Source organism: Oncorhynchus mykiss, chromosome 11, assembly GCF_057628025.1.
Source record: "Oncorhynchus mykiss isolate SJ-2025 chromosome 11, ASM5762802v1, whole genome shotgun sequence".
In the NCBI taxonomy this organism is placed as follows: Eukaryota; Metazoa; Chordata; class Actinopteri; order Salmoniformes; family Salmonidae; genus Oncorhynchus; species Oncorhynchus mykiss.
This window is the reverse complement of record NC_143032.1, coordinates 24,370,135-24,441,796: the sequence shown is the minus strand read 5'-3', so window position 1 is coordinate 24,441,796 and position 71,662 is coordinate 24,370,135. Positions and strand designations below refer to the sequence as shown.

Below are 71,662 nucleotides of genomic sequence, written 5' to 3'. Positions count from 1 at the left end.
TGGGTCACCAGATCCTCAAAAATGTATACAGCTGCACCATTGAGAGCATCGTGACCGGTTGCATCATCGCCTGGTACGGCTACTGCTCGGCATCTGACCATAAGGCGCTACAGAGGGTAGTGCATACGGCACAATACATCACTGCGGCCAAGCTTCCTGCCATTCAAGACCTACAGAACCCGTCAAAAGTTTGGACACACCTACTTATTATTTTGACTATTTTCTACATTGTATAATAATAGTTAAGACATCAAAACTATGAAATAACACATATTGAATCATGTAGTAACCCCAAAAAGTGTCATGTTAATATTTGAAACTCTTGAAAGTAGCAACCCTTTCCCTTGATGACAGCTTTGCACACTCTTGGCATTCTCTCAACCAGCTTCATGAGGTAGTCACCTGGAATGCATTTCAATTAACTGGTGTGCCTTTTTAAATGTTAATTTGTCAAATTTATTTCCTTCTTAATGCATTTGAGCCAATCGGTTGTGTTGTGAAAAGGTAAGGGTAGTACACAGAAGAAAGCCCTATTTGGTAAAAGACCAAGTCCATATTATGGCATGCCAAATAACCCCAGGCAAATAGCAGTAGCTTAGTCAAACTCTGCACTGTAACCAGCTTCGCGCACTGACCAACACAAGGGAGGTGGCCTGTTCCTGATTTTGCTCATCTGCACAGCACCTTTATCATTCAAATGCTAAAATGACAGGTGATATTAGGCTTCATTAGTTAAGTGATAACCCGTGTAATTTGAAAGGTTATTGTTATTTATCCGCTGTTGAAAATGTTGTTTTACCGGAATAAAAGTTACCACAACTCTCGTCTGGCTAAACCTGCTGAACAGAGCATACAATTAATATATTTTATTTTGATTGTCCAGGTTTAGCATCAACAATAGTTTTGGTAGTTTTGCTTTGAACCATCAATGTAGATGGTCATTTTTAGATATACAAGGTAAAGTTGATATATTAATGAGGACAGCAATCACTTTTGCGAGGTGCACTGCGAGGTGTTAGGGCCGACATAAAGCTTTCCCAACAGCAGAGATTTCTTTCCAGCACAATGGAGGGAATCCTTACCACCTCTACCCTTGGCTATCAGCGGAGCCTTGTCTGGCAGCGAAACAATTCATTCAGTTCAATTCATTCAAACAAAACATAGCTGACCATAGCTGACCATATCTCCCTGGTATATTACATCATTTATGCAGCAGCATATAAGACATTATTGGACTCACCTTGTTGTGCGTGGTGGTCCTTTGTTTGTCAAATTTTGTCATCAAAGAAAAAGATTTACAATTCCGAGTTGGATGACTGTTCAAAACGTATTTTCCCAGTCTGACTTCCCAGTTGCCTATGCTTGCGATTTGCCACTGTCACCAATTTCTTCCAAACAACTCATTGTTGAATTTGTGATTTCCAACTTGTTGTGCAATGTTTATGTCCAATGGCCGATGAGCACCGATACATTTTTATCTGTAATGTATCTTCATTATTTCTCTTCATATGACAAGGATTTAAAAGGATTTGCCAGTAGATTGTCTACTTGATTAATGATGATGACTGCTAGCTAAGATTTTGAAAGTAAAATTCCAATCAAAGCTACTGTAGATATAACGTGATTGACGTCATTTTATCTGTGTCAAATGACCTTGAGCCTTTTTGGAAGGGCACTTCTAATGTAACTCTATGGCAGCACCCAAAGGGCTCACATTCTTGATTTTATTTCATTTTAATTGTATTTTATTTCACCTTTATTTAACCAGGTGTTAGAGGATATTAAATTCCTATATGTTTATTACCCAATTCAATTAATACACTCAGCCCATTTCTAAGGATTTGTAAGAAACTTATTTGCATAAAATGGGCGTAGACCAGTCTCAAAATCAAGCACTAGCGTTTATTCTCGAGAGTACTGAATATGATACAATTTACAACAGGTTATAAACTGAAAATGACGTCATTAGGTTTCAAACTGTCCCGTCCCTCCTCCACTCCGGTACAATGGCAGTATAGTTCTCAAGCCTTCCTACATCGACCCCCACCAGTATAGATCATTTATGACCAAGCCAAAGCCTCCCTGTGTAGATAAGCATTCTAGCCAGTCTGACGATTAGTTCATTTGTTTCTACCAAGGAACAGACAGTCATTGTTCTAATTCTTGATTATAATTACACACATTGTATTCAGTACTAGGATTAAAATAAAATGCATACATCTATACAGTAACATAATAGTATTCTGATTAGTCAGTCCTGATTGAAATGTATACATAATTAGTCATTATTGATTTTTTTTAAATCCCTTAACACCCGGTAGGCTAGTTGAGAACAATTTCTCATTTACAACTGTCGACCTGGCCAATATAAAGCAAAGCAGTTCAACACATACAACACAGAGTTTCACATGGAATAAACAAACATACAGTCAATAATACAGTAGAAAAAGTCTATATACAGTGTGTACAAATGAGGTAGGATAAGGGAGGTAAGGCAATAAATAGGCCATGGTGGCGAAGTAATTACAATATAGCAAATAAACACTGGAATAGAAGATGTTCAGAAGATGAGTGTGCAAGTGGAGATACTGGGGTGCAAATGAGCAAAATAAATAAATACATTATGGGGATGAGGTAGTTGGATGGGCTATTTACAGATGGGCTATGTACAGGTGCAGTGATGTCTACCCTTACTAAAGGCGGGTGATATAGTGTCCCAATGAGTGACAGAACACTGAGCCAATCACAGTGCAATGCTCCTATTTTCTGCTGGCCTGCCCTACCACCACAGAAAGCACTGAGCTATGCTGAAACACCTGTCTGCTTTTATGCAGCTTTATTAACTCAATGATATATATATTTTTTACATTATTTGCAAACCGATATGTGATATGTATTAATGCCAAAATAACATGCAAAACAGGCAAGCCCTCACCACCAAAAATGTATTTTATTTTTACAAAAAATGTGGGGCTCAAAACAAGCCACACCTGCCCTGAATGACAGTTCGCCACTGGCTATGTCATAGCTCATTTGTAAATAATACATATTGATACATTACTAGCTAAAATATTTAATCTGCAAAAATAACAAGTTAATTAGTGGGTGATGGTGATTTCAGTTCCAAAGTGAATGGACGAAAAAAGGCTACATTAACCACCCTAATCTGATAGCTGTACTGGTAGTAGATGCCTAGTCTCCCTTAAGGCCCTGCTCAGGTGCCTACATAATATATATTTTTTTTATTAACTGGTAGGAAAGTCAGTTAAGAACAAACTCTTATTTACAATGACTGCCTACTGGGGTACAGTGGGTTAACTGCCCTGTTCAGGGGTAGGACGACAGATTTTTACCGTGTCAGCTCAGGGATTCGATCTAGCAACCTTTCAGTTACTAGTCCAAACATCTAACCACTAGGCTACCTGCCACCCCAGACATACACCATTTATACACACACACACCCATACACGCGCACACACGCACGCGCGCACACACACACACGCGCGCGCGTGCGCACACACACACACACACACACCGAATCGTTTCAAACTAAAACAAATTCCTGTATTGTATCGGAGCCCATGTATCTAGATACGTATTGAATCGTCTTGAAAGGGAAAGACTCACATCCCTAGTTTCTAAGGTATAGTTGAAATATCCTGTACAAAATTTTTGTTAGTATAGAAAACTTTCTTTCTTTGTTCAAACACAACAATCTTTAGACATGGCCCATCAGTTGAATTGGCCAAAATGAGCCCACCTTTTTATACTGCCATCTAGCATCAAGCTAATTTCAAGTTGTGTTTCTTCAGTCCAAATAGACCGTAGCAGGGTTTGAAGAGTTGAAAGTATGAACTCTCTCTTGTCTAATCATTAAACTGAATACACCAGAAAGGGACTTTAAACTCAACTTTAGTTGAGTTATACACAGAGCCACTGCTTCTGCTCTTTCTGATTCAGTTCAGAATACATTTCTCCAGTCTGAGCCCAACTGGTAACAGTGACAGTGACTCATGTGGCGGTTATTGACGTCTTTGAGGTGTTTATTACACGTTTTCATAAAGGTCAGTAAGGCTGAGGAGGGAAGTGACTCACTTAGTAACACGTATTAGGCTTCCAGACAGACCCCCCTCCTCCCCAAGCCTCCCAAGCCCAGTCGTGGGCCTAAATGGTGTCTCTGTCTTCCCTGCTTAGTCTATCCAACACCAACATCTGCATGTCTAAATTAGCAACACTCTCTGGGGTGTATTGACCTTAACCAGGGTCAGTTTTCACTGACTGGGCTATTGACCACCACATCAGAAGCACCAAACAAGTCTGTTGAACATTGACGCTTGCATTTTGTGACAATGAAAGTAACTGATGTACTGCACTGCCCTCTCTGGTTGAAATAGAAACTGCTATGTTAATGTATCTCCCACTTATTGCAACCCAAAGACTCCCATAATACAAATTCCCAGGTGTTATGGCTGATGCCGTTGTAAACTGATGTTACACTGTTGTGTCCAACGGTCTCCAACGAGATGACAAAAGACAGCCAAGAAGGAAAGAACAAACAGTTAGAGAACGACGGTGAGAGGAAGACCAAAAGACACAGAGAGAGAATAACAGAGAGAAGCTGTGAGGGAGAAAGGACAAGATAGAGTGGAAAGAGTTTGCCAGGCAAGTAGCAGAGCCTGTCCTTCTCCTTGTGTGGGCTGGTGTAAATTGGGTTAGAGTGGCACAGCACAGCGATTGATGAGAGAAGGAAGAGAACAGCCCGGAACAACATTTCTACCACCCACAGTTCCCCAGAGGGAGGGAGGGAGGGAGGGAGGGAGGGAGGGAGGGAGGGAGGGAGCGAGACAGAGAGACAGAGAGACAGAGAGACAGAGAGACAGAGAGACAGAGAGACAGAGAGGGACAGCGAGAGAGAGAGAGAGAGAGAGAGAATGAAACTTACCACACCACATCTAGATGTGAGATGAAGTCTGGCTAGAATGCCTAAACTAACAAGAGCTTAAACAGAGTGGAATAACAACCCTCGTTGGGCATCTCTTTGCTTGCAGAAATAGACTTAGCTGCTTATCTTTTGATAACAGAATACAAAACTTGCATGTTTTTAGTTGGGGATCTGATATGGTTTGCCGACTTTGTAAAATGATTATCTCCACTGGCTGTCGATCTGGATAAACCCAGACACAGACAAATCATTCGGGGGTTTGTCGAAAGGAGCTGGTGGTGAGTATAGTGTTGAGGTATGGGATTAGGATGAAGGTGATGCTATAGGGTTAGTGGTTGTGATTAGAAACATGTTGTGTGTATTAGGTGTGTGTGGGGTAGGCTTTTCTCTCCCTTCCTTTGTCTGCCCAACACGCACCTGTACCCCCCAGCCACTCGTCCCCCCCACCCAACCAAATACACACACACACAGCTTTCAGTTTGACAAATAGAACTGTTTCAGGGTGATGATTTGATGGAGCTCTTTACCGTGGGCACCAATACATCACATGCAAACCTTTCTCAACTGGCAGTCTTTGATGTGCTCCAATAAAAACACCAGTTGTATTTTCTTCAGGAGGTACGTCGGTTGGACCCGACACTGGCTGCCTCCACTCAGCGGCTCCATATGTCAAATAGTAGTTAAGATACCGCTCTAAGAAATGACAAACGCTGAGTCGCATTTGTATCTGACCGCTATAACATATAAGCCAGATTACTTCCGACTGAGAACATTTTCTAGAAAGTGATTTTATGTCATTTCTCTAGTGTCGTAATGCTTAATATTTTAGAAAAGAGTCGCTGTGAAGCAGTAGCAGCATACCGCGGTTTATTTCCTTCTTCCTAAAATGACACCATCCATCAATGGGCTTGACAGCGAATAGACCAAGAAAAGCCATAGTTGAAACTAAAGCTACTATACAAAATATATTGTGTTACCTTTGAGCACATTAGTCTCACGTCCATAAAGCACACTTTAATAATAAGATCTTAATTAGTGCAGTAGCAGGGGGGGTCAGCCCTTCCTACTCATCACCAGGCTGTTCGGAGCAGCTGCCACCCTCCCACTCCTCTGCCTGATCAACTGTCACAGTGATTCTGTCACACATAGCAACAGCCTTTCAAATGCCACTCCCTCCCACTGCAGTATAGTCTGATGGCTTGGTCACAAAGTGACAAACATCCTGTTTTGAAGACTAGCATCCAACAGATATCCATAATATTCCATGCTTGATTGTCTATGCATACATTTTAACGGGTGTTTTGCTTCCTATTGCTCTCACTGCCTATAGGGTCAAAAAGCACAAAGGTCTAAGGTCTATGTGAAATAAGCACTTTCCATGAGGGATGCTTTTGTGTCTAGAAGGGACAATGTACCCTTGGATGTCCTCTCTGAGGCTGTCTTTTTGACTTGCTCTCTCTCTCTCTCTCTCCCTCTCCCTCTCTCTCTCTCTCTCTCTCTCTCTCTCTCTCTCTCTCTCTCTCTCTCTCTTTATCTCTCTCTCTCTCTCCCCATCTCTTTGTCTTTCTTTTTCTCTCTGTATCCGGGGGCCTCTCCTTTACACGCTCTGATTGCCTTTATTGGCAGTTGTTCAGAAGTGGGATGCAGGCAAGTTTCTTGATGCCCTGCATGATAAAGATGGATCTGCACATAACATTAGGCAAAGCAGTTTTATTTTCATTAAGAGGATGGGCAAAAGATCAGAACAAGAACACCCTCCATGGCCAAAATGGCCCCTGCTTGAGGGGGTATAGTGGGGTCCGCTAAATGTAGTTTGCTGTAACAAGAACTCAATTGCACAACAAACTACGGTTGGTTTAGATGTAGAGAGAAGAGATTTATTTTTATTTTTTAAGTAGTTAAATATTGAGAAAGACAACGTGAGAGTGACAGACAGACATAATGGATGCCAAGATGAGTGTGAGCTAGAAAACAAAATCAGAGGAACAAGACAAAGAGAGAGTTGTCAGTTGAGTACAGGAAGAAGGCTGTCCTCTACATTGTGTGGGCTGATGGTACAAACTGTGTCATGGCACAGTGAGTGATGAGAGCGGGAGGGAAACAGTGGAAAAACAACGCTCCAACCACCCACAGCTAAACAGAGAGGAGCAGGGGTTGTTGCAGACTCACCACGCACTTCAACAAGATGGGAAATGAAGTCAGGCTGTAAAGAGTGATCTGGCGATCGAGGAAGAGAGTGAAAAAAGGAGAGAGAGAGAGAGAGAGAGAGAGAGGAAGAGAGAGAGAGAGGGAGAGAGAGAGAGAGAGAGAGAGAGAGAGAGAGAGAGAGAGAGAGAGAGAGAAAGAGACAGACAGGGAAAGAGAGGAGGATTGAGTACAACAATACCAAAGATGCTCTATAAAATGTGTGTCACTATGCTGATAGTAGATTTAGTAACTAGATTAAGTAATTAGAGGAATAATCTGCCTTCTCTTTTCTACGTGGACAGTGGGTGAGAACTGCTATACGGCCAGCCATCGATAATAAAGAGAGCCACTGTTCAGAATAGCGTCCTTCCACCCACAGTCACTCTACAGTGAAATAGTTGTTTGCAGTCCAAGACCGCAAATCAACATCCACAAAGCACAGCAAGGTCTGATCATTTAAAATTAAGTATAAAGTTTTGCATTGTTTTGCTAATGTATTTGGTGTGGCAGTCCACAATATGACCAGTCAACAGGGCATTGATGGCGTCCATTTGAGCTAAGTGTCCAATAGGTACCGCTTCAGCCAGGGAAACAGTGTTTGTATCAGAAGAATGCAACCCTTTGTTTTGTACTGACCACAAACGTTCCTGTCATTGCACTTGATCATTGGGCCTGCTATCAGGAAAAAAGTAGGAAAAAGTATTGTTCAGTTAGTTAGGGCAGGGGTTTCGGGTCAGAGGCCAGATCTCAATATAGTTATTAAAAAATATAATAATAATTACAACAGATTTTTGTATGAATATTGCTAGCAACAACAGATTAAACACATTTTGGACAAGGGATCCATTGAACGGGTTTAGGGTGCAATGTAATGCAACATTATTCATCCACAATGTATGTTCTTAACCCCTTAGATGGACAACATGGGCCGGGAGGCTCACAGGGATATTGTTATCCACAGTACTCTATCAATGCTACATTTTTTCTTGTATTCCCCCAAAATGTCGTTTTTTTTACTTAAAAGCACTGTAATTTAAGCCTAAAAACGTTCTGCGCCATAGCAAAATGTGCAGAATTGCGAGAAATTTGCTTTAAAACTGCTAAATGATCTCACTGCCCCAGGCAGCATGGCTAGAATTGCAGGAAATTAGCTTTCAATTGTGTAGAATTGCCCGAGACTTGAGTCAAGCCATGCACTGCAGAGCTCATATTAAAACTGCTTGTATGCTATTTTTAGCGCACTCCTGGGCTTGGCAAGAAGAATATATATCTAAAAAATGTTTGTTTTCAGAGTTCCATTGAAACGCAGCATCTTGTTATTTCATTGTAATGTTGAGCACCCATCCAGGCTTTCATTGTGGGCCCATTATTGTCGTTATTAGGGGTTTGTGTTGCTAACCTGCGGCGGAGGATAAGAGGAGGCCCATCTCTTGTTGTTTGTTGATCACAAGCATTAATTAAGACTAATCTCTTCCCCCGTCTCTGCGCGGCGACAGGAAGCATATTTGTGTCCATGGCAACCCGCTCGATCCAACCCGCTCTCCCAAATCGTGACACAGTGTAGAAGTGCGGCTCCTCTAGTGTGTGTGTGTGTGTGTGTGTGTGTGTGTGTGTGTGTGTGTGTGTGTGTGTGTGTGTGTGTGTGTGTGTGTGTGTGTGTGTGTGTGTGTGTGTGTGTGTCTCCTCTACCCACAGACTCATCCTCATTATTTGTAGAGGAATTATGGGACAAATGGAAATAGAAAAGTAGCATTCACTATGGGGCTGGTATAGCTAAAGCACAATGACATGACAATGTCTCGTACAGCCAGCCCACTTCACATGAGGAGCTGCTCCACTAGGACTGAGAGAACACTGGAGGTGTGTGGCGGATGAGTTGGAGAGCTGGTTGTCGAATTGTTGATGGTGACGATCGAAGGTATTACAAACAAACAGCCTCTGATCGTAGACTTTAGGCTTGTACAACTGCTAGCAGGGGGTTGAGGTCAAGCGTACTTGACACCATGACCAGAATCATATAGTTCTTGTCCCAAATGGCACCCAATTTCCCTTATAGTGCATTACACATTAAACAATAGTAGTGCAAAGTGGTGCACTATATAGGGAATAGGGTTCCATTGGGACACATGTATATGCTTGGTCCATGACCTACATTCACCATTCCTTTATGTTAAGATGCAGGCTATGAATAGCATGCATACAAAACATATTATCACAATCATTAGCCGTAGCCTGTTTTAGAGGGCCATTTGTTTTCCACTGCTGTCCATTAGAATTTACCAGCCTCTAAAGATAAGCTGCTTTTCAGGCGTGAATCAAAAGGAGATGGAATTAAGCATGTGTGCGAGATGCTCTAAGCGGGGACAGGACAGCTGGTATCAATAAATTGACTGCTTTCTGTGAGAAACCAGTTAGAGATAACTTGTTTAGAGGGTGGGAATCCATAAGAGAGGTACCAAGTCCATCAATGTTGTTAGGCACTGACCCCTAGTGGTTAAGGTGAAGTACTGGCCTGAGTGCATGCAACGCTCCTCTCCTCTGCGCTCCTCTCCGTCTCCTCTTTTCTCTTCAGAGTAGGTGGTTATTCATCAATATATTAAACAATCGGCAACATTTTGTAATTACACGGCAGATGACAGTGAATACAGAGAAATGCACAGTAAATCATATTTATACTGAACAAAAATATAAATTCAACATGCAACAATTTCCTAGATGTTACTGAGTTACAGTTCATATAAGGAAATCAGTCAATTGAAATAAATGTATTAGGCCCTAATCTATGGATTTCACATGACTGGGAATACAGATATGCATCTGTTGGTGACAGATACCTTAAATAAAAAGGTAGAGGCTTCAATGGCTGTGTGATTCGGCTGGATATTGGAGGGAACTGGAACACGCTGTCGTCAAGTCGATCCAGAGAACTAGGACATTTTCAGCTTCCAGGAATTGTGCACAGATCCTTGCGACATGGGGCTGTGCGTTATCATGCTGAAACATGAGGTGATGGCGGCAGATGAATGACACGATAATGGGGCTCAGGATCTTGTCAGGATCGTAATTGGTTTTAGAAGTGGGGGGACATATATATATAATTATCTTCTGTCAGATAAACACTCCAAACAACTTCCCGACTGCTCGGAGGCGTCCACATGGTCCTGAGGCACAACATTTCCTAGTTTTGTATCACATTCCAATGATAAAACTGGGGAGGACAAAAATGGAATTTCAGAATGTGGTGGGGTACATGTCCCCCGTGTCCCCCCCCCGTCCCCCCGTCCCCCGTCCCCAGTGAAAGATGCACCCCTGGATCTCGTCATGTTATCTCTGTGCATTCAAATTGCCATGATAACAATGCCATTGTGTTTGTTTTCCGTAGCTTATGCTTAACCATACCATAACCCCACTGCCACCACGGGGCACTCTGTTCACAACCTTGACATCAGAAAACTTTTTGCCCACACAATGCTATACACGTGGTCTGCGGTCGTGAGGCCGTCGTTGGACGTACTGCCAAATTCTCTAGAACTAAATTCATTTTAAATTTTCTAGAAACATCTCTGGTGGACATTCCTGAGGTCAGCTTGTCAATTGCATGCTCCCTCAAAACTTGAGACATCTGTGGCATTGAGATGTGTGACAAAACTGCACATTTTAGAGTGGCCTTTTATTGTCCCCAGCACAAGGTGCACCTGTGCAAGTATCATGCTGTTTAATCAGCTTCTTGATATGCCACACCTGTCAGGTGGATGGATGATCTTGTTAAAGGAGAAATGCTCACTAAGAGGGATGTAAATAAAATGTGTGCACAAAACTTGAGGGAAATAAGCTTTTTGTGTATGGAACATTTTGGGGATCTTTTATTTCAGCTCATGACACATGGGACCAACACCTTACATGTTGCGTTTATATATTTGTTCAGTGTATTTTCAAACATGTTGTCACACATGCTCTTTCAACATACTCTAATACAGGGGGATAGGCTCGATGACAATTTGACAGATTGTTTGGCATGTTGCAGGTTGATAGCTGATATGTTCTCCTACTGACTAGGCTCTCTTAATCCAAGCAGAAGGACTAGGAAATAAACTTATCAATAGTATACAAACATCTGGATCAAGTCTTTGTGGATTGTCACATTATTCACTACAGATGGTTGTGTTGTTGTGAAGTATGACTACTAGTAAATACGTTTTATACCAAGGATAGTGTCATGAAATGATAATTTTTAGGATGCATGTGTATCATACAGTACTGCATTATCAATACACACACAGTATACATGAATGTTGTTCCTTAATTACATGACTTCAATTATTTGACAACATGACAACAAATAGCTTGATTCAACAATAACCTGCTACATCATTTCTATTGACCGTGTAAAAAATACATTATTTTTTTTTTTGGCACATTTTTCTGTCTGTTGAACACAGTGACACAGATCATCGAAACATGTTTTCTCAAGTGTGTGATTCTCAGTCAACATTCTTACATTGATTTCACATATAATACTATTTTCACATATATCATAATTCCTAAAAGTACATATCTAAAAACACATGGTACATGGGCTGAACATAATTCCATGGTGACTATTATAATTCTACAACAAGGAAATTGGCAATTTGTAGACAATACTCAGACAAGTCACAGAACCACATTGTGCCTTTTGCAGCACTGACCGAACCACAGATCCAATGGCATATAGCATATAGGCTAATTATCCTTAATATATATTGTCTGGAACTAGGGGCTCATTAAATGCTGTTGGAAATGTTACAGTATGGTTGGTCATGGCAGCGTGTCATCAAAGTGTCACTGAAGAGCAGAGACGTATGTCTGATCGATCATTGGCAGGGCAGTGGTAGCTAGCTAGAGCACTGGCAGAATATCGATAGCTAGATAGGCTATGCTGCAGTCTGGCCCAGTCTGGTTGTGTGGCCCAACCAACCCAGGGCTCTGGCTTCACAGTCCAGTTCCACAATCCAATTTCTCCTCTGAGGATCAATAAAGTTCATACGTCTGCTTGTCTGTCTATCTACACATCCACCTATCATCCACCTATCATCCATCCATCCATCCATCCATTCACATGATAGTGACCCTCTCTGGTGAGACGTGTGCTGCTGCCCCAACAGGGTCCTGACGCAACTGGCTGCTCTCAGCTCCCCGTTTGATCCTGTGGAGCCTCCGTCCCACACAGGGGATCAGCAGGAACACCTTCCCCAGGATGACACACACGGGCAGGGCCAGGGCCACCACGAAGTTAGGGGGTAGGTAGAAACGGTAAGCCTCCTCGTCAAAGGCCCGCTTCCAGCCGAACAGCAGAGCATGGAACGTAGCGATAAGCAGAGCGATGTAACCCAGCGTCGACTTGGGGAGATGGAGAGCGAGAGAAACACATGCATGCATCAACAATACATTATATCACAGCTTTTACATCTACAGTAAGAACATGATTACAAACAACATGAAAAAGACTACTCAGAAAACAAAACAAATGTTTTACCCAGAGGTTGACAGCTTGTTATTATTTCTTAGTCAGTATTATTAATCAGAGGCCTTTCCATAAGAATGTTCATCATCCTCGTCACCATCTTCATCCTCACCATTATTATCATCATCAACAGTGTCTGTCTGAGTACCTGAATAAAGCTGAACTCCCTCCAGTTGAGGGCGCTGTTAACAGAAGGAATGGAGGTGACGGCCAGGAGAGAAAGGAGCCCGAGGCTCATGATACCAAAGGACAGGTACATCTCTACTCTCCACACCTCCTCCTCATTCCACGAGTTCTCCACGTTAGCATGGACCTGCAGAGAGGAGAACACAGACACACATACATTCAGTAAACACATAATGTATGAATAGAAAACAAAGTCACACAAGCATAGTGTATTCACAAATAAACACTCACTTAACATGAAATAAACTCACAACTGCACGCACGCACACACACACACACCTGATTAAAAATGACAAAGAAAATTAAATATCATCCCTTCAAAAATGCCGCTGCCTGATTTATCTAAATGAGGAGACCTAGTTTTCGATCTAAATTTGGCAGTGTTCATTCATTAACAAAAGCCTCTACAGTCCACTAGCTGTGTCAGTGTGTGTCAGTGTGCGTGCGTGCGTGCGTGCGTGTGTGTGCCTCACACAAGGTGAAATAAAGAAAAACCGCATGCAGCATATCAAACAATTTAAATACAACTGCAGGAGCACCTCATGAGGCCATATGGGTGTAACAGGCCTGAACTAGAGGACAGGCTGACAGGGTGAGGTGGCCTGGATTCACACACACACACCACACATAAACACACAGCCAGAGGTGTGTTTGAGAAGCAAAACACACAGCGAGAGATGTGCTTGAGAGTGCAGCTGATTGTGTGGCCTGGATCGACAGGCACACACAGCTAGAAGGGTTTGTGTGTGCGTGAGAATGAAGGATGCTGGGAAGGGGGTTGCAGTAAGAGACAGATGAAGGTCAGAGGAGGACGTGAATGAATAAACTGAGATTAAACCGGTGAAGATGCAGATATGACACACTACGGTATGCCACACAGATCAGTAGATAAATGTTGGATGTACTACCGTTACATATACTGGAAGATGTATGTTGGTCACAATACCCAATTGGAATGAGAACCTAGCTTATAGTTTCACTTATATGAACAAGAAGAAACACCATCAGGAAAAGATGCATTGCAATTAGTTTGTGAAGAAGGAGATGTGTACTATATGGTAACCGAAGGATCTACAGTATGTGCATGCTGTTTGTCCCTCTGTGGTCTTCCCAGTGCAGCTGGCTGGCTGTCGTAAGTGTTGTTTATGGCCATGCCTCAGGAGCCACAGCACAAATAGATGAGTCACTCTGAGGCCAAACATCCAATCACTTCCATGTGGGTCACTCTCAAGATTAGAATTATAGAGGAGAATAAAACTGCATAACGGTTACAGTGTTGCTGCATTGTTGCTGATTCACGATTCCAAAGTGAACTTAAATCTGATAAAACATCTACAGACCTCAATTACATAAACAACAGCATTTATGAAGGGTGTCTTTGACCTGACACAAACACTATTCTTCAGATATACTAAATGTTCTATCCATATAGTGTCCATATTGTCTATACATCCCATTACACATACAGTACAAGTCAAAAGTGTGGACACACCTACTCATTCAAGGGTTTTTCTTTATTTTTTTTTACTCTTGGCATTCTCTCAACCAGCTTAATGAGGAATCAACTTTCAACAGTCTTGAAGGAGTTCCCACATACAGTGCCTTGCAAAAGTATTCATCCACCTTGGCATTTTCATATTTTGTTGCATTGCAAAATGTAATTGAAATAGATTTTTATTTGGATTTCTTGTAATGGACATACACAAAATAGTCAAAATTGGTGAAGTGAAATTTTAAAAATGACTTAAAAATGACTAAAAATGACTTTTACATTTTTGTTTTTTAAATATAAAAAACGGAAAAGTGGTGCGTAAAAGTGGTGAGAGCCCCTTTCTCTGAAGCCCCTAAATAAGATCTGGTGCAACCAATTACCTTCAGAATGGGCAACCAATTACCTGAAGTGGTGCAAGCAATTACCTGAAGAATGGGCAAAAATGTAATAGCTATGCACGCTAAAGTCTTCAGTTTTGTTTTGTCTTATTTGTCTTATTTCTTGTTAATTTCACAATAAAATATATTTTGCATCTTCAAAGTGGTAGGCATGTTGTGTAAATAAAATGATACAAACCCTTAAAAAATATATATATTTTAATTCCAGGTTGTGAGGCAACAAAATTGGAAAAATGCCAAACGGGGTGAATACTTTCGCAATCCACTGTCTGCTGAGCGGTTGTTGGCTGCTTTTCCTTCACTCTGCGGTCCAACTCATCCCACACCATCTTAATTGGGTTGAGGTCAGGTGATTGTGGAGGCCAGATCTGATGCAGCACTCCATCACTCTCCTTCGTGGTCAAATAGCCCTTACACAGCCTGGAGGTGTGTTGGGTCGCTGTCCTGTTGAAAAACAAATGATAGTCCCACTAAGCGCAAACCAGATGGGATGGCGTATCGCTGCAGAATGCTGTGGTAGCCATAATGGTTAAGAGTGCCTTGAATTCAAAATAAATCACTGACAGTGTCACCAGCAAAGAACCCCCACACCATCAAACCTCCTCCTCCATGCTTCACGGTGGGAACCACACACGCGGAGATCATCCGTTCACCTACTCTGCATCTCACAAAGACATAGTGGTTGGATCCAAAAATCTGAAATTTGGACCAAAGGACAGATTTCCATCAGTCTAATGTCCATTGCTCGTGCTTCTTGACCCAAGTCTCTTCTTCTTACGGGTATGCTTTAGTAGTGTTTTCTTTGCAGCAATTCAACCATGATTTGAGCTATCTCCTCTGAACAGTTGATGTTGAGATGTGTCTGTTACTTGAACTCTGTGAAGCATTTATTTGGGATGCAATCTGAGGTGCAGTTAGCTCTAATGAACTTGTCCTCTGCAGCAGAGGTAACTCTGGGTCTTCCTTTATTGTGGCGGTCCTCATGAGAGACAGTTTCATCACAGCGCCTGATGGTTTTTGCGACTGCACTTGAAGAAACTTTCAAAGTTCTTGACATTTTCCAGATTGACTGACATTCATGTCTTAAAGTAATGATGGACTGTCGTTTCTCTTTGCTTATTTGAGCTGTTCTTGCCATAATAAGGACTTGGCCTTTTACCAAATAGGCTTATCTTCTATATACAACCCTTACCTTGTCAAAACACAACTGATTGGCTGAAATGCATTAAGAAGGAAAGAAATTCCACAAATTAACTTTTAACGAGGCACACCTGTTAATTGAAATAGATTTTGTTTAAGACTTTTTTGGTTACTACATTATTCCATGTGTTATTTCATAGTTGTGATGTCTTCACTATTATTCTACAATGTAGAACATTTTTAAAAAATGAGTAGGTGTGTCCAAACATTTGACTGGCGCTGTATATATACACACAGTATATATGTTTATACTCTGGACTCAGACATTGCTCGTCCTAATATTTCAATATTTCTTAATTATATTATTTTACTTTTAGAGTGTATTGTTCGATATTACTGCACTGTTGTTGCTAGGAACACAAGCATTTCATGTGTATACGACCAATACAATGTTAATTGATTTGACACACACACACACACACACCCTCCCTCCCTCTGTCCATCACCCACCTGTTGGTAGGCCATGTTGAGGAGCAGGTATCTCTCTGACCTCCTCATGGGGAGACAGAGGCTGTAGAGAACGTGGACACACCCCAGGAAGAAGCTCAGGAGCCCCAGCTGCTTCCTGCTCTGTAGCCAGCCCTCCAGCCAGTGAGGGAACCTCCTGTACTTAGTCCTATAGTACAGCTGGTGGACCGCGGCTAGCTGGCCCGCCAGGTAGACTAGAGCGAGTAGTGTTATGGCCACTGTGGGCAGAGTCCTATTCACCATCTCTATAGGGATCTTATAGAAGTCACTCTGCTTGCTCTTCGCATACGGGTGGATGATGTCCCGGACAAAGGAATATGCGAAGAAGAAGATGGAGAGAGCCACAGTGGCTAGCACGGGGCCTTTCCAGTCGGGGAAAAGGCGCAGGGGCATGTTCTCAATCTCTCTGGAGGAGGAAAGTGCTCCCATGTCCACTGGGGTGAAGTTGAGCTGCCTGGTCAGCTCCATGATCTGCTGTCTGCCCTCTACAGAGTTACTGCAGATGTACACCTTGAGGAATGGGTAATCAAGCAATAATAAATCAAGGTAGTCAATCAGTCAGTCAATCTAATATGTATGACATGGTCAATGTGCATTGCATGTATTGTGAATGTGATGTAATGTGTACATTTTTTTCTAAACAACCTCACGGAAGGCTTACCTTGTCAATCATAGGCATGAAATAACAAATAATTTGCAGATATAATTATGTTAAAGGAAAACATGGTTGTGGTTGTTTCTACCCCTTGTGACTGAGACAAACACAATCTGATTCCCTGGTTCATAATATTGAGCTTGTTTTTTCATTGTCCCAATTGTGTTAATTGAATTTACTGTGTGTGTGTGTGTTTGTGTGGTGTGTGGTGTGTGTGTGTGTGTGTAGAATGGTTTTATTTGAAGAAGGATGGCAGCGTAAAATGTTCTTCTCAGTTGTAGAGTCTCACTATAATCCTTGCATAATATTTGGAGGAATTAGTCTCCCTCCCAGGCAAACACAGACCAGACTGTTAATGATTTAACCAGCTCAGTAGCCTGCCTTACACTCCTTCTAGTGAGGATATCATAGGAATAAAGACGAGGGTGCAGTGACTTTACCCTGAGATGTGATATGTCATAATCATGTTTGATCTGTCCCCCGCATATGACATCATCATGCCGTAGGGGGAGGGTATGTAGTATTGAGGAGAATGTCAGTGCACCTCTTTGAAAGGTCAGCCAATCAGATTGTGTCAACAACAATGGTTTGTAACAACTGACATTGAACAACTGAGAATGATGTAGAGAGAGGTAGCTGCTGTCCAAAAGATCACAACAAACGAGTGCTTAGGACAATGGATGCTTAGAGACTATCAGCAGCCATTTGGCTGATCCTGTTGCAGAGTCTGATGCTGCCATTTAATTTCTCTGTAGACGGATGTTAGCCTAACTTGGTTCCAGATCTGTTTGTGCGGTCTTGCCAGTTCGGCACCACAGCGGTAAGAGATCTGGAACCATGCTAGACAGACAGGTCAACATCTATACTGCCTTGGCTGCCAACAATGTTTTTTCAGCAGATTCAGCTCTGGGTCCAACTTTAATAGACTGAGTGGTTTGTTACCTGCAACAAGTCTGTACAAGGGGAGACATTCTATTTATGTAAAAATACTAATTTAGTCCTAAGTCGCTCTGCGTGGTTTATGCAATACAATATTTATAAGTTAGAAATGAATGACTAACTGTGCAATGAGTTAAAGAGTGAGACAGTGTTTGATCCTGAATTCATTCTGAATAAGTAACTCCTGAAATTAACCTGGCACCCTTTTCCCTAAATACTTCACTACTTTTGAGCAGAGCCCTATGGGACACAGGGAGCCATTTGGGACACAGACCTCTTCTTCCATCTTACCTGCCTGCTGGCATCTTTGGGTCCAGACTGCATAGCCCAGGCAGATATGACATTAAAGCCCTTCACAACTGTAGAGTCTGGGAGCAGGGAGGCCAGGTACTCAGCGTTGGACTCAGGGTACTGGTTCACACGGCGGTTGTTGCTCACGTCCACCAGAACCTTAGAAGAAGAAGTAGAATGGAAATGTGTCTTTTTGCTCACAACCAAATCCCCTGACACACACACACAAACACACACACCTTCCCTGCCAGCAGATGCTTGAGGTCCCAGAGAACAGAATAATGCTCCCTGCGGATAGCGAGGAAAACCACAGAAGCTTTACCCACAGCGTCTTCATGGTGGGTCACATCAACAACATGAGGGAAGAACTCAGCGGCCCGTTTGGGTTGGCGGCTCCCCACCACCACGTGGAAGCCACAGCGGAGCAGACGGATGGTCAGGCACTTGGAGAAGTCACCCGAGCCCAGGATGGCTACGACAGGCTTGGGGAGGGGGCCTTGGGGAGGAGGGTCCCTGGGGCCATTCTTCCTTACCCCGTTGGGGAGGAACAGGGATGGGGTGGTAGGGTGGGCTGTGTCGGTGTAAGCCGGGCTGCTGCAGCCGCTGCCCAGCATGGAGATGGTGTCCATCCTCAGGCTCCAGACCTCTCCTGTCCTTTAGGAGGACGTCTCAGGTTCTAGGATGGTGGAATATGGTCAGTTAGTTATTTATGTACAGTACTTGATTTGAGCATAGAGATTGATGGTGTCTGGCTATAACTTTACATTATAAGAATAAAAGTACACTGACTATTCACTGTGTAGTACATTGCCTCCAACTGTGTAAACTGCAGTTTGCTTGCTCTCTGACCAGAAGAGAGGAAGTACCCTTGGAAACATCTATTCACCCAGCTGCCTGGCTCCCTAGCCTATCAAGAAGGAATTCCTCCCTTTTACTCTGCAGGATGCAGCAACAGCTTGTTAGGCCAAGCATAGTCACACTGGAGACATTCATTGCAGAGTGTTATTAGTTTGGGATGCTGATTGTTCCTTCTTTGGTGGTCTGGACATTTTAATACTGGAAACACATTATGATGATGCAAAGCTTGGGGACCTTAATTTGTTATATTAAATTATCAAACTGCCTGCAAATTGTAGATGCAATCAAATTAGATAAATCAGATTAGATAAATCAGATTAGATAAATCAGGGTGGAATCTAATATATGTAGTTGATGTACTGTATGTCTAACCAGCCAAAAAAGATATGTTGTCTAATTCATATTAACATTATATTAACCTACTAGACTACCAACTACAACATGACATTAAATTAGTATAGTAGGCTATAGGTTGCTTTCAGGTTATAAAAAAAAAAAAAATTCTCAAAATATGTCACCATATTTTGTAATTTTATCATATAGAGATCATACTATTTTAGATTATCTAACCTATGACATATTTTGTGAAATACAGTATAATCTACACATTCAACATTTTTGAAAGGCACTAGCATGTCACAATATGTCCTTTGGTGACTTTGAAATATCTTCTCGTAAAATGTGCTATTTATTAACCTGTAGAACTATTACTACTAACAATTTACTATATGCTAAAAATAATTCACAGTAAACCATGTATTCCTAATGTTAGAAAAATAATCCCGCCAATCGAGGTTTAGACAATATGACTCATCTCATCCAGAATAGATTGCTGCTAGTGCAGAATAACCAGGCTCCACATCGCAGAGGAATTATTTAGCTTCAGACTCCATTATACAATGTAATACATTATTACGCTTTACAAATACAGCCTACTATAGCTCACAGGTGTATGCACATAGATTGTAGGCTGCGTGTCAAGTGTGTGCAAATTCGTGCGTTAATCGCAAGGTTACAGCCATACCTTTCATGGAGCTGGTAAGGACACCACTGCACGAATAACACACATCCAGCCAGCTGATCGCCACAGGTCTGTCTGTCGGACTCCCCTCCCTCTCTCTCTCTCCTAGGTGGATCTGGCTGTGGCTGTGCTTCGGCACAGCAGCGATGTTATGCATACAGACACTGAGCGGATTCCTGTCTTGCAGGCAGAGCACGTACCAGCGACGAGCATCACACCACGCACAAAGGGGAGGTAGCGCCACGCACTAATGCAACGCAGGTAGTCCTCAAAACGAGGTCTCCTTCAGTTAGGGACACAGGTCATTTCCTTTTAGGATTTTCGTGTTGGAGTAGTATCATTCATTTGCAAAGGCTAAATCCCATGTGAGGTTGAATTTTGATGAAAGAAAAGGACCAGTTGAGCATCCTCAGATCAAACCGTTTCATACAAAAAAACGGGCCAAGTCCCAGTTAGAATAGGATAAAGTCATATTTGTCAACATTACTCCCGTTTTTATACATTAGAAATGATAAAGAATACAGAAGTAATTATAAACAAAAGTATGACTTGCATATGTATTCTCTCTCCAACATCTCCATCATGTTTATCCAGAGTCTGAGGATGAAGTGGAACAAAATAAAGTGGAACGAGGAAGGGCACAGACCAAGAATTATAAACAAGAGTGTCACTGTATGGCTAGACACATTCATCTAAATCACCTCTTTGACTCTGGTACTCAGACAAAGAACTATAGTCATGTGTTTAAAAAAACAAAAACAATTGTGAATGTCAAAAGTGAACTGTACTCATGAAAGGGCAAGCAGTTGAACTCTCATCATGTTCAAATCTTTATTTCAGACTGAAACTGAGGTAGTTCCTCTACCTTCAACTGCATTTTGGGATATTTCAGCACTTTTTGCTGCTGTCTTGATACAACATATTCTGATGGATATTCTAGCGCCAGAGAAAATAGTTGAAAACAAGCACAAAGTAAGCTTCAAAATCATTCACACAAATTATCATGGGCCTACTTAAATCGGAATTATGATGATGCTCTCAATGGCTGCTTCCTAAACAGCACCCTATTTCCTATATAGTGCACTACATTTTACATTGTCTACAGGGATTGTCTACAGCCATTGTCTAGTCTGACATTAAATAACATTACTATGCACTAACTACTTACTTATAGAATATATGTCTAAGAGGAGCAGGCTTTGGTTTCTCCATGTTTCCCTGACTGGGTGCAAACATGCCACAAGATGGTCATTCGTTTTACTTTTACCTTCAACTGATCTTCCTCAGTAGCCTTGTGAAACCAGTCTGATCTTGCAATATCTCAATTAAACAAAACATGAGCACAGCGGTCAGTCTGCTTAACCAGGCTATGTTCTCAGGACATCAATTCAGTAAGCACACTGTGTGTAGACTACAGAGTATGTCCCCACAGATATCTGTATAATAAGCAGAAGAGTGGAACTGTGCAGTGGCCACTTTATGTTGCCCATCAAACAGCACCGATTCTCCTTGAGGTCCAGAGACCAAGCTTCAGGTCTTATCTCAAAATTGAAACAATTTATCAATCGTCACTGCTGCATCCCAGGTTGACGCGTCATCTTTCAGAGCGAGTCTTTTTCAGTCACTCCCCTTCCCCTTGGGGGGCGGGGACTCTCCCAGCCTCGACGAATCTGCCCCAGTCGCCGGTCCAGGCAAGGCAGCAGCAGCACAGCCTTGACCAATAGGACGGTGGCTGGGAGGAGCGAGGCCAGGATAAAGGACGGAGGGGTGTACCACACGTAGTGCTTAGGCTCCACCCACTTCCTCCAGCCATAGACCAGAGCATGGGCTGTACACAGGACCAGGGCAGCATATCCCAGACTCCTCTGCAGGACAGAAGGACCAGAAGATAGGTAAACAAAAAGGAGGCCTGTCAACAGCTACTAAGAAAAGACAGACGGACAGAGAGACAAACATTAGGAGAATTGGTAAACAAGGAGACAGTTCCACAGGTACTACCAAACAGACAGACTGACAGTGAAATTCAGGGTCATTGACACAGAGATAAATAGAAACTGGAGAGGAAACCCTGACCACTTAAGTCATAGATAGAAAGACAGACGGGTGGATGGAAGGACATACAGACAGACAGATCATTATTTATTTTTCAGAGTCAAAAGATTCACCTGCATCCAGGTGAACTCTCTCCAGTTGAGGGCATCAGAAATGGAGGGAAGGGAGGAGATGGCTAATAAAGCCAGGAGACCCAAACCCATGATACCCAGGGAGACATAGATCTCCATACGCCACACGTCATCTGCTACCCATGAGTCCTCCTGATTCCGCTGGACCTGATGGAGAGATTACCATATTATAAATTAAAATGATGCAGAAAAATGTATCCATGCTTTTGGTCACTTCTATGTTAGACTACTGCAATGCTCTAATTTCCAGCAACCCGGATAAAGCACTAAATAAACTTCAGTTAGTGCTAAACACGGCTGCTAGAATCTTGATAAGAACCAAATAATTTGATCACATTACTCCAGTGCTAGCCTCTACACTGGCTTCCTGTTAAGGCTAGGGCTGATTTCCAGGTTTTACTGCTAACCAACAAAGCATTACATGGGCTTGCTCCTACCCATCTTTTTGATTTGGTCCTGCCGTACATACCTACACGTACGCTACGGTCACAAGACGCAGGCCTCCTTAATGTCCCTAGAATTTCTAAGCAAACAGCTGGAGGCAGGGCTTTCTCCTATAGAGCTCCATTTTTATGGAATGGTCTGTCTATCCATGTGAGAGACGTCAACTTGGTCTCAATCTAAGTCTTTATTGAAGACTCATCTCTTCAGTAGGTCCTATGATTGAGTGTAGTCTGTCCCAGGAGTGTGAAGGTGAACGGAAAGGCACTGGAGCAACGAACCACCCTTGCTGTCTCTGCCTAGCCGGTTCCCCGCTCTCCACTGGGATTCTCTGCCTCAAATCCTATTACAGGGGCTTAGTCACTGGCTTACTGGTGCTCTTCCATGCCATCCCTAGGAGGGGTGCATCACTTGATTGGGTTGAGTCACTGACGTGATCTTCCTGTCCGGGTAGGCAAAGTGGGTGGGGTTATATCCTGCCTGTTTGGCCCTGTCCGGGTGTATCGTCGGACGGGGCCCCAGTGTCTCCCGACCCCTCCGGTTTCAGCCTCCAGTATTTATGCTGCAATAGTTTGTGTCGGGGGGGCTAGGGTCAGTCTGTTATATCTGGAGTATTTCTCCTGTCTTATCCGGTGTCCTGTGTGAATTTAAGTGTGCTCTCTCTAATTTTCTCTCCTTTTCTTTCTTTCTTTCTCTCTCTCTCTCTCTCGGAGGACCTGAGCCCTAAGACCATGCCTCAGGACTACCTGGCCTGATGACTCCTTGCTGTCCCCAGTCCACCTGGCCGTGCTGCTGCTCCAGTTTCAACTGTTCTGCCTGCAACTATGGAACCCTAACCTGTTCACCAGATGTGCTACCTGTCCCAGACCTGCTGTTTTCAACTCTCTAGAGACAGCAGGAGTGGCAGAGATACTCTGAATGATCGGCTATGAAAAGCTAACTGACATTTACTCCTGAGGTGCTGACCTGTTGCACCCTCTACAACTACTGTGATTATTATTATTTGACCCTGCTGGTCATCTATGACCATTGAACATCTTGGCCATGTTCTGTTATAATCTCCACCTGGCACAGCCAGAAGAGGACTGGCCACCCCTCATAGCCTGGTTCCTCTAGGTTTCTTCCTAGGTTTTTGGCCTTTCTAGGGAGTTTTCCTAGCCCCCGTGCTTCTTCACCTGCATTGCTTGCTGTTTGGGGTTTTAGGCTGGGTTTCTGTACAGCACTTTGTGACATCAGCTGATTTAAGAAGGGCTTTATAAATACATTTGATTGATTCATATAATTGTGATTGTGTAAGGTTGCAAAATTCCAGTAACTTTCCCCAAAATTCCCATAAAAAAAAAACATTGTTGGAAGATTCCCGTAATCTTGGATATATACACGGTGTACCAGTACCGGGTCGATGTGCAGGGTTACCAGGTTATTGAGGTAGATAATATAAATATAGGTAGGGGTAAAGTGACTAGGCAACAGGATAGATAATAAACAGTAGCAGCAGTGTATATGATGAGTTAAAAGAGTGCAAAAAGGGTCAAAATACAGACGGTCTGGGTAGCTACGGTGGCTTGCAAAAGTATTCACCCCCTTGGCATTTCTCCTATTTTGTTGCCTTACAACCTGGAATTAACATGGATTTTTTGGGGGGGGGGGGGGGTTGTACCATTTGATTTACACAACATGCCTACCACTTTGAAAATCAATTTTTTTTTGTGAAACAAGAAATAAAGACCAAAAAAACAGAACTTGAGCGTGCATAACTATTAACCCCCCAGCTGCAAGTCTCTTGCGGTATGTCTCTATAAACTTGGCACATCTAGTCACTGGGATTTTTGCCCATTCTTCAAGGCAAAACTGCTTCAGCTCCTTCAAGTTGGATGAGTTCCACTGGTGTACAGCAGTCTTTACGTAATACCACAGATACTCAATTGGATTTACTAGGTCATTCCAAGACATTTAAATGTTTCCCCTTAAACCACTCGAGTGTTGCTTTAGCAGTATGCTTAGGGTCATTGTCCTGAAGGAAGGTGAACCTCCATACCAGTCTCAAATCTATGGAAAACTGAAACCGGTATCCCTCAAGAATTTCCCTGTATTTAGCGCCATCTATCATTCCTTAAATTCTGACCAGTTTCCCAGTCCCTGCCGATGAAAAACATCCCCACAGCATGATGCTGCCACCACCATGCTTCACTGTGGAGATGGCGTTCTCGGGGTGATGAGAGGTGTTGGGTTTGTGCCAGACATAGCGTTTTCCTTGATAGTCAAAAAGCTACATTTTAGTCACATCTGACCAGTACCGTCTTCCATTAGTTTGGGGAGTCTCCCAAATGCCTTTTGGTTAACACCAAACATGTTTGCTTATGGCTTTTTTTCTGGCCACTCTTCCGTAAAGCCCAGCTCTGTGGAGTGTACGGCTTAAAGTGGTCCTATGGACAGATACTCCAATCTCCAATGTGGAGCAGCTCCTTCAGGGTTATCTTTGGTCTCTTTGTTGCCTCTCTGATTACTACCCTCCTTGCGTTTTGGTGGGCGGCCCTCTCTTTGCAGGTTTGTTGTGGTGCCATATTCTTTACATGTTTTAATAATGGATTTAATGGTGCTCCATGGGATGTTCAAAGTTTCTGATATTTTTTTATAACCCAACCCTGATCTGTACTTCTCCACAACTTTGTCCCTGACCTGTTTGGAGAGCTCCTTGGTCTTCATCGTGCCGCTTGCTTGGTGGTGCACCTTTCTCAGTGGTGTTGCAGACTCTGGGGCCTTTCAGAACAGGTTTATATACTGAGATCATGTGACAGATCATGTGACACTTGGATTGCACACAGGTGGGCTTTGTTTAACTAATTATGTGACTTTTGAAGGTGATTGGTTGTACCAGATCTTATTTAGGAGCTTCATAGCAAAGGGGGTGAATACATATGCATGCACTCATTTTCCGTTTGAAACAAGTTATTTTTTTTCATTTCACTTCACCAATTTGGACTATTTTGTGTATGTCCAATACATGAAATCCAAATAAAAATAAATTACAGGTTGTAATGCAACAAAATAGGAAAAACGCCAAGGGGCATGAATTATTTTGCAAGGCACTGTATTTCATTAACTATTTGGAAGTTTTATGGCTTGGTGGTAGAAGCTGTTCAGGGTCCTGTTGGTTCCAGACTCGGTGCATTGGTACCTCTTGCCGTGTGGTAGCAGAGAGAACATTCTATGTCTTGGGTGGCTTGAATCTATTACAATTTTTACGGCCTTCCTCCGACACTGTATAGAGGTCCTGGATGGCAGGGAACTCAGCTGACCACCCCTCAGAGCCTGGTTCCTCTTAAGGTTTCTTCCTAGGTTCCTGCCTTTCTAGGGAGTTTTTCCCAGCCACCATGCTTCTACATCTGCATTGCTTGCTCTTTAGGATTGTAGGCTGGGTATCAGTATAAGCACTTTGTGACAACTGTTGATGTAAAAAGGGCCTCATAAAATACTTTTGATTGATAAATATGGCATATATTCAGTCAAATAAGCATTTCACATACAGTGGGGCAAAAAAGTATTTAGTCAGCCACCAATTGTGCATGTTCTCCCACTTAAAAAGATGAGAGGCCTGTAATTTTCATCATAGACAGACAGACATATGACAGACATATGACAGACAAAATGAGAAGAAAAAAAATCCAGAAAATCACATTGTAGGATTTTTAATGAATTTCTTTGGAAATTATGGTGGAAAATAAGTATTTGGTCACCTACAAACAACAATATTTCTGGCTCTCACAGACCTGTAACTTCTTCTTTAAGAGGCTCCTCTGTCCTCCACTCGTTACCTGTATTAATGGCACCTGTTTGGACTTGTTATCAGTATAAAAGACACCTGTCCACAACCTCAAACAGTCACACTCCAAACTCCACTATGGCCAAGACCAAAGAGCTGTCAAAGGACACCAGAAACAAAAATGTAGACCTGCACCAGGCTGGGAAGACTGAATCTGCAATAGGTAAGCAGCTTGGTTTGAAGAAATCAACTGTGGGAGCAATTATTAGGAAATGGGAGACATACAAGACCACTGATAATCTCCCTCGATCTGGGGCTCCACGCAAGATCTCACCCCGTGGGGTCAAAATGATCACAAGAACGGTGAGCAAAAATCCCAGAATCACACGGGGGGGACCTAGTGAATGACCTGCAGAGAGCTGGGACCAAAGTAACAAAGCCTACCATTAGTAACACACTACGCCGCCAGGGACTCAAATCCTGCAGTGCCAGACGTGTCCCCCTGCTTAAGCCAGTACATGTCCAGGCCCGTCTGAAGTTTGCTAGAGGGCATTTGGATGATCCAGAATTAGATTGGGAGAATGTCATATGGTCAGATGAAACCAAAATATATATTTTTGGTAAAAACTCAACTCGTCGTGTTTGGATGCAACTCAGCATTCTTTGTCCTCCAAAGAACACCATACCTACTGTGAAGCATGAGGGTGGAAACATCATGCTTTGGGGCTGTTTTCCGCAAAGGGACCAGGACGACTGATCCATGTAAAGGAAAGAATGAATGGGGCCATGTATCGTGAGATTTTGAGTGAAAACCTCCTTCCATCAGCAAGGGCATTGAAGATGAAACGTGGCTGGGTCTTTCAGCATGACAATGATCCCAAATACACCGCCCGGGCAACGAAGGAGTGGCTTCGTAAGAAGCATTTCAAGGTCCTGGAGTGGCCTAGCCAGTCTCCAGATCTCAACCCCATAGAAAATCTTTGGAGGGAGTTGAAAGTCCGTGTTGCCCAGCAACAGCCCCAAAACATCACTGCACAAGAGGAGATCTGCATGGAGGAATGGGCCAAAATACCAGCAACAGTGTGAAAACCTTGTGAAGACTTACAGAAAACGGTTGACCTCCATCATTGCCAACAAAGGGTATATAACAAAGTATTGAGATAAACTTTTGTTATTGACCAAATACTTATTTTCCACCATAATTTGCAAATAAATCCATAAAAAATCCTACAATGTGATTTTCTGGATTTTTTGACGTGTACCTATGATGAAAATTACAGGCCTCTCATCTTTTTAAGTGGGAGAACTTGCATAATTGGTGGCTGACTAAATACTTTTTGCCCCACTGTATCAAAGTCACATCTGACAACTATGCCTGATTGTGAACTGGCACATTGGGATGGACAACAGAGTCAATATAAAGTTGGCTTTCAATAATAGCTGTTCTTCATATTCACATTAGATTCCACACTGAGAAAAGTACACAACGATCAGGTTGTTCTGTTTATTCTGGCCAGCATACAGCACATACCAAAACTCCCACACCTCAATACCAACAGAAACCTGGCACCGTAATTTGTCATGTAAGAATTGGTTTACCCTGTCATGAAATGTTATACCAATATACAACCCTCTCTCTCTCTCTATTTCCCACTCTCTCTATTTCTCTATTGCACCTGCTGTCTTGACCTCTGAAGGCTTGGCTATGAAAAGCCTACTGACATTTACTCCTGAGGTGCTGACCTGTTGCACCCTCTATAACCGCTGTGATTATTATTTGACCCTGCTGGTCCCTGGTCCCTCTCTAGGTTTCTGCTTAGGTTCCTGCCTTTCGGTTGGGTGAAATGCGGAAGACACATTTCATTTGAATATATTCAGTAGGGGGATACCTAGTCAGTTGTCCTTTCTCTTTCCAGGTAGTTTTTCCCAGCCACCGTGATTCTACATCTGCCCTGTTTGCTTTTTGGGGTTTTAGGCTGGGTTTCTGTATAAGCACTTTGTGACAATTGTTGATGTAAAAAGGAATCTATTAAATACATTTGATTGATTGAGTTTGATTGAATATATGCCATACTGCTGAAATAAGCAGCCATCTGTTCATCATAGTATAAAACGCATATCAAGTCATACAAAAAAAAATGCAATTTTCGATACAAGCCTGGTCTAGCCAGTAGCCATCTACCTGTTGGTAAGCCCAGTTGAGCAGCTTGTATCTGTAGGAGCGTCTCATAGGGTAACAGAGGCTGTAGATAGCATGGAGTGCTGCTAGGAAGAAAGCTAGCAGGCCCAGCTGTTTCCTCATAGACATCCACCTCTCCAACCAGCCTGGGAAACTGCTGTACTTGGTACCTGACAGAGGGGGGTGGGTGTGTGTGTGTGTGTGTGTGTGTGTGTGTGTGTGTGTGTGAGAGGGGGGGGGGGGATTAGTAGTGCTTCCTAACACATTTTTAAAATGGCTGACAAACTGTCAGGCTACAAAAGGCTTACAGTTGTCTGGGAAAGTTGTTTTTACGTGGTGGATCTACATCTCGTCTGCCTGGGAGAAGAACCTCATGATAATGTGTGTCATCATGTCAAAACCAACACCCTAGCTCTGGTTTGACACCATCTTGCCACATCCTGGCTGTGCGGCTCTCACTGGAACCCGAACATAGACTAACTTCAGTACTTTTCATATGATCCAACAACCTTTGTTGTAGAGAAACCGATGCCCCCCCAAAAATCCCATGTGTTATCCTATCTATGAAGCTTATTCCATTGTGGCTGGCTGCATATTTTAAACCCCCTATAATTGCATTGCAATGAGGAAACCTCAACCTATATTTATACACTGCAAGGCTCCAATTACCCTTACGAATAGTGACTGGACAGAGAGAGAGAGGGAGAGAGAGATGAAGAGGGGGAGGGGAGATTGAGGGGAAGGGTCAGACAAGGATTGGGGGGGGGGGGGGGGGGGGGGTAGTAAGGTCAAACAGGATTTTTTTTTTGACTAGGGTGTTGGTGTTGACCCAATGATACACAATATGTTGAGGTTCTTCTGCCAGGCAGACAAGAGTAGACCTTCCTGCAGGGAAAGATAACCTTGGGCTAATTCATAACAACTATAAATAGGATTTCATTTATTCTCTAAACTTAAATAAGTAAATAAATCCACTCTGACTGCGCTTATGCAAACTGTGTGTCTCACTGCACTGATTTCATGTCAGTGTGTATTTGTGGGAGTACGTGTATGACTTTGCACTCCAATGACTTTCAAATCCAATTGTTTGTGGTAGTAGGCCTAATCGAGCATTTCCATTGACAATTCACTTTCCAAATGTTCAGTTTCCATCTATGCAGGCCAGCACCCGTGTCTCATGGCTCTGGCAGACCTGCTCTAACTTCTGTGACATCTCGTGTGGCTCAGCTGGTAGGGCATGGCAATTGCAATGCCAGGGTTGTGAGTTCAATTCCCGTGGGGGACCAGTACAAACAAAATATTAATATGTGTCCACTCATTACTGCATGTTGCTCTGGATAAGAGTGTCTAGAAAATGTAAACGCTTGTTTGGATTTTAATATTATTTGTGTATTGTGTTTGATTTTGTTTTTTTGTCTAGTAATTACTATACTGTTGGAGCTGCACCTGTGATACCATCTTCAAAATGTGTTCACCACGAATAAACTTTGATTCGAACTGTTCATATGTCATTTACATAACAATTGCCAAGTGTGAACTTTAACACCTTCTCACAAAGCAACAGTCTTGAATGATGCAGAGGTTGTTGATTCTGCTTGCCATAGGTCTTTAATGGCACACTCCTGATATAATAACACTAGAGGTAACATTAACATAAAACACTGGCAGCCCAGTTGTGTGGGGGGAAAGGTATCAGCATGCTTTGGTTGGCGGCTAGCCGAACTGAACGAGTATGCTCGCATACTCCTTTAAAAAGACCTTCGCTTGAAAAACGAGAAAAAAGCAGCAATAGTTTGTCCATTTTGAGACGCCATAGCCAGACTATTCCTCAAAAGACTGAGAAGGAATCTAAGATAACTAAAAAAAAATCGGTCATTAATATTGACGTTTTTGCAGAGGAGATGTTAGTCGGGTAATTTTAAATCTAACTAAGATGTTTGGTGCATTATTTCACAACAAAAAAAATGTTAATGACAACTAAGACTCTATTGAAGAATCGCTACTCTTGACCAATCATCGATGAAGGGGCATAGACTTCGGCTTGCCTCCAGAAAACAGGTTGTGTGCCAGAACAGCCAACATAAGCCCAAATCGAACAAAAACGTCACAAAATGTCATCATAATACATGCACAAACTCTTCCGAACTGTTTCGGCTGGGAAGCATGCAGACGCCTTAAGTCTCAAAGGAAAAACACCATGTGTAGCACATAGCAATGGGCAAATTGAAGTTTAGGACTTTGAGCATACTTATATGCTTGCCTGCATGTTTGTGTGTGTGCCCATGCCTGCGAGTGTATGTGTGTGTTTGTCCCTGCCTCCATACATACAGTATGTGTATGCGTGTGTAGCCTACCTCTGTGCAGCTGTAGCAGGGCAGCCAGTAACCCAGGCAGATAGACCAGAGCAAGCAGAGATATGGCCGTCCATGGCAGGGTCTTATTCATCACCAGTATAGGGATCTTATAGAAGTCACTCCTGCTCTGAGACACAAAGGGCTGCAGCACATCCCTTGTAAAAGTGTACAGGAAGGTCAGCGCCATCAAGATGGCCATCAGTTTGAGGGGTAGGTGCCACTGGGGGAAGAGGGGCATCTCTTCTAAACAGACACTGGAGGGAAACTCAAACTCCTCCAGGGCGAAGGAGACCAACAGAGGGCGATGTTCAGGATGTTTAGCCCCGTTCAACAACAGAGCCTCCTGGTCCTCTGAGTCCTTCGGGAGGAGAGGAGAGGCAACGTCACGTTTGAGTGATACGCACGCATTCCCCGACCAAAAATCTCTGTAGAACAATAGCTAACGCTAAAGTCGGAACCTTGACAAACTTAACAGTGAGTGAGTGATGACCATGAAAACAACCAAAGCTATGTTCAACATGTATTTTATTCTTCTGGCTTTATCTAGCTCTATTTGTGATATTTTACCTTGCTTCGCTGGCTTGCTATGTAATCAATCCTCTGATGACATCTGCAATATTGTAGACAATAACCATTTGATTACGTATTTTTTAACTGTCATGAGCTGCATTTGAAGTTGCATGTGATCGTATCCACTGCTAGGGAAACAAAGAGCTTTCTGATTCTGGGAAATGGGCTGGGAAATGTGTCTATAAGCTTCCTCTTCTAAAGCACAGTAATACAACAGCAATGTATGGCAGACATACAACTAACTGACTATATAGTTGGTTTTCTGTGGTGGTAGCTTAAATGCAAACAAACGGTTCCCATTCTGTCTGAGTCACAACCAGTTGAAATGACTAATAACAGCAACAGGGTAAGCAGGACAACTTTTAATTAAACAAGTGCCCCTATTCACACGGCATATTTCCCCTCGGGAAATGCTTTTCCTACTCACCAGAGTTTAGCCTGATTCACTGACATGGGCAATGGGTGTGTTTTACCTTGTGTACCAGGTGTGGTTTGTCCACTGGGTCCATTATAGCTAGCTCATGCCATGTGTCTTGGTCCTCCACCACAGTGTTCTGTGAATCCGCGTGTCTTTCCTCCATCATTTCAGAGACTGGGCAGACAGGAACAGAGACATCACCATAGATTAAGGCATTTCTACATCCTGGGATTACATGTCTGGAAACACCCTTGGTAGTTCCTCTTAATTGTAGTGCATAGTTTGGCTGGTACACCTATAGAGTTGACTATGTGGTCTTACTGACCAATAGAACATTATTGAAAACAAGTGAGTGGGAATAAGTGAGAAGAGGCATAGGTCTGAAGCCAAAAAAGTCAGGAAATTTACATGTGCACCACAATGCTCTACCAAGGTTTTCCAGCACATAGCTTTGACCTACAAAAGTAGCTATGTTGGTACTGTATTTCAAACTATTGGTAGGCAGGTTGCTTATGATTCAAACCTACTCAAACAGCTTAATTCATACTCTTAGAGGTGCTTCCACAATAGTGTGAGTTGTACCGCATGGGTGCACCTCAGCCACGCTCAAGGTCCTAAATTATATCTTAACCGCCATCGATAAGAAACATTACTGTGCAGCCGTATTCATTGATCTGGCCAAGGCTTTCGACTCTGTCAATCACCACATCCTCATCGGCAGACTCGACAGCCTTGGTTTCTCAAATGATTGCCTCGCCTGGTTCACCAACTACTTCTCTGATAGAGTTCAGTGTGTCAAATCGGAGGGTCTGCTGTCCGGACCTCTGGCAGTCTCTATGGGGGTGCCACAGGGTTCAATTCTTGGACCGACTCTCTTCTCTGTATACATCAATGAGGGCGCTCTTGCTGCTGGTGAGTCTCTGATCCACCTCTACGCAGACGACACCATTCTGTATACTTCTGGCCCTTCTTTGGACACTGTGTTAACAACCCTCCAGGCAAGCTTCAATGCCATACAACTCTCCTTCCGTGGCCTCCAATTGCTCTTAAATACAAGTAAAACTAAATGCATGCTCTTCAACCGATCGCTACCTGTACCTACCCGCCTGTCCAACATTACTACTCTGGACGGCTCTGACTTAGAATACGTGGACAACTACAAATACTTAGGTGTCTGGTTAGACTGTAAACTCTCCTTCCAGACCCATATCAAACATCTCCAATCCAAAGTTAAATCTAGAATTGGCTTCCTATTTCGCAACAAAGCATCCTTCACTCATGCTGCCAAACATACCCTTGTAAAACTGACCATCCTACCAATCCTCGACTTTGGCGATGTCATTTACAAAATAGCCTCCAATACCCTACTCAACAAATTGGATGCAGTCTATCACAGTGCAATCCGTTTTGTCACCAAATCCCCATATACTACCCACCATTGCGACCTGTACGCTCTCGTTGGCTGGCCCTCGCTTCATACTCGTCGCCAAACCCACTGGCTCCATGTCATCTACAAGACCCTGCTAGGTAAAGTCCCCCCTTATCTCAGCTCGCTGGTCACCATTGCATCTCCCACCTGTAGCACACGCTCCAGCAGGTATATCTCTCTAGTCACCCCCAAAACCAATTATTTCTTTGGCCGCCTCTCCTTCCAGTTCTCTGCTGCCAATGACTGGAACAAACTACAAAAATCTCTGAAACTGGAAACACTTATCTCCCTCACTAGCTTTAAGCACCAACTGTCAGAGCAGCTCACAGATTACTGCACCTGTACATAGCCCACCTATAATTTAGCCCAAACAACTACCTCTTTCCCTACTGTATTTTATTTATTTATTTATTTAGCTCCTTTGCACCCCATTATTTTTATTTCTACTTTGCACATTCTCCCATTGCAAATCTACCATTCCAGTGTTTTACTTGCTATATTGTATTTACTTTGCCACCATGGCCTTTTTGCCTTTACCTCCCTTATCTCACCTCATTTGCTCACATCGTATATAGACTTGTTTATACTGTATTATTGACTGTATGTTTGTTTTACTCCATGTGTAACTCTGTGTCGTTGTATGTGTCGAACTGCTTTGCTTTATCTTGGCCAGGTCGCAATTGTAAATGAGAACTTGTTCTCAACTTGCCTACCTGGTTAAATAAACGTGAAATAAAAAATAAAATACATTTCCTTAAACCTTTATTTTATCAACCAAAAAAAAATGTTTTGGGGGTCAGTAGGCACCCAACATAAACACAGGTGGTGGTGTGTTGGACACAGTAGCCCAGATTGATAGAGCCTGTTTGCATTTCTGAAACTGTTAACTTATCTGTGTAATATCGACATAAGCTCATTGATCAGCACAGCAATTGATAAAACAGGACCATGTTTCAAACATGGTCCTGTTTTATCAATTGCTTTGCTGATCAATGGACAGTGCATTACCTCTGTCAAAATAATGTGTAACAAGTGTAAACACAAGTTTAGTTTTGGGTTCAACTATTTACTATATGCAGTTCAACATATCTAATTTACTGTTTCGTATTAACAAAGCAATTTGTTTTCTTGGCTACGGTTTGTGTTGTGGTCTTGGATGTTCTTAGTCAAGGAAATATAGCATAGCTAACTGCAGTGTTTGTCCCGTCTGAAATCTGGCTACCTCGTCTTAACGTTACTGTAGTTTGGCCTGTGCAATGCAAATGAACGTGATCATCAGCGTGGCAGTTTCCCAAAATTTGCTGGTTTTAAACTTAACTAGTTAGTTAATATTAGTTATGTTTTGTGTAAGAAAGTATAATATATTGTGGCGCATGAACTGGCCATACACGTTAACTAACGTTACAAATCTACGCTGGCTAAGGTTACTTAGCTAGCTAAAGTTCATTGGATATCATAGCAGCCAAGGACGTTCGCTAGTTTTGGACTTTGTAGCTAGGTAACATTAGCTAGTTAGCTACCTAGATAATCAAAATATCTGTTTGCATTTATTGATTGACCTCAGCTTGAATACCACAATATATATATATATATATATATATATATATATATATATATATATATATATATATATATATATATATATATATATATATATATATATATATATACACACACACAGTAGTCTAGGTTTGTTCGCAAACACTTCTTATGACTGGCAGCATGGGGCAAGCAGCTGATTTTGTCAATCCGGTTATTATTTATTTTAAATCGCATGGTCACTTTATGGACGCTATAGTCTAGTTTTAATCTGACCTCTAGAATTTGAGCTAGGTAGGCGCAAGAAATACTCTTAAAACTCAATCGCTAAAAACCGTATTACAAATCTGGTATGTGGTTCTCGGTAAATGACGGACGGCTGATGACGATGGGCGTGGAGTGTGTTGTGGACCTCCAATCAAGTTGCTTTGCAAATTTCCATCGAGACTGGTGTCATATTGGCTTAGATATGATACGGATATTTCAATTTAACACCGAGCTTCAACCAATGCCTATAATAGACGCAACTATCGTGAATATCATGGGTTGTATGTTGTCACATTATTGTTTTGAACCGATTGATGAGCATTCTACTCAATGCATCGTCAATGAGTGCGCTTACAAAAAAATATTGCCGTTTTGAAACTGCAGTAAAAGTTCCGTAATTGCAGTCGGCTGTGGTATTTTGGATGCAGTAATGGCAGAACAACTGCCATGTACTGCAGTTGAACTGAAGTTATACTGCACTCTAACTGCAGTTTACACTGCAAAATTACTGCAGTAAAATTTTTTTATTTTGGATGCAGTATTTGCATCATACTGCAGTGACTTCAGTTATACTGCACTCTTGACTGCAATCTTTACAGTTGCTTGGAAATACAATGGCATTCACATGGAGGCAAATTATTTGTTGAAAAACCTTCTGTCATCATTTTGATGTCACCAAATTGACTGTATGTGCAGTATTGACAAACTTTGCTAGCTAATGACAACGTTGCCATCTGTCTCAAGTCAATTTGACGACATGATAATGCTGATGAAGTGGTTTCCTACTAAATATTTGACTAATGTTGAAATATCATCGTATTTCCAGGAATTATAGAGTAATTTAGACAAAACAGTAGTTACCTTCACCCAGAATGACTGACTGGGTTTGTAACCTCTTTAGGCCACCACTATAGCGCCACCGATAGAGGGCGGCTTGGAGAACGCTCATAATAATGTAACGACGCGACCGAGTGACGGACCTGAAATCTGTGAATAATTAGCCCGTTCCAATCAGACTCTCCTGGGTTTAATTCACAAGATGGAATGTGAAGAACTCGAGATCTGAGAGCAGAATCCACATGACTTTCATTCCCACGGCATTAAACCAAAACCATTAATACCCGAGGAAAAAAAACGACTGGCAAAAGGCAACACAATAACATAATTGTGACAAAAATAGATTAGGAAGAAAAACAGTATTACATTTGTAGCCTAGTATAGTGCAGTGTAGCCTACTAAAGTAGAAAGCCAATATGGAAATGTCATACCTGTATAAAATGTTTTATTGGTTTACTTGAAGATTTCGTTGTAACTTTTTAAAAAAGTGCCTATAAAATCCTTACCAGAGAACATATGCGCAAATAGCATTGGTAAAAGCAAACAATGGCATAAATGTGGACAATCTGTCAACCTACTGTATGTGTGTTATGTCAGTGACTTACTGGAAGTTTAGGTCATCTACAAATATTTATCCTGCCGATGGACGGGTCCAAAGGGATGAAAGTTGTGGGGGAAAACGGAAGCTGCGTGGAGGACACGGGGATAATTTACATTATGAAGAGAAGTGTACAGTCCTCGACGAGCTCGCGGCTCGGGCTACATCTATTTAAAAGCTCCACAACCTACGTGTCTTCAAAATGCGGACGTGGGGCACTGAGCGTTCTATAGTGAAAGGACCGCGGCAAGGAGGGGGTCTGGCAAATTCTGTCCACGGATTGGAAGTTGGATTTGGAAGGGGCGTGATATATTACACACCTCTGGGCAAGGATAGGTAAGTACGCCCGTGAGGCGGAGTGAATACGACATTTCGGGGCGGGTCTAGGATACAATTCACAGCCACACATTTTGAATGGTGTGTTTACAATTTCTGTAATATTTAGTTCCTTCTAGAAGACATGGGCAAACATGAACAACGAACACATACAGACACCTCTAGGAATAAAATAAGTTATATTATATTCTAAAGACTGAGTTAACCAATATAGAAAATATATTTTATTTGCACCAAAAAAGCTTTCAACAACCACACTGTATCTTGAATGTCCTATTCATCCTCTTACAACAACTTGAATAACTTTTTTCTCTCCTTTTTGGAGAGTCTCCAATACATTATTGAACCCTGAACATGCACTTGCCTGGAATGTATGGCTGTAATGTATGTTCATTGATGAAGCAGTTTACAAGTTCACAGTAGATGCTTTCATTTCAACGACCCATAGATGTCTCTCTAGTCTTGTCCTCTGTAGCTCTGTCTCTGCTCTGTAGAACGATGGATCTTTTTTTCTAAAGTTAATTGAGTTTAGGCTGTTTCCTTTCCTCTAAACGCACATGACCATCCTGTGATTTTCTATCCGTCTCCCAAGACAGGCCTCAGAACTTTGTTGTTGGTGTTGTGAATGTATTCCTTGGATACTGCTTCAAAAAATATTACTTTTCACAAGATGCATTTGGCAGGGTGGATCCTTGCGGTGGCTCTAGTTTTTGGGACCTCAAATCTCAAGATCACATCCGCGGGACCTCTCCATGCACAATGCAAAGTAGAATGGTAAGCTACTGTTTGACCATTACTATGCTATTACTATATGTCTATGTTTTGACCAGATGGTGCATGCTGTTTTTATTGCGGTGCTGGATGTTTGTAAAACAAATGGTTGCTGTTGTTCACTCTTGCTGTTTTATGGTCTGACCCATACCCGAGTGGCGCAGCGGTCTAAGGCACTGCTAGAGGTGTCATTACAGACCCTGGTTCGATTCCAGGCTGTATCACAACCGGCCGTGATTGGGAGTCCCATAGGGCGGCGCACAGTTGGCTCAGCGTCGTCCGGGTTTGGCCGGGGTAGGCTGTCATTGTAAATAAGAATTTGTTCATAACTGACTTGCCTGGTTAAATAAAATAAATACAAACATATGATCTCATGGACATGCCCCTCATGATGACTAATAATTTATTATAGCTCTCTGTGCAAAATGGCTCCAAATAAAAATCTATATCTTTACAAAGTGCTGATTTATTACAACCACTTGTGAATTGAATTAGCAGTTCTGTTAGGCCCAGTTGAACACTACCCTCTGTATCCACAAGATGGTGCCAGTGCCATTTTACCTGAAATGACTATGGTGGACAATAGTAATGAGTAGCTTCTGGGGCCCAAGCTTCTCAACTAGACAAGCTGATAGCCCGACGAGACTAAGTATTAAGCCCCTTCATCGATGTGTTTCTATGTTCTGGGTCCTACTACAGGTATTTTGGGATCCCCTGTAGACAGGTCTATGAAGGTCTGGTCACTCAGATCAAGCAGTGGAGGACCATGTCCAGCTGTGTGATGGGGGGACAGAGGTGCCTCTACAAGGTATGGTGTGTGTGCTTTTTTTATATCGTATAATTACTTGTGTGTGTTTAGGGTTGCAAAAGAAGAGTATATTACTGGTAACTTTCAAAGTTGAAACGTTCAAGCCTTTTATGGAATTTTCAAAACATGTAAAATATATAAAATCATAAATTGAGATTATTTGAATCTAAAACATTGTAACAAAGCTGTAAAACATCATCCTAAATCAGTGGAGGCTGCTGAGGGGAGAACGGCTCAAAATAATGTCCAGAATGGAGCAAATGGAATGTTATCAAACAACTTGAAACCGTGTGTTTGATGTATTTGATACCATTCCGCTCCCGTCATTACCACAAGCCCATTCTCCCCAATTAAGGTGCCACCAACCACCTGTGACCTAAATATAATCAATCAACTTAGTGAATACCATTGGTGTTTAATGTGAGGGCTTCACTATGAATTATCCTTTATATTTTTACTCAACTTTATTTACTCTGTCAATATGTGATTGTGGTAAATGTTTTGGTGCCAAACTGGTGGCAGTTGTCAAAAAAGTAAGTTGTTGGAAAAGTTGCAGTTAATTTGAAATTGTCATTGTTGTTTAGATGCTTTTTAAAATAAATGTAGCTGTTTTCTCTTGACTTCATATTTTATATGAATATATATTTTCAGTTATTTAAGTATAAATTGCCAAAGTTACCATAGATTGCCATAGATGACCTGTTAATGACCAAAAGTAGAGAAAATTCCAGTAACTTTGGTAAAATACTGGTAGTTTTACAACCCTATGTGTGTTGCATATTTCCGACTACAGACTATGACCCGTCTACTCTCTCTCTCTTGATCTCTTTCTCTTTATCTCTTTCTCTCTGCTCCCCAGCTCCAGGCAGCCTCTATCCACTTCATAGCAGCCAAACACACCACACCATTTAAGAAGACTGTTGATGACTTGACGTTCCGTCTGGTCTCCTTTGAGTTCTTCACCCACTGTCACGTCTCGGTAGGAGGGATATTCTCGGATCCTGTTGTCATTTCTATACATCCATATGACATATAAGGACAATAATATAATGTGTAGGCTTATTTAAGGATCACATCTCTTTTTGTGGGTTATCTGCAGCCAACACTACTGTAACATGTCTCAGGTCTTAAACACTTCTTCTAACCAGAATCGTTCTTTCTCTGCAGGCCATGTCTGTCTCAGAGAGCTGGTATGCCATTAGAGATCACGGCACAAACTACTGCAACCTCTATAATCTCATGGAAGGTGAGATGGTTAACTCCAATACATATATTGTATCATCTGCACATGAATTATAAAATGTTGTCACTAATTGTTCTCATTGTAAATTAAAACAGGAAGTGGCCTTACAGACGCCCCTGGATACAAAGAGATAACGAGTGACTTCCTGTGTACCCAGCGGTCCTCTGCTGACTGCACTGTATACTGACACCATGATGGCCCATGGTTCATATTGCATGGCAACAGCTTGCTCACCGTCAGATCGTCCCTCATCGTCTGACAGTGTTGGCAGCGCTGCATTTTATACACACGCTGCTTTTGTTTTCTTTAAAGGTCTTCTTTTTTATTTGATCCATGAATTCTTATGCTGTACAGTGCCTTGCGAAAGTATTCGGCCCCCTTGAACTTTGCGACCTTTTGCCACATTTCAGGCTTCAAACATAAAGATATAAAACTGTATTTTTTTGTGAAGAATCAACAACAAGTGGGACACAATCATGAAGTGGAACGACATTTATTGGATATTTCAAACTTTTTTAACAAATCAAAAATTGAAAAATTGGGCGTGCAAAATTATTCAGCCCCTTTACTTTCAGTGCAGCAAACTCTCTCCAGAAGTTCAGTGAGGATCTCTGAATGATCCAATGTTGACCTAAATGACTAATGATGATAAATACAATCCACCTGTGTGTAATCAAGTCTCCGTATAAATGCACCTGCACTGTGATAGTCTCAGAGGTCCGTTAAAAGCGCAGAGAGCATCATGAAGAACAAGGAACACACCAGGCAGGTCCGAGATACTGTTGTGAAGAAGTTTAAAGCCGGATTTGGATACAAAAAGATTTCCCAAGCTTTAAACATCCCAAGGAGCACTGTGCAAGCGATAATATTGAAATGGAAGGAGTATCAGACCACTGCAAATCTACCAAGACCTGGCTGTCCCTCTAAACTTTCAGCTCATACAAGGAGAAGACTGATCAGAGATGCAGCCAAGAGGCCCATGATCACTCTGGATGAACTGCAGGGATCTACAGCTGAGGTGGGAGACTCTGTCCATAGGACAACAATCAGTCGTATATTGCACAAATCTGGCCTTTATGGAAGAGTGGCAAGAGGAAAGCCATTTCTTAAAGATATCCATAAAAAGTGTCATTTAAAGTTTGCCACAAGCCACCTGGGAGACACACCAAACATGTGGAAGAAGGTGCTCTGGTCAGATGAAACCAAAATTGAACTTTTTGGCAACAATGCAAAACGTTATGTTTGGCGTAAAAGCAACACAGCTGAACACACCATCCCCACTGTCAAACATGGTGGTGGCAGCATCATGGTTTGGGCCTGCTTTTCTTCAGCAGGGACAGGGAAGATGGTTAAAATTGATGGGAAGATGGATGGAGCCAAATAGAGGACCATTCTGGAAGAAAACCTGATGGAGTCTGCAAAAGACCTGAGACTGGGACGGAGATTTGTCTTCCAACAAGACAATGATCCAAAACATAAAGCAAAATCTACAATGGAATGGTTCAAAAATAAACATATCCAGGTGTTAGAATGGCCAAGTCAAAGTCCAGACCTGAATCCAATCGAGAATCTGTGGAAAGAACTGAAAACTGCTGTTCACAAATGCTCTCCACTCAACCTCACTGAGCTCGAGCTGTTTTGCAAGGAGGAATGGGAAAAAATTTCAGTCTCTCGATGTGCAAAACTGATAGAGACATACCCCAAGCGACTTACAGCTGTAATCGCAGCAAAAGGTGGCGCTACAAAGTATTAACTTAAGGGGGCTGAATAATTTTGCACACCCAATTTTTCAGTTTTTGATTTGTTAAAAAAGTTTGAAATATCCAATAAATGTCGTTCCACTTCATGATTGTGTCCCACTTGTTGTTGATTCTTCACAAAAAAATACAGTTTTATATCTTTATGTTTGAAGCCTGAAATGTGGCAAAAGGTCGCAAAGTTCAAGGGGGCCGAATACTTTCGCGAGGCACTGTATCTTTTTATCCTTGTTATTTTTTTTACTTATCGATTTTAAAATGATTGTTATTGTACGGTAACTGCCCATCTTGTAATGAAGCAATGAAGTCAAAAGGTTCAAGTAAGGAGTAGTGAGGTAAAACTTTCATCTGTAAGGTCTTTCCTGCTGTCTCAAGCCGGGAGAAAACGCAGTTGTAAATATAGTTCTCCTTTCATTCTATACCTCTTGAGGTGAGTCGCGGTCTGAGGGGCATCGTTCTTTTTGACACCTAAACCAGTTTTCCTCTTAAAAGCAATGGTGCCGGGGTAAAAAAAAACTAAACACAGTGAGCTATGTGAATTGCAGGGCAGGTTTTTATTAGCACAGCAATATGGTCAGCTGGGCTTTGCCATCCATCACAGCGAAGGCTTTTCAGATCACTGCTAGAAGACACTTTGCCACGGACATCAATGTCTATGGCTGCATCCCAAATGTCAACGTATTCCCTGTATAGTGCACTAGTTTTGACATAGGCCCACAGGGTGCACTTTATAGGTAGAGGGTGCCATTTGGGAGTTAGATGCTATGCTTTAGTTTAGCCATATGGCTTTCCTCTCTTGCCAATAGGTGGCAGTGTCTGCAAGCTCCTTTGTCTTGTTACGGTTATCTGCACAAATGGGCTTTTTATTATCATTAAACCACAGCAATTCCAATATTTCAAAGAAAAGTTTTATGCATTTCACTATGGATAGAGAAAGTGGACTAGGAAGAGAGCAGGCATTGCATAAAGACTATTGCTTTGATTCTTCATTTTTCCAGCACATACGAACCACCACGCTTCACAGCTTAAGGGCATAGATTTCCCTGCTTTCTGAAGAAGTGTAATATAACCGAATGATGTGTACTCAAAGAGATCAACAAATTGTTTAATTCTGATAGTAAGTAGACTATTATTTTCTGTGACTGTGTTATCCAATATAATGATTGAATTGAAACAGCTCTTCAGCTAGCACGGACACTACGGTAATATCAGGGCTTAAATTGGGATAGTGGTCGTGGAACTGACTTCAAAATGAATAGGCTCTGAGAGATCATTTTTAATTGACAGTTTTATGTCCATCTGACAGTTAGCATCGTCCTGTCCTCCATCCAAATGCGGATGAACGCTGTTCCACTTCATATTCCATCCAGTCCAATTTAACAGCTGTTTATTTCATGTGTATGTTGTAACAGATGCAAATGGTTTTTGTTTTAGGTGTATCAAGTTACAGATCATTTGAAAGCATGGCCAAACTCTCGTTCACTATGTGTTTTGGGGAACAGGATGTATTACGACTTCTTCCCTGTGGCATCAGTATTTTGGAGTGCATATGATCCTACGCTGTGTGCATGTCTTCATGCGTACGTTGTTGTATGTGCCCTTTCAACGGGTGCTATACATGGTTAGACAGGACAGGCCCATGACAGTGCATTCCCTTTTCCTGCCCACATAACACAAACAGTGTTGAATTCCCTCTTATTAAAACTGAAATGACCCTAAAAACTCATAGCCTGGAATCTAAACTGATATGCTCAATTTCACCATTAAAACAGAACATATCAGTTTGGATTCCAGGCTATCAAAATCCTGCCCAAAACAATGATTTTGACAAGGGGCCCCAGGGCCATCAGGGGCCTTATAGTCCCTGTCTGAGATGTCTGCCTGGTGCTATGTCCGAAATGGCACCCTATTCCCTATATAGTGCACACATTTTGACGAGAACCCTATGGGCCCTGATCAAAAGTAGTGCACTACATAGGGAATAGGGTGCCATTTGGAAGGAAGCCATGACAAGGTCCAGAGTGGCAGGGGGACGAGGTAATCACAGGCTGTGTATTGAACAATATTGAGAAGCACAACAATACCATCTATAAATCACCATTGAGAGTATGAGAGCCACGCTGGGTCCAGGATCTCAAGGACAAAACAGGCTGTCCCCTCTAGCCGGAAGGGAACCAACCTTGTAAAAAGTGTCAGCTCGCTTTATACAAGGCAGTGTTATTGTTGTGGACTGTAACCCACATACCACCTTGCCTTAATGGTTAAACTGTTAGGATTTGTTTTGGTGTAATTCACAATTAAAGATAGTTGATGCATAATGTTTTACAGTATATGAAGAGAACTAGGTTTCTTTCACAAACCGTTGGCTCAAAGTAAGAAAGGACCTAACATGACACAAGCTAATAGTAATTAGCGAATGTGTCTCCCTGTATTATACACATTGACACACAACACCTCCCTATAGGAGTCTAAGGAGCAGAGATCTCTATCTCCACTACACTGAGTGTATGCTAGTTCTCTGTGAGGAGATGCCAGAGCGGATCCATCACTCTGGTTCCACCACTCTCATTAGCTGTGACAGAACATTAGCTCAGTGGAGGAGTGGAGAATGGAGCTAGTATGGTTCTAGAGCGGGAGGGTTCCGTTACATATGACCATGTGACCCAGTCACTAGCATTAAGGATCACCCTGCCTCAGATCACCACATTCATACTGTGACGGCTTCTGTGTGTGTGTCTGTATATGTGTGTGTGTTAATGCCCCATGAGATCCATCTGAGTTGGTATGGATCTATTGTATGGCATGATCCTCCCCAAACCTCTCATTTACAAAATGTCTTCCTTCTTTTGACGCCCTTATAGCAGCAGTGCAAATGATATGTGAGTATAGAGCCATGCAGCGTGGTGTGTGTGTCTTTAACACAGTGGGAAACAAACATACCTGACACCCCACTTGGCTTTCTTCCACTGAGGGTGGTTGTCACACACACGCACACGCACACACCCACACACACACACACACACACCCACACACACACACACACACACACACACACACACACACACACACACACACACACACACACACACACACCTAAACAGTGGTGGGGGTGTTAGTTTTGTAATTGATTGAACTGCAGCTCTGTTCAAAAAAAGATCTACCGTATGTATGATAGGTACAGTAACAGTCTGTCTGAAAGGCTAACACTTTTAAATACAATTTGTTGTCCTTTTAAAGAAGACAAATAAAGTAATACATTCCTTAGAAAATGTTTATGAATCAAGTTTATTTAAAATGAGTTATATTGGTCTTCTAATATTTTGACTATAATGCATTTTTTTGTGGCTCTCAACACCTGTTCACCTTGTACATTGTATTTCATTCAGCCTATTTATAAAGCCGCTGACCCCTTTCAATGACTCGATATTTCCGCATTAGAAGTGTTTGTATGAAATCCAATTCAATCCAAACATTTCGATCTAGTCATTGATTTATGTCTTGCTTATTGTGGCCTAAATAATAAAGGGATGTCCTTCTGAATGTTTTATAGCCATGGCTACACTGCAACGATCATACCAGTTCCACATTAAAATGCAGAACAGCATTCCAGAACCCTGAGTGTTCCATGTCTGTCTGTAGGGTCCCATCGGTCATCTAGGACTGGGATCGCCTCTCCAGTGATTTCTCCTTTCCCCATCTGTGGTAACTTTAATGAAATACCTCTTTCACATGATTTCATTTAGCCAGTACGCTAATGGCTAGGGAAGTAATAATTACATTCAAATATTAATCTGGGGCCGGAGGACAGAGTGATGAATCATACACACGCCCTGTTGTCCAACATGGCCTTACCGTCGTCTTTACGTCTCCTTCTGTCTGACTAGACAGATTAGAATGACAAATAATTGTAATTCCTTATTAAATCGAGGAGGGCTGGGCCGAGTTGGAGATTTGAAAAACCCTATTGGAGGGGGTGTGGCAGGGGAGGGGTGTGTGCACATGTGCATATGTGTGCGTGTCTATTCTTTGGGAGAAACCCAAAACAGCACAACTTCAAAAACAACAATCCCACAGCCACCTTGCAAAGCTGGGCTGGGGTCGTATGTATCAAGCATCACAGATTAGGAGGGCTGATCTAGGATCAGGTTCTTTCTGTCCATGTAATCTTATTAATTTTGATCTCAAAGGAAAAAACTGATCCTAAATCAGCACTTCTACAGTACTTTGAGATGTTTGATACATACGGCCCCTGGGCTTATCAGCTTCTGTGATCACATAAATTGTAGTAAACTTTCCTCCTCCAGACAAGCCGGGAGCCTGGGAGACAGCCACGTTGAGGACTCATTACCGTAGGCCAGCATTACCCAGGAGACAATGCGTCACTCCTCCCCAACACCACAACCAGTGCTCCAAAACCTTCGCCTGTCAGTCGTCATCGGCAATAGCGCTGTCAGAACCCCCCCCCCCCCCCCCCTCCCGCCCCCTTCCGTCTGGTTGATAACTGTCCAGCCCAAATTTTAAGGCGGATTAAAGCTATTATGACTACTGGTGGTTGTGTCTTCCATTTAACTCTGTGTTGTTTACCACAGCTTAGGGATCAATACCTTCCAGAGGGTTGCTAGACTTGAGGGTGCCGTTGACACCTAATTACCAATATGTGAGTATGATTATTGTCCTGTAAACAGTCTGTTGTGGTTTGTTTGTGTGGGCGGACCTGATTGCACACAGGAGGTTCTTCCGAATCACTTCAACTGGAAGGAAATGGTTTGCTACAATGGCCAGGGCCAGGTGTGAGTTGGCAAAAGACTACTCAGAGTACTCATAGTCATTTTTTCCCCCAACTTACTCAGATATACTGGATCACTTATACCGACTAACAACAAATATGTTTTATTGTCACATACACCAGATGGGTGCAGTGAAATGTGTTTTACAGGGTCGGCCATAGTAGTACGACATCCCTGGAGCAAATGAGGGCTAAGTGCCTTGCTCAAGGGCACATCGGCAGATTTTTTTTACCTTGTCAGATCAGGTATTCCAACCAGCAGCCTTTTGGTTACTGGCCCAACACTCTAACCACTAGACTACCTACCGTGCAAATATTATGGTGTTCTTTTAATGCATTTATAATGTGTTAATTAGGTCAGATTTAATGTACGTTGCATAAAGTGATTCTACAAAATAATGACTTATCAGCCTTAGAAAGGTATGATACAAGGTATGATAATGTTAGATAAGTCTAATAATCTTGCTTGTGCTGACTTGGTAGGATCTGAGCTGCAGGACAGGGTAGGTTTGGCTGCTGCTCTCTCCTTCCTCTCCCCAGCTCTGTCTAAATACACACCCTCTGTTCTGTTACCATGTGGTCCAACAGCCATCATTCAGTTTCCTCTCGCAGACACAGCGCTATCAGTCATCTGCCACCCGTGGGCCTGAATACCCTAACACCCTAACACGCATACGTTCGGGCTGGGGGATCACTCACAAGGAGTTTGGAAATGATTGCATCTCCGCAATGTCTTTAAGGAGGGGTTGAGGAGGTGGTGGGCTGGGTGGAGGGATGGATGGATCCGAGAAGAGGTGGAGAGGTGAAGGGGTGGAGAGTTGAAGGGGGGGATGAGTCGAATGGGTAAACCTAGGTGAAGGCTGGACACTCGTGCAGGGCGAGAGAGAGAGAGAGAGAGAGAGAGAGAGAGAGAGCGAGAGAGTGAGAAGGAGGTATTGGAAGATATGGACAGAGGGAGGGAGGAATTGAAGGGATGTATTGTTGCTGTCTCATGGAGGTGTGGGTGTAGTTCATCACTCTGGACCCTTGGTGATAGAGGGGCCTTGTTCAAGCCTCCATTTTAAATCTGTGGGTCAGATGTCCAGGTCCGCCCGTGTCCCCTGTCCTCTGGGGTGGTCAGAACACAGGTGACAGGAATGGAGATTGCTCTTTGGTTCCTCTTTAAAAACACCTTACGCTCCCATGTCGACCCCCCCCCCCCCACACACACACACACACACACACACGCCTGATCCCTATGGATGAGAATAGGATGGATCTTTCATTTTGTCAATTGCTTGTGCTGCATTTTGAATGCTGGGTTCTTATAATTGAATGACTCAGAGACTAAACAAATGTCTTCAGCTTTGCAGGAAACAAATGCAACACAAACAGGATGGACAAAGCCTTTATCTACGTGTCTCTGTGGTGTATTATAGTCCTTCTGAGTAGTGTCAGGGTGAACAGGATATTCTAAACCCCCAGCAGGAAACAGCATGGCGAGTGACCTCATCAGTCAGTCACTAATTGCTGTGATTTTCTCTGGTTTGATAGGACTTCTGCCTCACCCACACAGAGCTGGTCCTGGCCCATTAATCACACATGAATACCTGTCACTGTGAGAGGCTGCACTCGTCCAACAACCCTCTGACAGCCAAGGTCCTGACGACCAGGGAAAATGAGCATGGGGAGAGAGTACTGGGGAAGAAATGACACCCTATTCATTACACTCTTAGAAAAAAGGGTACCAAAAGTGTTCTTCGGCTGTCCCCATAGGAGAACCCTTTTTGGTTCCAGGTAGAACCCTTTTTGCTTCCAGGTAGAACTCTTTTGGGTTCCATGTACAGGTTTCTACATGGAAGTAAAAAGGGTTCTACCTGGAACCCAAGGGGTTCTTCAAAGGGTTATCCTATGGAGACAGCTTAAGAACCCTTTTTAGGTTCTAGATAGCACATTTTTTTCTAAGAGTGAATATAGTGCACTATTTTTGACCAGAGCACCATGGGCCCATAGGGCTCTGGTCAAAAGTAGTACACTGTGCAGAGAATAGGGTGCCATTTTGGACGTAGCCATGGAAAGTTAAACGGAGGGTTATGGGTAGCAAGTGTCACTCCTTGAAATGTAGTTTTGATCTCTATAAGTAAGGTCACCAGTGTGTGGAGCGTTCATCAAGAAAACCGATTTCAGGTTTTACTGCTCTTGTTTTTTATTATATTTGGCAGCCTCAAATAATCTATCATCTTTGTTTATCTCGCAGGTCATTCCTGCAGTGGGAAATAGTCATTTGCGGTAACCTCTTCATACCTCCATGCCCCTAACCTCCCCTCAACCTTATCTAAAGAGTGTCTCACTCTGCCTATACCATGCCTCTAATATCACCCCATCAACTCTATGAAAACTGCCTATGCCAGTGGTGAGTTATGAAGTCCCTCACACATGGTAAATATTACCTCTGCCCACCCCCTCCATAAGCCCTCCAGACAAATGCTAGCTTAGCGAGACCATCAGGGCTTTAAATGTTGGCCATAAAGAAGGAGAAGACGAAGAGAGAGAGAGGTGGAAGAGGAGGAGGAGGTGGAGGGAGGGAGGGAGCTAAAATGAACATATGGAATATTATGGTGGAGAGGTGGAGATTCCTCAGGCCAAACACACACACACATAGATAGACCTGAGAGAGAGCGAAAAATGGGGTCTGTATGTTTCCGATTTATGACTCGTCCTTTAAGTCGGGGGTTTCAAATTGGCCGGTGGTCAGAGAGTGATGAGTGCATGACATTTATTGGAGCCGGGGGACCTGGGTAAACTGTCAGTGAAGAGGGCGGCTCTGCCCGGGCACCATGTGCGGCGCGCGGCTATTGAAGGTTATGTTGAAGTCTGTGTCATTAAGAAGACAGACCCACTGTCAGGAAACATATCCTCCTCGGGTTTCCCCTCTCCTCTGCTTCTCTCCAGGCAGAAACAGGCAGAAATCTATCAGCCGTCGGTGAGAGAAATCCTTTTATTAAGAAATAAAAGGGAGAAGTGGTCTACCCACCACAGTGTCATCCATTTTGGCAGCTCTGCCTCTGTAATAACTTTGTCTCTGAGGCTGCCTGCTGCCCAGCCCGGCTGCACATAGAGAGAGACATGACATTTATCCTGGAAGCATGTGGGTCTATCTCAAGAGAGGAAGAGGGTGTTTTGTTACAGTACAAAGCTGAAACCTTGGCGCTGATTTAAAAGTCTCACAAATAATGATGTTGTCTGGTTGGTTATTTATAAGAATTGTCAAAAGGAATGTGGCCTATTTCATTTCAGGTGAAGAACTATGTCTTTAGCTCAGCTAGCCAAGTGGCAAACATTTTACGTGTCACTGGAGTCCCCTGAGCTTGTATAATGTTGACAGCATATCGTAGAACCCCTAAGTTCTCCCCCTGACCAATCAGATGTCCTGTTTGTTTAACATGAAGCAGTGTCCCAGCGAATGAGAGCAGGGCCATCAGAGAGAAGATGATCACATTAATTATTCAATATAGAAAAGCCAATTTTCTCTCAGATCTAACCTTTACCAGGCGAATCGCCTCTGCCCGTGTGTGTGTGCGTGCGTGCGTGTGTTTGTGTGTGTATATGTGTCTGTGTACACTCTGATTACGTCCTCGTTGCCACTGTGTGAATAGCTTTTAATGTCCCCATTGCCAGCTCACACCTCTCCACCCACTCTGTTTATTAAAATACGTCCATCGTTAAGAGAGCAAATAGAACCAGGATATTAGAATATTATGGCAAGGGTTGGGAAGTGTAAATATCAAGGTTATTGCTTTGATAACGCATAGGGGTTATGCGTTACATCCTCAATGGCCAACATAATATTAGTCAAGTGAGTTTTCCATTTGGGCTGAAAATGGGTTGATTACATTGAAATAACACAAAACCTCCACTAAAACACTTAATGGGAAAGCAGAAAGGCTGCACACGAGTACATTGCATTCTGTCAGATGAAATGAGTGTGTCAAAAGTGTTGAAAAGGGAGATTTTATTCTCTGCTTTGTTGTGATGTCCCTTTGAGAGAGAGGGGGAGAGAAAGAGAGAATGACAGAGAGAGACAGAGGGAGACAGACAGAGAGAGGGGGGTAATAGAGAAAGTGGAACGAAGAGAGAGAAACAAAGAGAGAAAATGAGGATAAAAAAACATTGCAGCATCGATTGCATGGGTGGCGATGGCCCACGTATGAAGCGCCCTAGTGCTCGATCCCACAACTGAGCCACAGGGGCGATTTGTCACCTTAAAGCTCATTAATCACTGAATCGAGTTTTGAGGGGGGCTGTGCTGTGCATTGAGGGGATTGGGGACTATGCAAGCAGGGTCACCCCATCCATCCAGGACCCATGCTGGAGCACCCAGGGACCTGCAAGGTCAGGATCAAGGCTGGGAGAGGAGCTGTATGGGCTGGGTTGGGGCTGGGTTTGGCTGAGCTGGGGCTAAGGCTGGTCTGAAGCTGGGATCACACTGCCAGCTCAACCCAGATCCTAAGGTACCTGTCACTTTTCCACTGTGTGATATTTGGTGTAGTCGGAAAGATCTGGGCCTCAGAGTGGGCAGTTGTAAAGTAGGGGTCCATTTTATATGCTTTTTCTTTTTTGTGTTTTGTCTCTACTGCACTCTGCCTGCTCAACCCAGATCCTAAAGAACCTGTCAATGTTCACCTTCTGACCCATGTACTGTACTGTACTGCATTGCACTGTACGTGCAATGACACCTTTTCTCTATGGGCAGCTAGCTACTGTATCCACAAACGCACTCCTCTCTATGTAACATGGTCCCCTTTCTTTGTATTATTCTGTCTAAATGGCAGTAGAGAACACCACCAGCAGAGTGGTCCCACTGGTCTCATCTGAAAACAGAGCACTACACAGGAGCTTTATTGGGGTAAGGAGGTATCGAGCCAGAGAAAGGGGCTCTCACTAGCATGGCCTGTAAGACATACGGTAGATGTGGTTGGTCTGACAAATGTGTCTTGTGGTTTCCTCTCTTTGTCTTTACTGCCTGCACTATATATACAAAAGTATGTGGACAACCCCTTCAAATGAGTGGATTCGGCTATTTCAGCCACACCCGTGGCCAGGCCTAAATCGCCCAACATCAATGCCCAAACTCATTAATGCTCTTGTGGCTGAATGGAAGCAAGTCCCCGCAGCAATGTTCCAACATCTAGTGGAAAGCCTTCCCAGAATAGTGGAGGCTATTATTGCAGACAAATTCCATATTGTTGCCCAAAATTTTGGAATGAGATTTTCGACGAGCAGGTGTCCACATACTTTTGGTCATATCGTGTATCTATTTAATGGACTTGCATTTTTAAGTGTCCAGAGAGCATGAAGGCAACGTGAAGTGCGTCACTGGGTTTTGAGTGAGTGACACAAGTGGGAGAAAGACGACAACTCTACGTCGACGGTATCACAGCCCTCCATCTCTGGCCTCTCAAAAGACTGAATGTTAGCTAAAAGGAGGAGTGCAGGCGAGGGGCCAATGAAGGTCTGTACTGTATCAGATCTCTGACTCCATAGAAGCATTGCTCTTCGGGGCTATAGAAAGATATCAACACACTGTAGTGTCTCTGTATGAGAGTAGCAAACAGCTAACCTTAGTATACAATCGGCCTGAGGGCTATCAGGTCGGACCATCTCTGAGTCTTTGGCTAGCGCTGTAAGAGGACAAAGTGGGGACACTGGGGGCACAGAGTGTGTGACAGGTCTCTGTCAGAAATGAAAAGAGCACAGCCTCAAAGAGATACAGGGGAAGGGAAAGGGGAAGGGTGGAAAGAGTCAGGGTCTAGATATGATATGAATGGCATTGTGGGGATTGAGTGGGTATGTGAGTGTTGCCTTTTCAATGTGTGTGTGAGACAGAGGTTTGTGTGGTGGCTTTTTGAAAGCATGGAGTCTGGTACCTTAGAAATCAAATCAGATAAATTGTATTGGTCACATACAAATATTCTGCAGATGTTATTGCGGGTGTAGCAAAATGCTTGTGTTCCTAGCTCCAGCAGTGCAGTAATATCTAGCAATTCACAACAATACACACAAATCTAAAAGTAAAATAATGTAATTAAGAAATATATAAATATTAGGACAAGCAATGTCGGACTGGATGTATAGACATTATGGACAGTATGTGGATAGAATATTTAGTATATCTGTACAATACGTAGTATAGAATAGTATATGTACAGCAATAGGATGGCATTAACTAGAATACAGTATATACATATAAAATGAGTAGAACAGAATGTAAACATTATTAAAGTGACCAGTGATTTCATGTCTATGTAAATAGGGCAGCAGCCTCTAAGGTGCAGGGTTAAGTAACCGGGTGGTAGCCGGTTGTGACAGTGACAAAGTTCAGGGCAGGGTACCGGGTGGAGGCTGGCTAGTGATGGCTATTTAACAGTCTGATGTCCTTGAGATAGAAGCTGTTTTTCAGTCTCTCGGTCCCAGCATTGATGCGCCTGTACTGACCATGCCTTCTAGATGATAACGGGGTGAACAGGCCGTGGTTCGCCTGGTTGATGTCCTTGATGATCTTTTTGGCCTTCCTGTGACATCGGGTGCTGTAGGTGTCCAGGAGGGCAGGCAGTGTGGCCCCCGATTATGCATTGGAATCTTGTCTTTAGCAGAATGTTGTAAGTCACAGACATGTTCACAGGTGGCTGGTCTCCCCCATCCCTTAACGTCTCACACACACATTCACTCCTCTGTACGCTGTTCATTAACCTTGTCCTATGTAAACAAATATTTTTCCATGTGCAGGCCTTTTCAGGGATTGTCAAAGTTCATTTCCACCTCTATGGAAGAAGCCTATCAACATCTTGGCCAGTTTGTTTGCAAGTAAGCTGACCTCGTTGTACACACGGATCCTGTGTGTCCCTGTTCTATCTGGATCAGCTAGCTAAATAACTCTTCTTTTTTTTTTTTACCTTTCTGTTTTGATAACCTCAGGGAAAGAGGAGAGGACATCCCGTAACCTCCACAGGACCGGAGATGTCTCCACGCTATCCACCTCTCTCTGTAAGATTTATCACACCGTAAACCATTTTCCTTCTGAGATTGACTCAGCTCACCTTTGTGGCATCAGCCTGTTTTTTTTTTACGGACACCATTCAGGTCTAATTGATGGCTTACCATCTCTTTTCCCCCTTGTCATGGAGGGTTTATAGGGCCTGTAAAACAGGAGACACAGTGACACAAATGGGATGCAGCGCAAACTTCTGTCAGGCGGACAGGGAGGGACGCGAGACTGGCTGTTCCCCCGACGAGACACAATAGCTCATATGACAGCCCTGACGATTCAAATCTATGTTGTGTTTTCAGTCCTCTTTTTTTTACACTGTTTTTCCAAGAAACCCACAGGCACTTTGCGTGTGGTTCAAGCTCTTGGTTGACCTAAAAGTTCCTCTTCTTCTTCTTCTTTTCTCACTCCAAAACCCTGGACACAGGGCATAACTTCATTACTCCATCGTCTCTATCCCTGATCAATAATGCACACAGCTACTGATTGCATGTTTGTCCGGAGGTATTTGTTTATAATAATGGGTTTGCCCCCGCTGAGTCAGTTCTATGAACAACCTGACCGTCATCAAACTTTATCATCCCTATTGTTTGATAGGATAACTAAAATATTAGATCTGTTCGCATGGTGCTAGCTAATCACACTAACCAAACAGCGTTTTACATTCACTTTATCTTCTCTTAACAATGTGACATAATTATCACTGTTGTGACTAGGGTGGGCAGTCTAGTTTCTTTATTTCTGTGTTTTCTATTTCTTTCTTTGGCCGGGTGTGGTCCTCAATCAGAGGCAGCTGATCAATCAGAGGTCTCTGATTGAGAATCATACTTAGGCAGCTTTTTTCCCACCTGTGTTTTGTGGGTAGTTTTGTTTGCACCAGACAGAACCGTTTTGTTTTGTTCCACTTTGTTATTTTGGTTCAGTTTGAATACGTATCATGAACACGTGCTGCGCTTTATTCCTCTTCTTCAGACGAGCGTGACAACTATTGTATGAGAAAAGTGTGGAGAAAAGTGTTTTCAACATCAACACTTTTACATAGAAATGAACTGTTTCCTTTTACCTGCTTTTTCTACTAAAATCACCACCGTTTCTCTGCCAGTGTTTGAACTACAGAGTAAAGAGGGGAAAGTTGCCTCATGGGGGTTCAGTAAACTGTGAACAAGGCCCAGACTGAGAGACCCAGGCCAGTGAGACCAGAGGCATCCATCTTCAGCGTTTGTGGCCCATGTCTTTTAATGAACTGTCTGGGAATCTGCTTTGTCTTCTAAAAGGGATTGCATCTAATTGTGGTTCAAATTAAAGACCTTAATGAAACCAGCTCCACAGCCCATTCATCACCACTAACAAGGGAACTGTACACCGCTTAGTACAGAGAGACATTGGTTGCATCCCAAATGGCACCTATTCCCATAGGAGTCGATTCCAACTTTCCTACACATGCCTTTCCTATGCACTTCGCAAAAGATATTGTCACCCATTCAAACTATTCTTGAGTTTCTCTTCACATATACTAAATAATATATTTGTGAAATTTGTTTTCATTTAGAATGCACCATTATCATGCAGTGGGGGAAAAATATGGCATCTACGCACTTAAATAGCGAATGGAGGAGTTTTTCCCATGGTTCATTTTCATGCCAGCCAGGTAGCCTATACTCCTGTTGTTAAGATAAGCAATGTGCTTAATATTAGGAAAGTTGAAAAATAAATATATTAGGCCTAGTCAGAAAGCTGATGGGATCCTCCCCTTTTTAATGGAGGTCATCACTCTGTTGTCTAGCTCAATTGCATAGCCCTATAGAAACGTTGCACAACATGAGCTCATGGGCTCTCATGAAGTGTTTGATTAGATTTTCGATCACATTTGCATTGGTGTCAGAGTGATTAGAGGGACAATAAAGTGCTGAGTACCAGGCAGTTAGCAAGTTTGGTAGGCTACTAATGACCAATAACAGCATCAGAGCTTTGAGAAGCCTAATTACTAAACGGTCACGTGGAGTTTGACTGCCCGGTCACGTGGAGTTTGACTGCCTTCATGACTCGTGATCGCCAGTGTGGCGGTAATACGGTCACCGCAACAGCCCTAGTGACCACCATTTGCCTCATGCGGCACGACACATCTTCTTTGCATAGAGTTGATAAGGCTGTTGACTGTGGCATGTGGAATGTTGTCCCACTCCTCTTCAATGGCTGTGCAAAGTTGCTGGATGTTGGCGGGAACTGGAACACGTTGTCGTACAAGTCAATCCAGAGAATCCCAAACATGCTCAATGGGTGACATGTCTGGTGAGTTTCCAGGCCATGGATGAACTGGGACATCTTCAGCTTCCAGGAATTGTGTACAAATCGTTGCGACATTGTGCCGTGCATTATCCTGCTGCACCATGAGGTGATGGCGGCGGATGAATGGCACGACCATGGGCCTCAGGATCTCATCATGGTATCTCTATGCATTCAAATTGACATCGATAACATACAATTGTGTTCGTTGTCCGTAGCTTATGCCTGCCCATACCATAACCCCACTGCCACCATGGGGCACTCTGTTCACAACGTCGACATCAGCAAACTGCACGCCCACATGACATCATATTATTATTATTATCTTTTTTTTTTGTTGAGGGGAGGGGGGTCGAGTTGAGGAGGAAGATTATTTAAGATACTGTTTGAAAAGGTAGGGATTCAGATGTCTTTGTAAGATGAGCAGGGACTCTGCTGTCCTAGCTTTTAGGGGAAGCTGGTTCCACCATTGAGGTGCCAGGACAGAGAAGAGCTTGGACTGGGCTGAGCGGGAGCTGCTCTCCTGTAGGCTTGGGAGGGCCAAGAGACCTGAGGTGGCAGAACGGAGTGCTCGGGTTGGGGTGTAGAGTTTGAGCATAGCCTGAAGGTAGGGAGGGGCAGTTCCTCTTGCACCATGGTCTTGTAGTGGACATCAGATAACTTGGGAAGGTTGAAAACCAGGCGGGCTGCAGCATTCTGGATAAGTTGCAGGGATTTGATGGCACAAGCCGGGAACACAACTCCACTGGTGGAGACACAACTCCACTCCACTCAGAAGGAGCGGTCTACCAGAGCAGTCTCGGTTGAGTGACCCGTCTTGAAGCCTGACTTGTTAGGATCCAGAAGATCGTTCTGAGAGAGATAATGAGAAAGTTGATCAGAGACAGCACGCTCAAGTGTTTTGTAAAGAAAATAAAGAAGGGATACAGGTCTGTAGTTTTTGACCTTCAGATAAGTCAAATGTTGGTTTCTTGAGAAAGAGCAACTCAGTCCATTTTGAAGTCAGAGCTTCTCTGACTTCAGTTTGTGCCGAGATTCTTCGGTTTGGCAAACCCACAGTTTCATCATCTTTTATTTTACCTTTATTTAACTAGGCAAGTCAGTTAAGAACAAATTCTTATTTTCAATGACAGCCTAGGAACAGTTGGTTAACTGCCCATTCAGGGGAAGAATGACAGATTTGTACCTTGTCAGCTCAGGGATTTGAACTTGTAACCTTCCGGTTACTAGTCCAACGCTCACACAACCACTAGGCTACCCTGCCGCCCCTGTCCGGGTGGCTTGTCTCAGATCATCCCTCGGGTGAAGAAGCTGGATATGTAGGTCCTGGGCTGGCGTGGTTACATGGGGTCTGCGGTTGTGAGGCAGGTTGGATTTACTGCCAAATTCTCTAAAACGACGTTGGAGAAATGAACATTACATTCTCTGGCAACAGCTCTGGTGGATATTCCTGCAGTCAGCATGCCAATTGCACGATCCATCAAAACTTGAGACATCTGTGGCATTGTGTTGTGTGACAAAGCTGCACATTTCAGAATGGCCTTTTATTTTCCCCAGCACAAGGTGCACCTGTGTAATGATCATGCTGTTTAACCAGCTTCTTGATATGCCACACCTGTCAGGTGGATGGATTATCTTGGCAAAGGAGAAATGCTCTCTAACAGGGATGTAAGCAAACATTTGAGAGAAATAAGCTTTTTGTGCGTATGGAACATTTCTGGGATATTTTACTTCAGCTCATGATTATTTAGGTTTAGGAAAGTACTTATGAATCATAAAAAAATGGGTTGGAGAGCCATTTCGCACAAAATAAAGAAAACGGTGGTTTGACATTCTGAAAAACACACACACACACACACACATTTTGAAATAGCATTTTTGTCCCCCCCAGTTATATAATTGGAATGTGAGGCAATGGTGTGCTTTAGGACCATGCGGATGCCTCTGAGCGGTCTGGTAGGCTGTTTGGAGTGTTTATCCAAAACAATTGAATAATAATAATACTAATTAATAAGGCTTGGTCTGCGCTCCGCTACATAACGATTTAATTAGCCTACGTCTTTAAAAAAAAAATGATCCACTGTTACTTATGATCCTCAGCAACAGCCAGGAGGAAACAAATGAAGATAAATGAAAGAATGGAAATGGAATGATAATGTAGGCTAAACCAACTGAAGGGAACTAACAGTAAAATGTCAGTTGAATATGTGTGGTTATTAGGCCTACTGACGGTTGATACTGATGGTGGCAAATATTTAACATGATAGAAATAGGAGACCGAGAAAGTCAAGGTATCCTGTAATTAAGACATTCGAGAGTGCCCACCCCTGCATGTTAAAAGGCAGTGCAAATGTGATGTTGCATAATGGCACAGTTTTTCATCAACTTTACAGTGGGAAACTGTATATGCTGATGTGCTTCAGTTTGCTGCCAATATGACTGGTTACACATTTGTCTCCAGCGATTATAAGGTCAAATATATCTAAAACAAGATTCATTTATATTTACAATTCCTTTGTCCAAATGGATTATTAATGTACCTTGCTCTTGTCAATGGTGTTTATCAGGTTGTAAATTGCAGTGTATGGAGAACGGTGTTATTTCTATCCTCCAAAAATAAATACATGCCTTTCCCACTTGGCACTGAAAGGTTCGCTAGACCTTATTCACATTTTCCTTGCGCGTAAAGGTGGAGGGAATTAAGTGAAAGTCACCTTAATTTACTTGATCTCCCCCCAAACGAATAAGTTGGTCAGAATACGCATAGACGAAAAGTGCATCAAAAGGGAATTATGTTCCATTTATGACAGCTTAACTCTGGTCTGAATCGGGCCCATAGGGCTGTGGTAAAAAGTAGTGCACTAGGTAGGGAAGAGAGGGAATAGGGTGCCATTTGGGACTCATGCAGCGAGAGGAGAGGAAGAGGAAGAGGAGGAATTAATGGAGAGAGAAAATATTTCTGCTGAGAATTCAAGCTTTCTATGGCTGATTAAAAAAAAGTGTTTTTTGTCTTTGGTCTAAGGGGTAGTCATGATTTGTCAATGATTTCTGGCCATATCTAACAGGGCTGCCTGCGTCACAAAGGCTAATACAAAACACTGCTAACAGAGACAGAGACACGATCACTCACATACACAATCTTTCTTTCCCTCTCTCTCTCTCTCTCTCTCTCTCTCTCTCTCACACACACACACACAAACACATGCACACACTGAGCATCAAGTCATCTCTTTTCCTCATGGGTCTTTCTAAGAAAGACAGAGATAGGAGGCTTCTGATGACAGGGGAAGTGGCGACGATGGGGGCCAGAATGTGCTGGAGGATACGAGCCTGCGAGGTGCATGGGAGGGGGGACTTGAGTGCCTCAGTGAGACAGATTTGATAGCTGTCGTTGCGGTGGCTGTGGCTGCCGCTCCAGCTCCAGACCCTGACAGTTGGGACGGATGACTCTACTGTGAAACGTCCAGGAGAAAGTGGTTTAAGAGGCGCCCCTGGATGACAGACACCTCCCTAATGGGACCAGCCAATGAGATTAGACTTTATTGTCTGTATGAAGCCCAGGCTGTAATTCAGTTTGAAAAGAACAGAGGGCCTTGCCGTCACCCTGGGAAAGTTCACACTCGGCAATCTGGACCAATAACACGCTAGGCCAGCAGGAAGGAAGGAAGGAGATCAGAAAAATAATAACTATGAGAGGGTAAACTTTTTTCTCAGGAAAATGGGCTAGGGCTTAGGGTGTTGTTGCAGGGAGGTAGACAAAGGTTGGGAAGCATCCTGTGCTTAAAAGTCATTTGTGTGGTTTGGAGAGACTGGTGTGTGGATATGTGACAAACCTTAGTTTTCAAATGAATGCTGTTATCTTTATGGAACCACTGACATATGTCAGACTACTATTTCCTGAAGAACACACCTCCTATTCAATATAAGTAGTCAGTATATAGGGAATAGAGTGCCATTTGGGACATGGCCCTGGTCAAAAGTAGTGCACTACATAGGGAACAAGGTGCTGGTTTTGGAGGGAAACACAGTGAGTGTAGAGACATAAACAACCACAAGAGGGAGTGTGCAGCAAACAGCTATTTATTGTACATTCTGTACATAAGGACCCTGTAGTCTAAAATATTAATATATTATCAAAGCTTTCAAGAAACAAAACCAACACGATACATTACAGCAGCTAATAAACTTGTACGTAATCCTGCTGTAGAGGTCTCAAATAATTGTACACCGGGACCTGTAGGCTACGACAGAGCAATCAGCACCTTTCAGACATTACTGTTGACGTTGACAGTGTTGATAACTGATGTTGATTGGATCTTAGTCGCCTCTCATTCGATGCCTTTGTCTTTCAGTATTTTCCTCGCTGTTTTCAAGTAGTCCGGGTCTGGATAGCTGTGACTGAATTATCAGAAAAACAAATGAATGTCTATGACTAAAGTAAATTGTGTGTACAGATGCAGAGTGAATATAGATGAAACACTGGGACAGACAGATTACATAGATTTACAAACATAATAGATTTAAAGTGAGTATTTAAAGATAAATCATTTAAGGCTTGATTATTTCTGTATCACCAAAGTTCAGTGTTATAGCATTATTTAAATGTGAAGGTAATTTCCGATTGAGCCGAAATGTATGGAGGGTTTACCGTGAATGCAGAGTCCACTAACATGGGAACTTTGCCTTTTTCTATTGCTCTGTAGCACACACATCCAGCACTAACCTGTCTTTTCCTGCATCAGGGGTTGTTTTATGGGGTATATCTGCCCATGTGACCATATCCTCTCCATTCTCATTGGTTGCTACAGTAAAGACCAGCCTCTGGTAGAAGGCCTTATCCAATAGGCCCAGGATCCTCCTTCCATCGCGGTTGTCGGGCAAATACGCCAATGTCCTCATTCCCAAAAACGTCTGCCCTGGATTGGGATGCTTGTCCTGTAAAATCAGAATATCTGAATAAATCCAAAATAATCATGGATCTGTGAAATACCTCTAAAACTTCAAATTTTACGGCTGATTTCCTGCAAATCTACACATTTTGCCATAGGTTGGAGGCAAGTGTTTGCAGTTTATAGTATGATAACTGATGATCAATGGGCCCCACCCCGTTCGCTAATTCGACCATGATTACTACAAGTTTAGAAAGCTGTCCGCTGTACTCTTTTAAAAAAAAGGGGTCGTCTAGAACCTAAAAGTGTTCTTCGGCTGTCCCTGTAGGAGAACAGTTTGAAGAACCCTTTTTGGGTCCATGTAGAATGCTTTTGGTTCCAGGTAGAACCGTTTGGGTTCAATGTAGAACCCTTTCCACAGACGGTTTTACATGGAACCCAAAATGGTTCTAACTGGAATCAAAAAGGGTTTTCCTATGGGGTCAGCCGAAGAACCCTTTAGGAACCCTTTTTTTAAGAGTGTAGACTTAACAATCTAAATCATTTTAGCTGACATGGGCTAATTGAGTGACTGCTGATGCAACCCCCCCCCCCCCCCCCCCTGCAAAAAAAAGGCTGGCGTAAGTCATGGAAAAATGTATAGAATTGCAGCATACTTGCATAAAAACTGCAACATTTTCTCTACGCCCCAAGGCAAAATGTGTAGAAAATAACTCTAAAACTTCAATTTAGTCTCTCCGTCATCAATTGGTGGGCCACTAAAACGCATCGCCAAAAGGTGGGTGGACCCAACAAAATGTTACTTAGGGCCCCCAAAAGGCTAGCAAATAGCTGGCATGAATGACTGTACCTCCAGTCTAAAATACTATGTACACTCCTGTCTGTTTGATGTTTTCCTTTTTATTAGTGGTAAAGTTAAAGCCCGGTAACCGGTCGTGTTTGTTCCTTTTCATTATAAACTAACGTAAATTCAACGTGAAATCAATCAAAAATGTCACCATGACATTGGACTTAGGTTAGAAGTTGGGTTGATTCAACATCATCACATTTACTTTTTTTTGTTGAAATGACATGGAAAGAATGCTGATTCAGCCAGTTTTTGCCCAGTGGGGTGCACCTGTTCTGAATACATTCAAAGATATTTGATTTCCTTCATGCTAGTTGCTGACTTGTAGTGAATGCATTACATCACCCATTCTGTGCTTCCTCCTCGGTGGTATGCAACATCTCAATGACTAGCGACTAGCCTAACCTGATTTACCACATCATCACATCAACAGGATGGAATGTCACCAAACTCTCTATAAGCACCTGTAGAATGCGTTTCTCTTTCCTCAGAACACTCAGAAGTGGAACACACTTAGAATAGAACAGTATGAGTGAGTAAGGGAGTAAAATATCCAACACATGGCAAATACACTTCAAACTTGAATTTGAAATTTGAGCTATCATGCCAGCTCCTCCTGTCACTCATTGGCATGTTTGGCTTGACAAAGACAGCAATGGAGTTGGCAAGAGTACAAACAGATCTGGGACCAGGCTATATGATGTATGCTATTCTGTATAATAAATACAGGCTAAGTACTGAAGCCTTTTGTTTTAACACTAACTTACTGTTTGCATTCCATCTGCAAAAACATAATTGATCTGTATGGTGTTGTCCCCTGGGTAACCAGGGAGGTCTCTGTGTAGAATGACCCATGTCATCTGTCCCTCTGGCTGGCTGCCCTCTGACACCTCAGCATAGCTCCCCTTCACATCCCCATTAGCTGGGGGCAGACACACACAACCAGGTAGGGTCAGAGTTCAATCTTAAGCATTAGAGTGACAAAGAAAGGGATGAGCGAGAGAGAGAGAAGAATATCCAGGTAGTGTACCTTGGTCTATCAGTGCTGGGGGTCCCTGACCATCCAAGTACCTGGTGCAATACATTTTCTCTTGTTTAGCACCCATAGCAGGGCTGTGGGGGGAGAGAAATAACACAATGTACCTTTCAGTAAGAGAGGATTATAAACTATTTCAATGAATACATTGTAGTATTAAACTGTGAAAACATCCAGCAAGTCTGATGGTTGGCGATTGCCAAGATCTATTAAACTTAGTCCTCACCTGTGTCACTCAATTGTGTGATGGTCTCCACAGCCTTGTTACTCCTCAAGAGCCTTATTTTCTCCTCTGGTCCTGTAGCTCAGACCACGTTCATTCAGCTCGTCCCAATACTAACCATTACGGTCTGGGACTGGGTCTGAGTAACTCTGTTTCCTCTACCAAGCTGTCACCTGAGTACTATGCTGCGGTCAAATGTTTTTGACAATAATGCTGGCAGTCCTGTCATGTGTGTTCGGGTGGGTGTGGCGGGAGGTACTTTTGGAAAGTATATGCACAGGGGTTGAGGTTCTTCCTTGTTCAGCCTCACAACAAAAGGAGGCGTGGCAGAAAGTAGACATTATCATGTGGTTTATTGTTGGTTCCTTCTTAATTCACATTTAGATGGGTTGGTGTTGATGCCTTAAATGCCTTAATCTACAGTAGATTGTTATTCTTCACCGTCGTTACAATGTTCTTGAGCTCTTGTGTTCCTTGAATTGTCAACTGAGTCATCAATGACCAGGCTACACTTTCTCCAATGCCATTTCTCAAAATGTGTTTTACGGGTGTTTTGGTGGCATCGACAATTTAATTCGACTGATAAATGAATGCATATTACAACAGGAAATGAGACTTTCTGTCAGTACAGTGACTTCAAATAGATGTCAACGTAGACCAAAACTCTTTCAGACTGCTCCAAACTCCCCAGACAGGTCAAGTCATGCATGATACATGTGTTGTGGGTCACTGGGTGTGGCAGACTGGTCCTATTGTGTTTTAGGAGTAAGTGTGATGGTGACATAGATTACCATGTCAGTTAGTATCATGCACTGATTGAAATTACAGTGTTGTTTAAATGTTTCCTTTAATGGTGAATGGGGTTATCAAATCAAATCAAAGCAAATTTTATTTGTCACATACATATGGTTAGCAGATGTTAATGCGAGCGTAGCGAAATGCTTGTGCTTCTAGTTCCGACAATGCAGTAATAACCAACAAGTAATCTAGCTAACAATTCCAAAACTACTACCTTACTACAAGTGTAAGGGGATAAAGAATATGTACATAGAGATATATGAATGAGTGATGGTACAGAGCGGCATAGGCAAGATACAGTAGATGGTATTGAGTACAGTATATACATATGAGATGAGTATGTAAACAAAGTGGCATAGTTGAAGTGGCTAGTGATACATGTATTACATAAAGATGCAGTAGATGATATAGAGTACAGTATATACGTATACATATGAGATTAATAATGTAGGGTATGTAAACATTATATTAGGTAGCATTGTTTAAAGTGGCTAGTGATATATTTTTCATCATTTCCCATCAATTCCCATTATTAAAGTGGCTGGAGTTGAGTCAGTGTGTTGGCAGCAGCCACTCAATGTTAGTGGTGGCTGTTTAACAGTCTGATGGCCTTGAGATAGAAGCTGTTTTTCAGTCTCTCGGTCCCAGCTTTGATGCACCTGTACTGACCTCGCCTTCTGGATGATAGCGGGGTGAACAGGCAGTGGCTCGGGTGGTTGTTGTCCTTGATGATCTTTATGGCCTTCCTGTGACATCGGGTGGTGTAGGTGTCCTGGAGGGCAGGTAGTTTGCCCCCGGTGATGCGTTGTGCAGACCTCACTACCCTCTAAGCCTTACGGTTGTGGGCGGAGCAGTTGCCGTACCAGGCGGTGATACAGCCCAACAGGATGCTCTCGATTGTGCATCTGTAGAAGTTTGTGAGTGCTTTTATGAGCAACCTTCAATGGAAATGTTGTTAACATGCACATTAGCTCTATAAGTGAAGATAGGAGCAGTCACTGACTGACTGATAGACAGTATACAGTACTTTCGTTATTAGACATTCTGACACACTATTACAAAATTGTATTGTCTCACCCACTGACAGACAAATTAACACCCTGACGAGCGCACACTACTACTCCAATGAAGACAGAATTGTGTACACAGTGGGGCAAAAAAGTATTTAGTCAGCCACCAATTGTGCAAGTTGTCCCACTTAAAAAGATGAGAGAGGCCTGTACACTTCAACTATGACAGACAAAATGAGAAAAAAAATCCAGAAAATCACATTGTAGGATTTTTAATGAATTTATTTGCAAATGATGGTGGAAAATAAGTATTTGGTCACCTACAAACAAGCAAGATTTCTGGCTCTCACAGATCTGTAACTTCTTCATTAAGAGGCTCCTCTGTCCTCCACTCGTTACCTGTATAAACGGCACCTGTTTGAACTTGTTATCAATATAAAAGACACCTGTCCACAATCTCAAGCAGTCACACTCCAAACTCCACTATGGCCAAGACCAAAGAGCTGTCAAAGGACACCAGAAACAAAATTGTAGACCTGCACCAGGCTGGGAAGACTGAATCTGCAATAGGTAAGCAGCTTGGTTTGAAGAAAACAACTGTGGGAGCAATTATTAGGAAATGGAAGACATACAAGACCACTGATAATCTCCCTTGATCTGGGCTCCACGCAAGATCTCACCCCGTGGGGTCAAAATGATCACAAGAACGGTGAGCAAAAATCCCAGAACCACACGTGAATGACCTGCAGAGAGCTGGGACCAAAGTAACAAAGCCTACCATCAGTAACACACTACGCCGCCAGGGACTCAAATCCTGCAGTGCCAGACGTGTCCCCCTGCTTAAGCCAGTACATGTCCAGGCCCGTCTGAAGTTTCCTAGAGAGCATTTGGATGATCCAGAAGAAGATTGGAAGAATGTCATATGGTTAGATGAAACCAAAATATAACTTTTTGGTAAAAATGAAACTCATCGTGTTTGGAGGACAAAGAATGCTGAGTTGCATCCAAAGAACACCATACCTACTGTGAAGCATGGGGGTGGAAACATCATGCTTTGGGGCTGTTTTTCTGCAAAGGGACCAGGACGACTGATCCGTGTAAAGGAAAAAATGAATGGGGCCATGTATCGTGAGATTTTGAGTGAAAACCTCCTTCCATCAGCAAGGGCATTGAAGATGAAACGTGGCTGGGTCTTTCAGCATGACAATGATCCCAAATACACCGCCCGGGCAACGAAGGAGTGGCTTCGTAAGAAGCATTTCAAGGTCCTGGAGTGGCCTAGCCAGTCTCCAGATCTCAACCCCATAGAAAATCTTTGGAGGGAGCTGAAAGTCCGTGTTGCCAAGCAACAGCCCCAAAACATCACTGCTCTAGAGGAGATCTGCATGGAGGAATGGGCCAAAATACCAGCAACAGTGTGTGAAAACCTTGTGAAGACTTACAGGATTTTTTTTTCTCATTTTGTCTGTCATAGTTGAAGTGTACCTATGATGAAAATTACAGGCCTCTCTCATCTTTTTAAGTGGGAGAACTTGCACAATTGGTGGCTGACTAAATACTTTTTTGCTCCACTGTATTTACATTTTTATGTTGCTTTCTTTTGCCAGTGGATGTATTTTGTATACCTCTGCCTGTGATATTGAAGATTTTAAATGTAGATTACTTTTTTACACAGTAGTACATGTTTTCTTTTGGGCAGTGTTTCGTTCTCGTCTATACCTTGGTGCAAGTGTTGATACAAACAATAACTGGAGTTGTATCCCTGGGCTATAAGTCAAGTCCTATGGGACAATAATAAGTGCATAGGAGGAATGGTCGAATGACGAAGAGAGATAGGCTTTTTCTCTGCCCTCAGCTGCCTTTAAGTCCACAGCTCTGAGTGGGAGACGGGGAGCGGGGCTCTACAGGACTAGTTCGCTACCGACCTGGATCAACAGGAATAGTTTTGTTGTCTGGGTGGTGATGCTTTGAGCGCCTTCAATGTTCCTTAAGGAGATTCCTTTGCCCCCACCCTGCTCAGCCTTTTTTGTTACTTTCACTTTCTATGTCTACATTTTTTAAATATTCTTTGTCTTCTTTCTCTTTCTCCTTCTCACTCTCTCCCTCTCTCGCTACTCCCATTGTTTCTAACTGTATGCATACAGTTTGAAACCCCACTCTTTTGAAAGCAATATAGAAAAAAATAAAATAAAGAGAGACAGAAGAGAGAGGGAATACTGTACCTCAGTGTGGCTGACAAATGATTAATCTTTCTAACAGGTTAAGAGGGGTTGGTCAGTCAGTCAGTAGCCAATTGGAGGGGTCACTGTGCATTGATAAACACTAGGCTACAATGAGAGAGAATGACAGGTACTCTATGGATTTGAATAACATTTATTTCCTTTCATTTCCAATGATGTATGTGGGGTTACACTTTATAGATGACACAATATAGCTAGATAGAGGTACCACACACAAGCAGACCGACAGACAAGCAGGCACATACACACAGACACACACAAACATAGATATACATAAATGATTGACGTCCTTGATAAAGATGAGAAATAATGACTATGAAATAAATAATTTAAATACTGAGCTAAACTCAGCAAAAAAATCCATGTTCTCTCACTGTCAACTGCGTTTATTTTCAGTGTGTAAATATTTGTATGAACATAACAAGATTCAACAACCGAGATATAAACTGACCAAGTTCCACAGACATGTGACTAACAGAAAGTGTCAAAATCAAAAGAAAAGTCAGTATATGGTGTGGCCACCAGCTGCATTAAGTACTGCAGTGTATCTCCTCCTCATGGACTGCACCAGATTTGCCAGTTATTGCTGTGAGATGTTACCCCACTCTTCCACCAAGCACCTGCAAGTTCCCGGACATTTCTGGGGGGAATGGCCCTAGCCCTCACCCCCCGATCCAAGAGGTCCCAGACGTGCTCAAAGGGATTGAGATCCGGCCTCTTCGCTGGACATGGCAGAACACTGACATTCCTGTCTTGCAGGAAATCACACACAGAACGATCAGTATGGCTAGGGCATTGTCATGCTGGAGGGTCATATCAGGATGAGCCCGCAAGAAGGGTACCACTTGAGGGAGGAGGATGTCTTCCCTGTAACGCATAGCGTTGACATTGCCTGCAATGACAACAAGCTCATTTTGATGATGCTGTGACACACCGCCCCAGACCATGACGGACCCTCCACCTCCAAATGGATCTCGCTCCAGAGTACAGGCCTCGGTGTAACGCTCATTCCTTTGACGATAAATGTGAATCCGACCATCACCCCTGGTGAGGACCTGCCTTACAACAGGCCTACAAGCCAAGCCCTCAGTCCAGCCTCTCTCAGCCTATCGCGGACAGTCTGAGCACTGATGGAGTAATTGTGCGTTCCTGGTGTAACTCAGGCAGTTGATGTTGCCATCCTGTACCTGTCCCGCAGGTGTGATATTTGGCTGTACCGATCCTGTGCAGGTGTTGTTACACGTGGTCTGCCACTGCGAGGACAATCAGCTGTCTGTCCTGTCTCCCTGTAGCACTGTCTTAGGCATCTCACTGTACGGACATTGCAATTTATTGCCCTGGCCACATCTGCAGTCCTCATGCCTCCTTGCAGCATGCCTAAGGCACGTTCACACAGATGAGCAGGGACCCTGGGCATCTTTCTTTTGCTGTTTTTCAGAGTCAGTAGAAAGGCCTCTTTAGTGTCCTAAGTTTTCATAACTGTGACCTTAATTGCCTACCATCTGTAAGCTGTTAGTGTCTTAACGAACGTTCCACAGGTGCATGTTCATTCATTGTTTATGGTTCATTGAACAAGCATGGAAAAAGTGTTTTTAACCCTTTACAATGAAGATCTGTGAAGTTATTTGGATTTTTACGAATTATCTTTGAAAGACAGGGTCCTGAAAAGGGGACTTTTCTTTTTTTGCTGAGTTTATATTGCATGCTAAACATATTCCTAGCATGCAATGACAACATCAGTCTACAAACTTGTAGGATGCATTTGCAGTTCGTTTTGGTTCCCTTTCAGATGTATTTTTATTTGCCCAATAGAAATGAATGGTAAATAATGTAGTGTCATTTTAGAGTGCCTTTTATTATAAATAAGAATTGAATCTGATAATGGATAATCCTGAATGAATCGTGAATAATGAGAAAGTTACAGAGGGTCAAAGATCATACCCCCAAGACATGCTAACCTCTGACCATTACCACTGACAGGGGAGGTTAACATGTCTTTTGGGTATGATCTTCGACCCTCTGTGTAAGAAGAGGTGTGTTATGATGAGCTTCTATTGGCTGTCAGAAAAAAACAACTTTGTTCATTACTTTAAAACATATACTGTATATGATCTAGTGTAAACAGATCTGGTTGCTAAAACCATTAAAATCGTCATCATAATGGCCTCTAAAATCATTGACAGGTAGCACCATTGACTTTTGGCATCTGTAATTATCTTAAAATAAATTCAGATTTTTTTGGAAAGAATATCTGTCAAATAATTTGCATACAGGGAGGCACCAGCTAATCTGGTCACAATGCAGACACAGTGGACAGAGAGATGCATTTTATTACAATGTTTAGAAACGACAGACTTTTATCAGATAGTGATTGGATTATCATGATTGGATCAAGAAACTCACATTTTAGCACAAATTGTAAACAAGGCTTAAATAATACATTCGAAAATATTAAGGCTAGAAAATATATCACTGTAGATCTATGTCCCACCCTAACCCCAGTATAGTGCACTGCTTTTGACCAGGGCCCATAGGGCTTTGGTTAGAAGTAGTGCTCGAAATAAGGAATAGGGTGCCATTTGGGACAAATCCTCAGGGGTCATTGGTGAGCTATAGTCTCTGGGGATCTCCTTCTCATCAATTGAGTTTCCTAGCTACCTACTTTAGGGCTATCCATACTATTACTCAGGGGTTAGAACATTAAGGCCTAGGTGAAAATACATTCTGTTTTGTGGAATATCAAACCCTTTAGTAACCCTGCTTCTTAGCCCAGGGGTAAGGCTGATGCCACTGTATTGCTAGAGACATAGTCAAACATACAACTAAATCTGGTATGTAGATAGAATACGTTGACAAAACACAAAAAGACACTGCAGTACAAAAAGATACTCATGCATGAGCACCCACGTCATTATGCTAGTGCTGATTCTATGCAGGTCTCATTAACATTTGGAAGAAATGAATGTGATTCATGATTATCTCTGCCCAGACTGAGTCTAATCTACAATAGAATACCCTAAAGATACTCTGAGAGAGATAGAGAGGGGGAAAATTAATACATTCAAGATCTTTCTGTTTTAGCTACACTCTTAGAAAAAAGGGTTCCAAAAGGGTTCTTCAGCTGTCCCCATAGGCTAACACTTTCCACAGAGGGTTCCACAAAAAAAATAAGGGTTCTCCTATTGGGACAGCTGAAGAACCCTTTTAGGTTCTAGGTAGCACCTTTTTCTAAGAGGGTACTTTTGACCTCCATGTTACAGTCTCTGCAGTATTTTAAGAGTCCAACAACACAGAGAAGAGAACATGCTTGTGTGCACGGCAGCACAACTGACTAACACCTGTACAGTGGCCCTGAGTCCTGCCGACAACCTCCAATCTCTCAGAGAGGCTGTCTGATCTAATGTCTGTTTTTCAATGGTCTATTTATAACCACCTGGTACACTTACTGGCCCGGAATGCGGGAGCACCAATTTGCTCCTCCAACTCTGACTCAGGATGTGTCTTTATCTTGAATATGTCCCAAATGGCACCCTATTTACTATGTAGTGCGTTGCTTTTGACCAGGGCCCATAAGGATTTAAGGAAGTTGGGATGAAGACGGTCTTTGGCTGTATCTATCCATAACGCCTCTGCTGTCGGCGTTGACAGGCAGGCAGGCAACTGGGTTAAACTGAGGGCATGGTTTAGGTTAACCTGTGAGACAATAAGGCCACTGCTGCCACCAGAGTAGTCTATAAAGGGGAGCAATAATCTCACATACTAAGATAGCCTATGACACAGGTAACTACTCAAATCTAAACCATTGTTTTGTGTTTCAGTATCCACATGAACTAAAAAATCCAAGTCCTTTGGGGTCATTTTGACCCCAGCCAAAAACACCTAATTCCACCTATAGTAATTTAAAAGATAGGACCTTAATTTGAATCTAGGTTTCTCTGGATAACAAGTTATCCACACCACCAGAGGTGGAGGGGGACCTGTATCAGTGATTTTGACCAGATAGACAGATCACCTGCAGAGGTATAACTTCCCATGTACTCACCTAAGATTGTACTTTTCTATACCACGTATCGTAAGACTGTGTACATACACAAAAATAAGGTAATTTTGGTTATCTATACAAGTCTGCCAATAGTATAAATACTTCATAGAACTGCAATACAGAACTCAGATATGGTCTACACAGTTGTACTTGTGTGTATTCTCTGAAAAGTACACTCTTAGCACCTTTTTTCTATCTAGAACCTAAAAGAGTTCTTTGGGTGTCCCTTTGAAGAACCCTTTTAGGTTCCATGTAGAACCTTTTCCACAGACAGGTGAAGAACCCTTTTGTAACCCTTTTTTATGAGAGTGTAGTTATTCAATGGGCAAATATTAATATTAAACAAGTATTTATTCAATCCAGGTTTCTCTGGTGACGTAATTTTAAGTTGCACATATCGTCAGAGGGTGGAGGGGGACCTGTTGGAGGGATTTTGACCTGATACACAGATCCCACAAACACTCTCACACACACACGCACATATTGTAATATTGTTGTATTGTGTTATCGTACATTTTATGTTGTAGAGGTGTAATAATAGCATAATAATGTAATGATGTCACGTATGACTTATTGTGCTATTAAGGATGTGGGCTGTTGCGTTTTGTTGTAAAGTAATTGTTTTAATCCTGTTTGGACCACAGGAAGATTACAGTAGCTGCTGTCATGGCAGCAGATAATGGGCATCCTAATAAATACAAAAATAACTGCAGAGATGGAGCACCTTGTGTACTCACCTAGGGTTATAACTGGGTATGACGTGTACAAAATAGAAATTACTTTAGATATATGCATAGTTGCAGTCTAAACAGCTCATAAAAGTCTGCCAGTACTATGAATACTTAGTAGAG

General features: G+C 42.6%; 4 protein-coding genes across 10 annotated transcripts; 1 reads left to right on the top strand and 3 right to left on the bottom strand.

Annotated features, from left to right (window-relative positions):
- Positions 1-10,962: 10,962 nt before the first annotated feature.
- LOC110535518 (metalloreductase STEAP2) lies at positions 10,963-20,365 on the bottom strand. The gene is made up of 6 exons (XM_021620563.3): positions 20,144-20,365; positions 18,501-18,937; positions 18,262-18,420; positions 16,359-16,886; positions 12,781-12,945; positions 10,963-12,508 (listed from the first exon to the last, which is right to left on the bottom strand). Exons 2-6 carry the CDS (start codon positions 18,888-18,890, stop codon positions 12,224-12,226), a joined length of 1,527 nt encoding a protein of 508 aa, XP_021476238.1. The 5' UTR covers positions 18,891-18,937; positions 20,144-20,365; the 3' UTR covers positions 10,963-12,223.
- Positions 20,366-20,952: 587 nt separating this feature from the next.
- LOC110535520 (STEAP1 protein) lies at positions 20,953-37,000 on the bottom strand. Of its 7 annotated transcripts, none has more exons than XM_090189769.1 (7): positions 36,726-36,947; positions 32,104-32,222; positions 31,628-31,670; positions 31,061-31,418; positions 28,710-28,876; positions 22,306-22,470; positions 20,953-22,005 (listed from the first exon to the last, which is right to left on the bottom strand). In XM_090189769.1, exons 4-7 carry the CDS (start codon positions 31,296-31,298, stop codon positions 21,742-21,744), a joined length of 834 nt encoding a protein of 277 aa, XP_090045895.1. In that variant the 5' UTR covers positions 31,299-31,418; positions 31,628-31,670; positions 32,104-32,222; positions 36,726-36,947; the 3' UTR covers positions 20,953-21,741. The 7 variants fall into 7 exon arrangements, with proteins under 7 accessions (XP_090045895.1, XP_090045897.1, XP_090045896.1 ...); XM_090189771.1 differs by having other exon boundaries at positions 36,552-36,726; XM_090189770.1 differs by lacking the exon at positions 36,726-36,947 and adding an exon at positions 36,145-36,241.
- A 563-nt stretch (positions 37,001-37,563) lies between these two features.
- On the top strand, positions 37,564-43,960 carry LOC118937336 (uncharacterized). The gene is made up of 5 exons (XM_036935218.2): positions 37,564-37,828; positions 38,525-38,633; positions 39,493-39,612; positions 39,801-39,879; positions 39,972-43,960. Exons 1-5 carry the CDS (start codon positions 37,680-37,682, stop codon positions 40,061-40,063), a joined length of 549 nt encoding a protein of 182 aa, XP_036791113.1. The 5' UTR covers positions 37,564-37,679; the 3' UTR covers positions 40,064-43,960.
- A 15,819-nt stretch (positions 43,961-59,779) lies between these two features.
- On the bottom strand, positions 59,780-62,997 carry dtx3la (deltex E3 ubiquitin ligase 3L a). The gene is made up of 5 exons (XM_021620562.3): positions 62,725-62,997; positions 62,493-62,575; positions 62,230-62,384; positions 60,450-60,661; positions 59,780-60,124 (listed from the first exon to the last, which is right to left on the bottom strand). The coding sequence occupies exons 2-5, from the start codon at positions 62,566-62,568 to the stop codon at positions 60,055-60,057; spliced, it is 513 nt and encodes a 170-aa protein (XP_021476237.1). The 5' UTR covers positions 62,569-62,575; positions 62,725-62,997; the 3' UTR covers positions 59,780-60,054.
- Positions 62,998-71,662: the final 8,665 nt, after the last annotated feature.

Coding starts and splice junctions, on each gene's coding strand:
- LOC110535518 (XM_021620563.3), bottom strand. CDS start 18,890: ATGGACACCATCTCCATGCTGGGCAGCGGCTGCAGCAGCCCGGCTTAC. Junction 18,421..18,500: donor AGCATCTGCTGGCAGGGAAG/GTGTGTGTGTTT, acceptor TCTTCTTCTAAG/GTTCTGGTGGACGTGAGCAA. Junction 12,509..12,780: donor GGGAGTTCAGCTTTATTCAG/GTACTCAGACAG, acceptor CATCTCCCCAAG/TCGACGCTGGGTTACATCGC.
- dtx3la (XM_021620562.3), bottom strand. CDS start 62,568: ATGGGTGCTAAACAAGAGAAAATGTATTGCACCAGGTACTTGGATGGT. Junction 62,385..62,492: donor CCCAGCACTGATAGACCAAG/GTACACTACCTG, acceptor GTCTGCCCCCAG/CTAATGGGGATGTGAAGGGG. Junction 60,662..62,229: donor TTGCAGATGGAATGCAAACA/GTAAGTTAGTGT, acceptor CTGATTTTACAG/GACAAGCATCCCAATCCAGG.
- LOC118937336 (XM_036935218.2), top strand. CDS start 37,680: ATGTATTCCTTGGATACTGCTTCAAAAAATATTACTTTTCACAAGATG. Junction 37,829..38,524: donor GCACAATGCAAAGTAGAATG/GTAAGCTACTGT, acceptor GTCCTACTACAG/GTATTTTGGGATCCCCTGTA. Junction 38,634..39,492: donor GACAGAGGTGCCTCTACAAG/GTATGGTGTGTG, acceptor TCTGCTCCCCAG/CTCCAGGCAGCCTCTATCCA.
- LOC110535520 (XM_021620564.3), bottom strand. CDS start 36,232: ATGAGCGTTCTCCAAGCCGCCCTCTATCGGTGGCGCTATAGTGGTGGC. Junction 31,419..32,103: donor AACCACACCTGGTACACAAG/GTAAAACACACC, acceptor CTCCTCCCGAAG/GACTCAGAGGACCAGGAGGC. Junction 22,006..22,305: donor GAGAGTTCACCTGGATGCAG/GTGAATCTTTTG, acceptor TCTGTCCTGCAG/AGGAGTCTGGGATATGCTGC.